The 67,803-nt window shown below is 45.6% G+C and overlaps 7 protein-coding genes across 7 annotated transcripts in view; 5 read left to right on the forward strand and 2 right to left on the reverse strand.

Annotated features, from left to right (window-relative positions):
* Positions 1-2,730, forward strand: part of LOC100830326 (probable protein phosphatase 2C 26) — a 4,786-nt gene extending 2,056 nt beyond the window's left edge. Inside the window, exons 2-4 of the mRNA XM_003570084.4 lie at positions 177-290; positions 516-780; positions 1,919-2,730. Of these exons, the coding sequence (XP_003570132.1) occupies positions 177-290; positions 516-780; positions 1,919-2,043 (504 nt within the window). The 3' untranslated portion in view covers positions 2,044-2,730. The remainder of the gene's footprint in view (positions 1-176; positions 291-515; positions 781-1,918) is intronic.
* A 4,788-nt stretch (positions 2,731-7,518) lies between these two features.
* LOC100830630 (E3 ubiquitin-protein ligase PUB23) lies at positions 7,519-9,155 on the forward strand. Its single transcript, XM_003570085.4, has one exon. The coding sequence runs from the start codon at positions 7,664-7,666 to the stop codon at positions 9,005-9,007; it is 1,344 nt and encodes a 447-aa protein (XP_003570133.4). The 5' UTR covers positions 7,519-7,663; the 3' UTR covers positions 9,008-9,155.
* A 767-nt stretch (positions 9,156-9,922) lies between these two features.
* On the forward strand, positions 9,923-17,123 carry LOC100831247 (AP-2 complex subunit mu). Its single transcript, XM_003570087.3, has 13 exons — positions 9,923-10,243; positions 12,028-12,205; positions 13,571-13,661; positions 13,766-13,860; positions 13,968-14,057; positions 14,351-14,399; positions 14,506-14,644; positions 14,897-15,013; positions 15,111-15,201; positions 15,281-15,423; positions 15,690-15,804; positions 16,569-16,613; positions 16,690-17,123. Exons 1-13 carry the CDS (start codon positions 10,161-10,163, stop codon positions 16,768-16,770), a joined length of 1,317 nt encoding a protein of 438 aa, XP_003570135.1. The 5' UTR covers positions 9,923-10,160; the 3' UTR covers positions 16,771-17,123.
* Positions 17,124-17,592: 469 nt separating this feature from the next.
* On the forward strand, positions 17,593-24,842 carry LOC100831737 (acetylornithine deacetylase). The gene is made up of 10 exons (XM_003570089.4): positions 17,593-18,075; positions 22,200-22,453; positions 22,558-22,666; positions 23,039-23,177; positions 23,282-23,339; positions 23,685-23,702; positions 23,814-23,939; positions 24,025-24,181; positions 24,264-24,297; positions 24,513-24,842. The coding sequence occupies exons 1-10, from the start codon at positions 17,746-17,748 to the stop codon at positions 24,620-24,622; spliced, it is 1,335 nt and encodes a 444-aa protein (XP_003570137.1). The 5' UTR covers positions 17,593-17,745; the 3' UTR covers positions 24,623-24,842.
* A 12,622-nt stretch (positions 24,843-37,464) lies between these two features.
* Positions 37,465-40,872, forward strand: LOC100831652 (transcription factor bHLH96). Its single transcript, XM_003572791.4, has 3 exons — positions 37,465-38,313; positions 38,772-39,323; positions 40,434-40,872. Exons 1-3 carry the CDS (start codon positions 37,912-37,914, stop codon positions 40,551-40,553), a joined length of 1,074 nt encoding a protein of 357 aa, XP_003572839.3. The 5' UTR covers positions 37,465-37,911; the 3' UTR covers positions 40,554-40,872.
* Positions 40,873-43,484: 2,612 nt separating this feature from the next.
* On the reverse strand, positions 43,485-45,911 carry LOC100832041 (E3 ubiquitin-protein ligase Os04g0590900). Its single transcript, XM_003570090.4, has one exon. It carries the CDS (start codon positions 45,059-45,061, stop codon positions 43,913-43,915), a length of 1,149 nt encoding a protein of 382 aa, XP_003570138.1. The 5' UTR covers positions 45,062-45,911; the 3' UTR covers positions 43,485-43,912.
* Positions 45,912-57,576: 11,665 nt separating this feature from the next.
* On the reverse strand, positions 57,577-59,309 carry LOC100832335. Its single transcript, XM_003570091.4, has 4 exons — positions 59,062-59,309; positions 58,737-58,943; positions 58,411-58,626; positions 57,577-58,287 (listed from the first exon to the last, which is right to left on the reverse strand). Exons 1-4 carry the CDS (start codon positions 59,110-59,112, stop codon positions 58,009-58,011), a joined length of 753 nt encoding a protein of 250 aa, XP_003570139.1. The 5' UTR covers positions 59,113-59,309; the 3' UTR covers positions 57,577-58,008.
* Between the last annotated feature and the right edge of the window lie 8,494 nt (positions 59,310-67,803).

Consider the following 67,803-nt stretch of genomic DNA (forward strand, 5'->3'; position numbering starts at 1 on the left):
GCCATATCTTCAATTAGTCGCCATCTCTCATTTGTTTCATCATTTTTGCTGTTCGATTTCATTACTTATCTGCTGCCTAAATTTGTCACGTGAACGCTGTTGCCCAGTGTTTGAGAAATTTTTAGCCCGCATACTATTCATGGCTATGAATTAATATTCTTTTTTTTTATTCGCAGGAAGTGCAGAGGATCAAACGTGAACATCCAGATGACGATCATTGTATTGTAAATGACAGAGTTAAGGGTCGTTTAAAAGTTACTCGGGCATTTGGTGCTGGCTATCTCAAACAGGTAATTGAGATGCTCCATGGCTGGTTTTAACTATGATATTTAACCTGATAGCTGTTTGTTTTTGCGGGTTAAGTTACTTCAGAGTGTGTATGCTTTTTTTTGCCAATAGTTAGTTCTTCTAATTTTGAAATTATAATAGAAATTACTTTCAGAAGTTCCAGTTGGTCTAATATTAATTGAAAAACTAGATAAATCTTACCCAGAATTTTGTGCATGTCTGTACAGGCAAAGTTGAATAATGGATTGCTAGAGATGTTCCGCAATGAGTACATAGGTGATGCACCATATATATCATGCATACCTTCTCTTTGCCATCACAAGCTCACGGCAAGGGACCAGTTTTTGGTTCTTTCTTCTGATGGCTTATATCAGTACCTGAGTAACGAAGAGGTAGTTCTGCATGTTGAGAATTTCATGGAGAGATTTCCAGAAGGTGATCCTGCGCAGAGTTTAATTGAGGAGCTTCTTTCACGTGCAGCAAAGAAAGCTGGTAAGATTTGGCTGTGATGCCTGTTCCTTATACCATGCCTTTTCTTATTTCACTTCTTGATTGGTTTGCGAGTGACCATTTCTAGTTGTAATCAGCATTGTGCCTATACAGAAATGACGTCATCTTATGTTCTTCACATGTTCCTCTCCAATGGTAGTATTTTTTTGAGGATAAATTCCGCTTTCCATTTTCATTACGAAAACAGAACCTTAGGACCAACCTCTCCAATGTTACTATCCTAGGGTGCACACTAATAAGATGAGTAGAGTTCCATATTGATTTCCCCCCGACAGGTTATTTAATACGGAATTGCATACTCCCTCCATCCCATTTTAGAATTTACTTGTCGTTTTAGGTTTAGTAAGTTTTCCTGATTTAAATGTCGTATTAGCGTGCAACCATCTCATTGACTGAAAAAACTCCTTGGGTTTCACGGAAACCACTAAGGCTACCATAGTTTACTCCTTCCATTAATTCCTTTCCCTCCCATTAGTAACCGGCTTCGCATGGGCGCAGCTTTTGCATGCTACATGCCGTGCTAATTGCGCGCACGGGGATAGGCGCCCCAAATTCATCTACAGCACACGCTCAACCAAGGCAGTAATGGCATGCATGCAGTGAGTTACTCCTAGCGTTTTTAGCATTGCTGTCGATTTTTCAAATCGGCTTACATTTCAGCATTGAAAGAGATCCTTGGTATTTGTGTTTGAGCTAAAACAACAAGTAAAATGGGATGGAGGGAGTACTTTAAAGTTGTACTCCCTCGGATCCTAAATTGTTGTTGAAATATTACATGTATCTAGACGTTTTTTAAGAATAGATACATCCATATTTGGGCAAATTTGAGTCACGAATTTAGGATCAGAGGGAGTAGGTAGCAGTCAAAATTCTTTGTGTCAAAGTTCCCAGCTAGACTAACCAACTTTACATTTTTTGTGTGAGGGACATCAGATCATTTGAGTATTTTCTCAACCATATATTTCACAAACAGTCATTAACATTCTGTTCACACCATGTGTTGATGCATCTAGTCATACATTGGAGCTGTTTTGAGTTGTCTTAAATATCTGTTCACCTGTTCTCCCTGCCTTGCATTCATAGGCGGTATTGAGATATTAACTGAAACTTTGGCTTCCAGGTATGGACTTCCATGAGCTATTAGATATACCTCAAGGGGATCGGAGAAAATACCATGATGATGTCACTGTCATGGTAGTTTCTCTAGAAGGGAGAATCTGGAAATCATCTGGAACTTATGTGTGATGTTCAGCGGAAACAATGTCAGCATCGATGTTTTTGCTGTGACCTCCTCGGCTGGTCAGCACCTCTGAGCAATTGCATACGTGCTCATCAAGAGAAACATCCGCACTTCACAGCATGGCAGACAAATGGTTTGCTCCATAAATTCTCAAAGCTGTATTTTCCAATCAGAGACCATCACTGGTCCCAGATCTCAGCTTCAGCGCAAAATGCAGCCCATCAATGTGCCAATGAGTCAACTCTGAGCAGCAGACTAATATGCAGAGAAATGACAGAAAAACGAGAGGAATCCCTCGGCAAAGCGGAGTTGAAATTCGCTTTGTCCCGCCAGCGTTAATTGGTCAAGTACTGACCTGTGACAATTTTACCCACCTAGCTGTGCTGTTGTACAAGATTTCCTTCTTTCATCCTTGAGGAAGAAAGATGACCTTTGTGGGCATGCAATTTTTCCCGTACATGTAGGAGATAGCCCGTACTATGCTGGAATTGTTGGTCAAAAGAAAATGATCATTCGCCCCTCATTTTGTGCCTTATTTTGTCTTCTACGAAGCTATGATAGTTCTGTAAAAGGTCCATTTGACTCCACCTTTTCCTCTCCAGACACTTCTCCTCTCGACTTCATTTCTCTTTCCTTCTCTGTAACTGTACTTGGTGACCCATTGACAATAAAAAAACATATTTAAAATATCAGCCTTCTTTCTTTTCAATCATTCTGGTCTCCCACGCTCCAGGAACTGCTCCCTCCGTCTCAAGTGTCTCAAATTTGTCAAATATGGATATATAGTCTTAAGTGTCTCAAATTTGTCAAATATGGATATATTTATATCTAAAATGCGTCTAGATACATGTCATATTTCGACACTTAATATGGGACAGAGAGAGTACGCCACAAGAGATGTTTGTACATAAACTTGGTTAGACTGGAACATTTACATTTAAGAACAGAGATAGTAACAGTTTATCGGGAAAAAAAACCAACAACATTGTTGCCTTTGTGGGTCCATGAGAAGATCTAGTTGCAAATGCTACACATTTGTTGATTTGACGAATGATATTGCAATGTCGACCAACGCCTTTCTGTCACTAGAGCTAAACAAAAACCGAAGCTAAAATTTCAGAGTAAAACCCTGGACCACGATCTCTGGACTCCAACCAGCAAAGTCCATCCGTCCGATCTGAACTGGACAGTTGGAATCGAGATGTACTTTTTTCGGAAATGATAATCTGGCGTAACTTGTTTGTACTTTAGATTTTTAGAATCGTACACAAGGCGACCAACGCCTTTCTGTCGCCGGTTGGAAGGGGAAACTGCTTTCCATTGGGGGCCGCACTATCCTCGTCCGCGCTGCTCTCCGGGCTATGCCCTCTTATGCCATGGGCGCCATTCTTCTCCCGGCCAGGACCATCCAGCCTATCGACAAGCACTGCCGTGCCTTCTTTTGGACGGGCAAAGAACGCGCCAACGGGGGAAACTGTAAGGTAGCTTGGGATGAGGTTTGTGCCCCGATCGAAAAAGGGGGGCTTGGTTTCCGGTGTCTTCGCACTCACAACTGCTGTCTTCTTATGAAACACCTTATTAGGGTTCACTCCCCGGGTTCCGCTCCTTGGGAAATGAGCTTCGCTGCCTCCTATGGATGGTCGCAACTTCGGGATCTTGGGGACGTTTGTACTCTCGACTCTCCGGTCTGGAAGGATATATCCAGTGGCTTCGATCTCCTTCGGTCCATCTCCAAGGTCACAGTTGGTAATGGTCGGTCCACCTCTTTTTGGCACGACCTTTGGATCGGTGACATTCCCCTGGCCTCCCGTTTCCCCGCCCTCTTCTCCCATTCCTTGCGACCTAACATATCGGTCTCCTCCGCTCTCTCTTCTTTGGCTGGCCTTTCCACTTTCAGGCCGCGTTTGTCAAATATGGCGCTCTCTGAACTCGGCGATTTGCAAATTTTGGTGTCTACCGTTGTCTTGAATCTGCAGATTAACGATGCTCGAGTGGGGAGGCTGGACGGCAAGACGATTTCCACTAGTTCGGCATACACTGCAGTCTTCGCCAATCGTGCTGATGACAGGGTGGCTCCGGCCATCTGGAAAAATTTCGCCACCAACAAATGTCGGATCTTCCTTTGGCTTGCAAACAAAGACCGACTCTACTCCAATGACAGGCAATTCAGGCATGGGATCGCGGCCTCGGCGAAATGCCCCTTCTGCGATTTGGATGAAACGATCTCTCATTTGCTGCTGCATTGTGATTCCATCAAGCCAATTTGGGACGCCCTTCAATCCTTGCATCCTGATGTCGGATCTTGCTTCCACGTTCGAGACCTGCTGGTGCATCGAGCCAACGACAAAGTCAGCGCCACTGTTCTCCTTTCGGTGCTTTAGAACATCTGGAAAAGAAGAAATGCGCTTGTGTTCAACAATCTCCTCGAAGAGCCGCACATTGTAATTCAACGATGCTCCGACAACATCCGGCTTTGGACCCTACGTTGTAATTCACCATCCTCTAAATCCACTCTTACCAATTGGTGCATCATGTTGTCGCATCTAGCCTCTCACTTGTAACTCTGTAACTCTAACCCTCCTCGCGCACTCCCCTCCACCCCCTGTATATTCTTCTTGTAAAGCTCGTTTTTGTTTCGGTTAATAAAGTTGTGCAGGCTGGCCTAGGCCCGCCGCAGTTCGGGTGAAAAAAAAAGAGAATAGTACAGTACTGGTACAAATTATTTCTTGTGGGCTCCTCCTTCGTTCCTTCGAAATGCTCATTGTTTGAGTAAATTCCATCTTTTACCCCCAAGTTCAATTCTTTTTACAGCTTTTACCCCATTTAGCTTGGAATTCCATTTTTTAACCCCATTTAAGCAAAGTTGTTCCACAAATTACCCCATTTAAGATTTTTCAATTTCCCTAAATCCCTTGCGTTCTAATAGCTTGGCCCGCCTCATATCAAGAAACCGTCCATGTCACTGTCTTCATCTTCATCCAGTGCCATGAAGAAGTACTGGTCGTCGACCATGTCGTTATATTCATTCGGCTCCATCAACTACTGGTCGATCATGCCCTGATAGTCATCACATCGGCCATCAACTGATCATGCTTCCTGTTGTAAACGGCTGCAGGTGTGGGTGCAAGTCACCGTCTTGACCCGGCGTGACCAACAGTTGCGAGATCAGGTTGGGAGCGCCATCCACCGTGATGAAACGGCTACGACACCATGAAGTCCATGTAGTCATCTTCTTCTCGGTAGGGCAACGACTCCGGCAGGACAAATTGATTCCAGAAATCAACATCAGAGGCCGATGGCAGCCCGATGATGCTTTCGTCTTTTCTTCTCTCAACCAAAGAGGTGCCTCCTGCTCCGGCATGTCCATTTCCATCCCAAGATCAAGGATCCATCTGATATGATCTGCCTGTGCGCTGCTCTTCTTGCCTTTCTTTTTTTATCTTGCCTAATTAAGTTGCTTGGATGTGTTTGATTGACTGAGATCGATCGACGACCACAATAGATAAGGGCGTGTACAATGGGGTGACGGCAGCTTTCTCTTAACGGTGCCACATAGGATAAAATCTGACGTAGGAGAGAGAGAAACGAAGAAAAGGCACACGCCTTCTCTTAATTAAGAGATTGTCTCTTCACAAGAATGATAAGGTAAAAATAAGGCAATTTTCTCATTGTACTAGATTTCACCTTTTCTTAGCATTTATTTAGTTAATTTTATTCATCTAAGCATTAATTTTAAGATATAACATTAAGAGATAACCCATTGTACAACATGTTTTGTTATTTTTTCTAAATGACGTGAAACACCTAAGATAAGACAGTCTTATCAACCATTGTACATGTCCTAAATAGGCGGATCGATTGGGGAGAACTCAGCCAAGCTATCAAAACGCAGGGGATTTAGGGAGGATCTTAAATGGGGTAATTTGTGGAACAACTTTTTTTTTAATGGGGTAAAAACTGTAAAAAAAACGAAACTTGAGGGTAAAAATGGAATTTTCTCTCATTGTTTCGTACCTTTTGGAAGGAAAAGTTCTGTTTTTTCCATAGGAGTATATGACATTGCATGTTTGCATCCGCTTGCTTCTTTTTTCTATTTCCGCGTTCTTGAAATCTAGGGATGGATCAAAGAGGACCAAGAGCAATTTTACCAGAAGTGGATTCCATGCAAACATTGTAACGGGGGCATCCCGAGATGGGCAAATCAAATCTTTGAGATACGCTTGCCTATGATTGGATGACCATGTAAAATGAAGTTCATATAACGAATCACTCATGCGACTTCTGCGATCTCATAACAGATTAGTCCTATATACTCATAGTTATCAGACGAGTATTATAATGCCATGCCGTCGGTGCTAATTCCCTTGATGCATCTTTTATGTGGGTTAGTCAACGGTTTGAGATGATTCCCTTCCGGGTGATCATGAGCTGCATTTTGATACTTGATTGTAGTACTTGCAAAAAGAAAAGAAGAATGGAAATTCTTGACCAGTCAAAATTATCGACCCTGAAAGCTTCTGCTATATTGTGATGTGTGTCGAAGTTGTAGGTCTGAAAATGTTAGTCTGAGAATGTGAGATGATAGGCCACTCCGTTTGAAATGCGAGGAATTTTCTAAATTCCACGCGAATTGGATTGTTTGTTGCAAAGAAAAATATCGTGCCAATCTGCTTTGAGATACCTGAAGCTGAGAAATGTTTTCCAATTAAGGCCATGTTTGAAGTAGGTGCGACTTTTATGGACGAACCGATATTTAGTTCCCCGTTCCAAAAAAGTTCTATCGAAATGTTGCTATGCCTGTAATGCACATTACGTGAACGTTAACTTTTCTTGTCTCGCTACTTTGCTAAGCACAACACAGTTACACTGCCTAGAAACCGATCCAATACCTGCGAAGAAGTGGCCATGTTTCGCAAATAGAGAGTGCTGAGAACCAGATGGGCATCACGTGAACTCTGGGGAGACCAGCATCGTTTGATATTGAACCAGATGGGCATCACTTGCGAACAGAAAAGAAAATACATAGGTTGCGTTGTAAGGTTTTTGGCCCAGTTTTTCTTATAATCGGTCAACCTCTGTATTTTCTGTTCTGTTTCACCGTAAATGCCGTTCTCTGTTTTGAATGGAATGCATGTATGGCTCTTAATTACTTGAGTGAAGACCACTCTTACTCGAAAAGGAATACAGTACTTCTTAACGTGGTTAAAACTTTCGGCGTTTGACCTTTAGAATAAGTGGTGCCATCCCATATCCCACTTGTTTACACTCTGAGAATCCTATAGCGTGTCTCACATTTGGAACAGGAAACAGGCCGCGAAGCATCGTCGTGCCGAGCACTCAACCGCCGGCAGCTAAAACCAGTGTAAACTCGCCAGAAAATACAAAATGAAATCAAGGTTTAAAATCCAATAAAATACTTAATTATGTTCAGTTCAGATCAGTATGTATGAATCTGTCTTAAAGCTTCCTCACCACCAGTTGCCAGCATCTCTTACAATTATATCCCCTTTGACTATTGACTTGCAGCTAGCCCTGTGTATATAAGCGTCGTCGCGTCATAGACTTTGATTGGCCGGCCAATACTACTACTCGGTGTAAGTAGTGCGCACAACGGCATCGCGATCTATGGAAATGGAAATGGAGGAGCCGCCCCAGCTGTTCCTGTGCCCCATCTCCATGCAGCTCATGGAGGACCCCGTGACGGTGTCCACCGGCGTGACCTACGACCGCCGCAGCATCGAGCAGTGGCTCTTCGCCTACGGCCGCACCACCTGCCCGGCCACGATGCAGCCCCTCGCCAACCTCGATCTCACGCCCAACCACACCCTCACGCGCGTCATTTCCTCCTGGCTCCGCCGCTCCCCGTCTTCATCATCTTCCATGTCGCCGTCCACGTCGTCCTTGTCCAGCCCGGCCCACGGGACGCCGAACGAAGACGAGACGCCGCTGTCGAGGATGCTGGAGGAGGAGCGGATGCGGTCGGCGGTGGGCGAGCTCGAGGAGACGCCGTTCAAGGTGACCGCGCTGAGGGGCATGGCGAGACGCGTGTCCGGGGACGCGGCCATGCAGCGCGTCTTCGTGGCGTCCGGCGGCGTCCAGGCCGTCGGCCGCGTCATGTCCCAGGCGCTGGCGGAGAGCGGGAGCGGGGGCGACTTCTCCGCGTTCGCCGCGTGCGAGGAGGCCGCCGCGGTGCTCGCCGCGTTGCTCCCGCTACTCTCCGAGTCCGACGACGACGCCGAGCCGTTGGCGCTCCTCCTGCAGGCGCCCGAGTGCATGAGGCCCGTCATGGCGCTGCTCCAGCGCGGCGGCGCCGAGGCCAGGCTGCACGCCATGGACATCCTCACCAAGATCTCCAGCAATGCCGTTGACTGGACCGCCGGCATCGACGTGGACGACGTGCTCAAGCCGCTGCTGGAGCTGGTCTCGGACGAGGTCTCCGCGCGCCTCAGCTCGCGCGCGCTCGACGTGCTCCTGTGCGTCGTGAGCCGCTCCTCCTCCGCAACGAGCGCCATCGCGCGCGCCAAGGCCGTGGATGTCGGCGCGGTGCACGTCCTCGTGGAGCTCCTCGTCGTGGACGATCACCACCGCCACGTGGCCGAGCGGATCCTGCTGCTGCTGAAGCGCCTGTGCAAGTGCCCCGGGGGCCGGCTGGCCTTCGCGGAGCACGGCCTGGCGGTGGCCGCCGTGGCGAGGACCATGCTGCGGGTGTCGGACCTGGCCACGCGGCTCGCCGTCAAGGTGCTGTGGCTCGTGTCCGTGGCGGCACCGCCGTCCCCGGCGCCGGAGAAGGTGCTCGAGGACATGGTGCTCACGGGGGCCGTGGGGAAGCTGCTGGGCCTGCTGCACGTCGAGAGCGCGCCCTCGACCAAGCAGAAGACGGTGAGGATGGTGAGGATCCACGGGGTGTTCTGGAGGCAGTACCCCTGCTTCCCGACCGACCTCAGGGATTACTTGCGGTTACTCGATTGATTCGTTCGCTGGCTGTTGCTTCATTTATCCGAGCAATTAGTCCACGGGAAAGGGGATAAAAACCGTGAATTTGTTACTGCTGGAAAGTTTTGGAGATGTATTGTGATTATAATTAATGTAAAGAAATATAAATGGAACATATACTTTACTCCGCACATGAAAAAACACGTCATTGCTTCTTGGGCTCAAGTGGGTTGGCCATGTTGGTGCTGACTGGTGGGCCCCACCCGTCAGAAACGTAGTTAACTGGCCTAATAGCCCATTAGGACTTATCTGCAACGGATTAAACCAATAGGTTGTGAAAAGTGCAAAAAATCCGTTCAGATGGTGTTTTGTGCAAAAGTGTTCCTAATATGTGGTGTTTTGTGCAATTTTCTCTGGGAATATGGGGTAGATGAACAAAAATGGCATATGGATGGTACGAGAAAAAAAAGAATCATCTATAATCCGTTGTTCACTCAACAAAAGACGGCAAATGAAGTCAATAAAGATGCAATGCAACTGCCAACATTGAATGACAAAGATCCAAGATCATGCCCTCTTAATTCATTAATAATAAAAGAAATAGTGCTATGATAAATAATTATGGGACTGGAACACGTTATAAATCAACATTGCACTGTTACGAAACACTCGCAAGCACTTAACTGTTATGACCTTAACTAGTTTAGCTTACCACATTGCCGGGTGATACCTATAATGATCAAGATTTTAAGCCTATAGTATTACTATTAAATACCTAAACGGGTACTCCTAAATTTATTTCACGGCAGAGGGAGTATAAAAAACTTCTAAATTAAGCAAACGTGTTTGAATCCCTGCGCCAAACTTCCATTGATTCGTCAAAAGAGGACGCAACAGTGCAACACGAAGTCACCAAGCAATATACCCAAATCCCCAAATCCGGAGAGGTCCATTCTGGAAAAAACACAAAAAAGCTCCTGGACGCTGGACGGGGAAGACGACTTGGTGCTCGTGCTGCCCCGAGATCTAACCAAAACCCGCGTCCCATATCCATCCCGCCCTCACCGTCCGGCGATCCCCCAAGCATACTAGATCATCCGCTCCGACTGGTAGCTGAGGGCGCACGGTGGAAGGGCTCGCCAGTTAAGGGTGCCAAGCGCTCGGGCAGCGAGCGGGCGGCGAGGAGACGATGCCGGTGGCTGCGTCGGCTATCTATTTCCTCAATCTTCGCGGGGACGTCCTCATCAACCGCCTCTACCGCGACGATGTCGGGTGCGTGGTGCCGTCCACCCTCCCCCCCCCTCCCCTCCCACCTCCCCTCTCCTTTGCCTGGTTTCGGAGCGGTAGATCTGAGGCCCTGGGGCAAATTCCGGTTATAGGCTGTAGTTATGTAGATCGCGAGAAGGTTGGCCGTTAGCTTGTGAATTTCGATTGCTTTCTGGAGAGACAATTGAAATTCTGTGCGGATGAGTTCAGTTAGCAGACAGTCTTCGGCGATTGGCATCTTATGTGCTGAAATTTGGCCCTCGCCGTTGCGGCGTTCCAAAGTGATTTGAATTTGGAATGTGTGTTCCATTCTGTACCTCGCGATTGTGGCACCGAAATGATTTCCATCATCGAGCATATATATTAGTCATTGGGAGGACATTTTGTTTGATTTCACCTGTAATGGTTGAAATGAGGCTCTGCTCTAGCTATTGATTATGAAGAGCGAATGTTATACTATTATTTATTGTCTCGTATCAAATAATTCATCTTAATGGTTTGTGCCAAATCAACAGATGAAAGGGTCTAAAATTGTGACGGGCCGCTGCCACCAATTGAGATCTTTATAGGAGTGAAGATAACACCAATAACAAGAGAATGCCCACTACCCTTTTTCATTTCGAACTCTCAGTCGTTGTGAATTAGGCACTTTAGACAAGCATATTGCTTCATAGTTCATTTGATCTCCATTGTGTTTTGATAGTAGCCACTAGCCACATACTAAATTCACTCTAAAATTTACTTGTGCAGCATCCACGTTCAGCCAGGTCACTTTTGAAATAGTAGCCACCAGGTTGAACATAAGTATAAATATTGACCCTCCGGTCATATATTGCCAAGTGGCCACTAGTTTCCACCGGAAAGTAATTTGGCAACTAGTTTCTACTACACGCCATATTTTCTCTCCTCATTTCCCCCTTTTCTGAGTTTTCAGAAACTGGCTTTTCGAGATAGGGTGGAAGTTATTGAACTGCTATTAATATGTCATGAAAATACCACCTTTTTTATGACCATATCGTAATGGTACCGTGAGAAACTATGAATAGTCTGAGTATTTTATTTGTACATGCATGACGACAGTAGAAACAACGTCAACGCCATTCAATAAACCTACATCAAAGCATTGTAATCCTGTATGGAGTATGGACCAGGCCCTGTTTGGACAGCTAGGTCTACACTAGTTAAATTTGAGCAAGTAATAGACATCATTTTATCAAGGACGATAAAAATTGTCCTGTGAACTACTAGTCAACTACACCCTCTGCTGATTAATGTAAGGCACATAGTTTTTCAGGTTTAGACAAAATGTAGAGCATGGATGTAAAATTAATGATGTTTATTCCACCACGTCCCTATTATTTTCTCTCCCTCGTGCATTTATTCATTATCACTTACACAACTATCTCATTTTTTCAATGCAATAGCAAGAGTGAACTAGTGTTATTTCCTGACTGAACTTTTGTCAATTATCGCATCATTCTTTGTGCAAAATCAAAATATGGCTCCATTGATAAATGCAAGGAGTTCTCTGTGTCAATAAATGCAATTATTTGATACTCCCTCCGATCCTAAATTCTTGTCTCAAGTTTGCCCAAATATGGATGTATCTATTCTTAAAAAGCATCTAGATACATGTAATATTTCGACAACAATTTAGGATCGGAGGGAGTATTCAATAAGAAACACCCCTTGTATATTTATCTCGCTTCTCTCACTCTAACTCCCTTGCTTTTGCTTACGTGCGTACATTTAATGACTAAACCCTATCGTCTCCATGTTTGGTCATGCAGTGGAAATATGGTTGATGCATTCAGGATGCACATTATGCAAACAAAAGAACTTGGTACATGTCCTGTTCGGCAAATAGGAGGCTGTTCCTTTCTTTACATGAGGATCAGTAATGTTTATATTGTGATCGTGGTTAGCAGCAATGCTAATGTCTCTTGTGCATTCAAGTTCGTTGTGGAGGTATGCAGTTTCTGTTGTGCTATGAGCATTTTTGGAGTAAATTTATGTAGCCCACACAGAAACATTTTGATCGTGATGAATATAATATAAAGCTGAGCAACTCAACTAAAATTTTCCCCATTAGAATTGGTTGTTAATGATGTTGTATTATAATCTGGTGAGAGCAAAATAATAGTTAACCAGATGATTTTCTGAAGCTACCTGTTTAATTATTGTCTGTTAAATTGCTAGATAATATACCATCATATGATGTAATGATGGTATCTGATGGTTACCATTGTTTGCCAACTAGAACTTTCTATTGCTAAAGGTTAACCGATGATGATAAATCAGGAACTGCAAACTCCAATGGGTACAATCAGGCGGTGTTAGGTGGTACTGAAAACTAAGTTTTTGAATGTAGATGGCGTGATGGCCTATGTTCCTTACCGCTGGAAATAGTTTCATAGGACTAAACATAGTTATCAAGGTTGCACATTGGCGTTGCCATGTCGTCCTGTCTGCTGAAGACAGATGCTTGGAGTTTTCCCCCAGACTTTTGGAGCTTGGCGAGCCTTAGCTTGTCATATCTGAAGCCTGAGGCTGTAAAGGATTTTGGTGGTGACGGCCACCGCCGCTGCCCTCCCTAGGCCAGTACTGCTTCTGCTGCCCCTCTCTGACTGAGTTCCACCACCTCTGTCGCCTCTCTCTAGGTAATTTTTGTCTCTGATGCCCCTCTCTGGCTGACTTACATCACCACCGTTGCCTCTCTCCAGCCTTGGCAAGGTCAGCCATCACAGTTACAGGAGCTGGATGCACAAGGTGAACTGTCAGGAGAGGATGGAGTGGCAGCAGGGGAGGTGTTGGAGGTGCAAGGAGATGAGGAGATGATAGAGCAACATAAAAGGTTATGGAGGCGCAGGCAAGATAGGCAAGGCGAAGTGGGGGTGGCGGATTTGGTAGCCTGGTAGAGATTAGGGCATGGAGAAGGAAGTACATAGTTTAAATGGCCTGCGTAGGAGAACATATCTCTTCTATTTTCTTTGGCACATGTATTTTAGCTTTTAAGCTCTAATTTGGCTAATATGAGTCACCATCTAATTGCCATGACATGCCATCCTAGCGCCCCTGGGTCGCTTTGACTCGCCGCAGCGCCTGAATAATAGCACCTTATATGCATTGGAAAAACTTGTTTGGAAGAGGGGGATTGGGGTGGGAATTAGTTTAAATTTTACTTCAGGGCAAGATTATTCAGATGAAATTTCAGTTCGTAATAATGTAACGATCCTACTGAAATGTTCACATCAGCCTCTAGAATTTCTTTTGGAAAAAATGATATTTCCTATATCATTTGCTGTTATTTCTGCTGAAGTTTAAAATTAACAGGCAGTCGCTCTCTTCAAGTCCTACTTTGGCGGAACTTTTGATGAAGATGCTATCAGGAACAACTTTGTTTTAATTTATGAACTTCTTGATGGTAAGGGCAAATCTTGTTCTTGGGCTTTGCTTGCTGATTCTGTTTCCACTGGTTCATGGATATTTCTTTTTACTTGAACTACTGTATTGCTGCTAACTGTGCAGAGATTATGGACTTCGGTTATCCTCAGAATCTCTCACCTGAAATTTTAAAGTTATATATAACTCAAGAAGGAGTTCGTTCGCCATTTTCCTCCAAGGTCAGAAGAATATGAATTTAAAATTAGCTGTATTGGGAAAACAATTGTGTATTGTTTGTTTTCTAAGAAAACATCTGAATCATATTTCCTTCCCTCTGTACTGATAGCCTTCGGATAAGCCTGTCCCAAATGCTACTCTACAAGTCACTGGTGCTGTCGGTTGGCGAAGAGAGGGTCTTGTGTACAAGAAGAATGAGGTACGTGATGAAATATTTAGGGAAGCTTCAGCTGTATTTTGGGGAAAAATCAGGCAACTAGCATTAGTGGTCCTAGACTAGAAGAGAATGGGGTGCTAGCAATACCATCATCCTGCATATATATTTTAAAATGCATCTCAGTTCTCATACATATTGTACATGTACTAATTTTCCTCTTAATGGCACATACCTTCCGGTGTTTTGTTTTCTATGTTACCATTAATGCCATTCCATTCTTTACTTTCGTTGAGTACATGAAATAACAATGATAGATTATTCTTCTCTCCTGTTAGGTTTTCCTGGACATTGTTGAGAGTGTAAACCTTCTTATGTCTTCTAAAGGTATTCCATGTACCAATCAAATTTTAGTTATATTTCTGAGGTTTCCAGGTTCTTTCCTGTTGAACTATTTGATGTCCATTGTGTATATCATTATACATTTCTGCAGGGAATGTCCTACGATGTGATGTGACAGGAAAGATTCTTATGAAGTGCTTCCTTTCTGGAATGCCTGATCTAAAGTTGGGATTAAATGACAAGATTGGACTTGAAAAAGAAGCCCAACTGAAGTCCAGGCCTGCAAAGAGGTATCGCTTCCTTGATTATGAAGTACTCCCTCCGATCCATAAAAAGTGTCGCCCACTTGGTACAAAAATTGTACTAACTTAGTACAAAATGGGCGACACTTTTTTATGGATCGGAGGGAGTACATAAAGAGAAATTGTGCTCATTTAAATTGATTGTTTCGTGAATTTATACTGTTTACTGGCTTCAGAACCATTTTTGTTTTTTTACTTTTGATAACTAAACCTGATTGGTTGTGTTCTCTCCCTCTACAGTGGGAAGACCATAGAACTTGATGATGTCACATTCCACCAGTGTGTCAACCTAACAAGATTTAACTCAGAAAAGACGGTCAGCTTTGTGCCACCAGATGGTGAATTTGAATTGATGAAGTAACCTTTAGAACCCATTTATGCTTGTAATTTTATTTTATTTTTGTGAATCACATTTTCATTCTTTGTTGGATTTAACGAACATGCTTTGTCTTAGGTATCGAATCACGGAGGGCGTAAATCTTCCCTTCCGGGTTCTGCCCACAATTAAGGAATTGGGCCGAACACGGATGGAGATTAATGTGAAAGTAAGTGAGCATATCTAAATGTATGAGGCCATAAAGTCATAATCATGATTCCTGACATGATAAACCTTTCTTTACGCAGGTTAAGAGTGTCTTTGGTGCTAAGATGTTTGCACTTGGTGTTGTCGTCAAAGTCCCAGTACCAAAGCAAACAGCAAAGACGAGTTTCCAAACAACATCTGGCAAAGCCAAATATAATGCTTCAATTGATTCCCTGGTGTGGAAGTAAGTGCAACCACCTTTGTCTGACATCTGCATTCATTATATACCAAAAACGACGCATGAGTCCTCTAACATCTGCATTCTTTTAATGGGTTTGGTACTATGAATTTGTCCGGTATCTATCTAATTTTGACCTGCTTAGATATTTGTACTGCTGAATTATTGCTTGTTTTTGTATTTATTATGAGTTCCTACTCTTCACGAGCTACCCTTTTACCATTATTGCACATTGACCAACATGAATTGATAACGCACATTTCAAACCATAGGATCAGGAAATTCCCTGGACAGACCGAGGCAACAATGAGTGCCGAAGTTGAGCTGATCTCTACAATGGGGGAAAAGAAGTTAGCGAACAGGCCACCAATTCAGATGGAATTCCAGGTTACATTTACATCCTGAAGAGTCCTATTGTCTCTTTAGCAATACAATATATTGGCTATGAGCTTTCTTCTACTACAGTTTATTTATCTGCTCTATGTACTCCCTCCGTCCAGAAATAAGTGACTCGGATTTGTCAAGATTTGTATGTATCTAGACTCATTTTAGTGTGTAGATACATGCGAATCTAGACAAATCCGAGTCACTTATTTTCGGACGAGGTATAACTGAAAAAGATAATGTTGGCAAATAACTCTAGTATTTCATTTTGTATGATCAAAACAGTAGCATACGCAAGATAATCGATACTTGCATACTCCCTCCATTCCGTAATATAACACACATTTTTTCTCAAAAAATCCAATTTGTGGTAGTGTGTTTTCTTTTCTTAGTTGCTAACAACCCATGTTTGCATCTAATCACGAGCATGCATGTCTCCTTGACTCCCACGAAATTAAGGCACGCCTGCAGAGTACTACTCACCTGTCCTGTCCCTCCTCTCCCTTGAGTCTGCTTCTTCTTGTCTCACTCTCCTGCTCACAAATAATATCCAGCGTGTCTTTGCAGCTGCCCTCCTTGGTCTTAGCAACAAAAATAGCGCATACTATACTAATTTGTTTTCCTTGGGATTTGTTTATTCGTGGAGCCTCAAGTGTTGTTATGAAAAATGATCTGCTGATGCATCATTATGCTGATATAGTGTCATATGTAGTTTCTCTATTCCTATGCTCTATCCTTTATAACCATCTGATGTCTCTTTCCTGTAGGTCCCGATGTTCACAGCTTCCGGTTTACGTGTTCGCTTCCTTAAGGTATATACAACAAACCCTGATTAAACTTCAAATCATATCGGATATGCAAATTTCATCTCTTGATGCATTTTTCCAGGTGTGGGAAAAAAGTGGTTACAACACCGTTGAGTGGGTTCGCTACATCACAAGGGCTGGATCATACGAGATAAGGTGTTAGTGACCAGCAAAATGGTATGGGCCATGGGCTCCTTTGAACAGTTCTTTCAAGGATTCGTGGAGATCTTTTTGTACGGCGTCATGCATGATCAAAAAGCGCGTACATATCTGTCAGCAGAAGGTTATTCTGAAATAAACAAAAAAATCTGTCAGCAGAAGGCATATCAGAGCAGAAAAAATTCCTATGTTCCTTGTTTTCATTTTGACATGGGATCTGTACTTCCCCGCTTGTCCTTTTTGTGTGGTAGGGCAAATTTTATTGTATATCTGGCTGTAGTGTTCGTTCTTGTCGACCAATATACCAATTATGAGTTTGTGCTGCTCTTTTCTTAAATGGATGTATGGAACCATGAATTGGCTTGCAAAAACGGCGTACAAATATATGCGGAGAACGCTGTAGGCTGGTTGATGTGAGGTAGCTACACCGTTCGCTCGTCGATGAATTGCGTGTGAATGCTGATTAGTATAAGGCTATAGATTATCGATCCCGTGGTTGGAAACTGGAGACAGTAGAACAGATGGTCTTGAACAAATCAATTGTGTAGAGTACAAACCAGCTTGTGAATCGATTTCCAAACAAAAGGCTGGGGTTTCGATCTCATGTGGAGTTCTTCTGAGTCCCCATTCAGATGACACGCCAAACGGCGTCGCTCGGCCGTGGAACACCAGGCCATCTCTGCTCCGGAATATTTTATTTCTTTTAAAATGCATAAAAAAATTCTTTTTACTAAAACATGCTCCTTTGTTTCAAACACCTGCTCCGTGTTAGATTTCGTAGGAAACCATAAAATTTTGGAGCAGTTTCCTTTGTCTCAAACACCTCTTAGTTTTCGGATGAAATCAATTCTTCAAAATTTCTTTACCATAGGATCTACCAAGAGTTGCCAAACCCGAAAGAACTTCCAACTCGACTAGACTCCTGTCACTGTTGACCAACTCCGCTGCCGCCGCCGTCGCCGTACAAGGACGCTCTCAGATGGCATCTCCGGCGCTCAAGGACGCCGTCGGCGTCCTGGACCGCGACCCCTTCGTCGCCCTTCTCGCCAAGCTCATCGGCGAGACCCAGCGCCTGCAGAACGACCCGCCGGCTCTCGTCCCGCAGGAGGACCTCGTGGCGCAGCACGTGCTCGACGCGCTCCGCCCGGTGTCTACGGACACCGGCGGCGGCCCGCTCATCGTGCGGAAGGTGAGCTACACCGAGGGCCGGAGCAACGTAATCGTCGAGTACCCCGGCACCGTCCCCGGCCGCGTCGTCTCCTTCGTCGGCATGCACATGGACGTCGTCCCGGCCAACCCTAACGAATGGGTGAGTTCCTAGCAGATATTTTTTCTGTGTGCGAAAACTGATTTTCAGGAAATTACGGTTCCTGGGCAAAGTAGTTTGAGATTTGCTCGATTTGGGGGTGATCTTTCCAGAAAATTGGCGGTTATCTTTAATCATTACTCACTCCGTTCCATAATTCTTGTCCAAATATTACATGTATCCAGACACTTTAGGAATAGATACATCCAATTTTGGACAAATTTGAGACAAGAATTATGGAACGGAGGGAGTAGATTATTATGATTTATGGTTGTCCAAATTGAATGCTTCCCTGGTTTGATAGTGGTGTGCTCTACCGTGGAAAAGATGCAACATGTTTGGGTGATCGGATGGTTTCTCCATTTGTAGTGGTAATGTTGAATTTTTCTAGAGAAAACAGTCCGATGACCCTGCTTATACCGAAAGCTAAACTACTAGCTTCTCTATAACTATTATGGGTGTAAGGAATCAATGGCAAATTGGCAATGTTAGCGTTGCTCAAATCTGTGAGAGGTATCATTGGATATGTAGCAGTAGCACAAACAGATATTGTTATCGTACTTTAGTGCTGTATCTACTGTGAAAGCTTCACCTCTCCTCAGTTATTTTTTCCTACCTGTGCCCCGCACAATTGCATGGGAAATATCTTTAGTCATCTTTAAAAATGCCAAATCATCATTCAGACAAATAGTTTTAATGGATTTTAGGTAATATGTGGAATTGTACAAAATTATATTGATGTAGACAATGGTTTATAATTATATGTGAGGCGATAGGTTCTTCGGGTTTTAGATCGGTACACTAAATTACAGCACAGACCGTGAGCCAACTGATTGGGTGTTCATACATTAAGTTAGCAGTTTGGTTCTAGATGATGTTCTATTAAGATATGGAATTACAGTACGGGTTGTGACTCTGTAAATCGTTTATATGTGATATCAGACCAATATACGCATTTTAAGTATAGATTAATGAGCCAACCATTGGTTTGTATGTGAGATAACATGACATAATTTTTGTGGAAAATTCTAGTGTATCTCTTTTTGTTGGTTAATCTGTCATGTATTTCATATCCTGTTGATAATAAAGATCTCAGAGATAAGTCCGCGTTACCCCCCCCCCCCCCACCTAAACTTGTATCAAAGTTTATAGTTTATATTACAACCCTCAACTCCATTTTGGTTTAAAATACGCCCCCTATACTGTGAAAAGAGGTTAGGATTGACATGGTTATACCCTACCGGGTCCTCGCCTTTGGCGTACCTGCTACGGCCCAACTGGAGGCCCACTTGATGATGACCCACTACGGTCCATGAAGCCCAAGTACCTTGGAGGCCCACTTGATCGCGTGGTCGTGGGTTCGATTCCCACAGACGGGCCAATTGTCGAGGTTGGTTCTCAGCAATGCCCATTGTTATGGACTTTGTATTTGGGAGAGCGGCGTGTGTGTGTTCGTGATTCCGTCGGCTAACAAGGACGCAGGGGCACACTTTACCTAGGTTCGGGGCCCTCGTCGAGGTAATACCCCTACTCCTGCTTCTCTGAGCTGGTATTGATGGAGGATTACAAGATCGCCGTGAAGGCTATGGAGCGCAAATTGGGTCTGGCGTGAGGTGTATGCGTGAATAGGGTGTCCTCCCCGGCTCCCCCTCCTAGTCCTTTATATAGGAGGCTAGGTATCGGGTCAGAGTCCAGGTTGGTTACAATTAGAGATAAACCCTAAGTCGGTTTCCTTGTTTTGAGCCGCAAGCCATGGTACTTGGGCTTCACGGATTGTAGTGGGTCATCAAGTGGGCCTCCAGTTGGGCCGTAGCAGGTACGCCAAAGGTGAGGACCCGGTAGGGTATAACCATGTCAACGATCCCCCCTCCCCTTCCCAGCCGGTTTTGACTCTATCAACATTTTTCAATTACAATTTTGAATAGATATAGGGTCCGAAAAATTGCTAAGAAACATAATTTTGCCATTTTTAATGTTTGGGCCCACATGAGTATGTATTATTATGCTATTTGCAAGAGCATCAGATTGTGATTGAAGGTGTGACTTGATGTGTATTAGATCAGTTCAGAGAATTTATTTTCAAATGGTGAGCTATTCCATCCGGTTTACATGTTCAGTTGGCAAGTTGTCTGTACGTGGTATAAGTACGAAGATAAAGTTCAGGCCGCTAGCTGATCAGTCTGTTTATATGTGATATTTGATTGATACACGTACTTAATCGAGCACATTATATCTAGAAGTACAGAAGTATATCGAGTAGTCCGCTCGGTTGTTGCATGAGGCAATAGTTTGGTCGTGTATGATATCACACAAAACTAATTTTCAGATTGGACAAGGGCAGATCGTCTATACATTTTATTGGTTTACTGTAGAGCTGCATGCACCAAACCAGTTCACCCAAAAGCTGATATGTAAAGGAGGGCAATTCACTTATACTTCGACACTCACCCTCATGTGTAGCTCCCTCAGGCATAAACGTGGACCGATAGTGGGTTGTGATCTAAATTGCGACCTCTTGGCTATGATACCATGTAGAGTTGTAGGCACCTAACTAGTTCACCCAAAAGCTCAAACTGATAGGGAAGGGGGGCAATTCACTTATACTTCAACATTCACGCACATTAAATTTTGGACCGCCGAGCCAGTCATTGATTTGTACACTACACAGTTATTTATTTATATGATATTTTAGATCAGTGAACAGAGTTAAAGAGTTCAGATTTAAATATATATATTGGATAGTTCTGTATAAGGTGTAAAGTTACTAATATATACTCTCTCTGGCCTTGTAAAAGTTTTTTTTCAATTGGCTCAAATAGTACATCTACAGTATTATATATGTGGATTCTTTAAGTATACTATAATAGATTAATAGTGAAAATTGTATTTTGAGAATGTGTTTATGTCCAGAGCTTTTAGCTAGAGGGCCGAAGGGAGTATCTATTATGGCCATCACCACAGAGACGTCCAAAAAATTAATACTCCCTCCGATCTATTACTTGTCGAAATATTACATGTACCTAGACGCTTTTTAAATATAGATACATCCATATTTGGGCAAATTTGAGACAAGTAATATGGGTCGGAGGGAGTATATGTTTTGCGAGAGGACCAAACAGTTAGTTACAACAATAACTAATAAGGATTCACGGGATGAACATCTGAATGATCAAAATTTTGATGCAACTATGAAAATTGTTGGTTGTGATCTATTTGAGTATAATTATGAAGATCTGTTGATTGTCTTATACTTGCCCTGTTTTTGTTTATTCATAAAATTGGTCATTTTGCACATTGGCGATGTCCCTGAAACACATTTCGACCAGTAATTTCAATTTGAGTATGTTTGCAAGAGGGCCGTTTATTTGTCAAAAACATAGTTGTAGTTTTGACTGTCCTTCGTCCTTCTCTGATCTACTCTATATTGATGCGGTGAGGCCTTAAAAGTAGTTGGCGTGTAAATGAAAAATTCTTTGCTTGTCTCGTGACAGACATCCTAACAAGTAACAACACATCCAGTAATTTCTACAGTACTCTAATCCGTTACCTGATGCAATTCACCAATCATGGGATGGCAAGTATTAGAATCAATCCGACTGGGGAGATCATAGTGGAGAAACGATATGATGTAGATAATCTGACGCTTCCTCGGAAAAAGTAAAAGACTGATCCTATACATGTAAGGACCCGGAAGGGATCCGGGAGGGGAGCGAGCTATGATCCCGTGGCCATAACAATCACGCGCTGTAGCCAGGTGGGATTGGGGAAGGAGGCAAGAACATATCGCCCTGCCGGTCCACAATAAATTGAAGGTCTTGTAGAGGACAGCGGGAGAAAATTCCGGGTAGAATGATCTAATACGTCGTATGTCACTTATTATGTAAGGGCCACAGTAAATTATGTTGGCCGGATGTTTTGTTTCTTGTGTGTAATTTTCTATCATATACCTATCTTTCTTCTGGCTAACCCGCCATGATATTTTAGTTATAATAGATACACATTTCTTGAAATGGGTGGTGTTTGTTTTCCTTCATCTTCTCTCTGCTTCATGAAGTAGTTGATTCATTCCAATTGTACCTCAAACTTTTACTAGTTATGATCAATGAACTGGGCTTCTGCTTCTGCAGGACTTCGATCCCTTCTCACTAACCTTTGATAGTGATGACAAGGAAAAGCTTAGGGGCCGTGGGACGACTGACTGTCTTGGTCATGTGGCCCTGGTGACTCAGCTCATGTGGAAGCTTGGTGAGATGAAACCGGCATTGAAGCATTCTGTCATTGCAGTGTTCATTGCCAACGAGGAGAACTCATCAGTCACTGGCATTGGTGTTGATGGCCTCGTCAAGGATGGATTGCTGGATAAGCTCAAGACTGGACCCTTGTGAGTATTGAACTATCTGATGCCTTGATGGAATGGCCGACTAATGTATCGTTCATGGGGAATATGTGCTGATTTGCTTGCTTTTATTGTGTGGCACTGTGAAGGTTTTGGATAGATACAGCTGATAAGCAGCCATGCATAGGCACCGGTGGGATGATCCCGTGGCATCTAAAGGCAACAGGGAAGTTGTTCCACAGTGGCCTTGCTCATAAGGTACTCGATTCAAACTCATCAAAACAGTGTTTAGTTAATAGTCTTTCTTTTTCATAACGCACGTGAAATGAAAGAAAGATTTGATGATTTGACTATACATATCCTTATTAAATGACATCACACAACTACATAACTTCTTTCAACGCATTAAAGTAGGGGTATAAGGTGGAAACATTTCATTACTTGCACTCTTTGATTACACGACTGTTCTCCGTAGATGCTTATTTGTATGTGTGCAAAGGAATGCCTTCTTACAAAGAAAATGAGTCCAAATATAAGATATGGACTTTTTTGCTGTTCAGAAAGACCAAAGTACAAAAACGGTATTTGAAGACCCATATTTTATTTTATTTTATTTTATTTTTGTTGAAGGCCATAAACTCCATGGAGTTAAATATGGATGCACTTAAGGAAATCCAAACGCGGTTTTACAAGGACTTCCCTCCACACGAGAAAGAGAAGCTCTATAAGTTTGCCACTCCTTCTACCATGAAGCCAACAAAGTGGAGCTGTAAGTCCACTTATACATGTATTTGTAATATTTCTAGAGATAGTGTATTTATAATATGTAGAAGAAAAATCATTGTGCGTCTCCTAACAAATGGTGCTTTGCAGATCCTGGTGGGGGTCTGAATCAAATTCCAGGGGAATGTACAATTTCAGGGGATATAAGGTTCAACTCTTACTCTGGGGTTCAATTAAATTTTTGTTTGATATGTACTTTGTACAGTATTAGAGGTACTGGGAAATGTGTGCCAAGGTCCTACTGAAATTTAGTGCGGAATCCTTTAGTCCATGGAGTGTTTTAATAGTAGTAAAGAAGAAAATTTATCGCGATGGACTGGCACTGCTCACACATTTCTGTGTTTACAAGACTCCAATAGAAAAATAAAATCTCGGTTCATCATTTTTTTGCTAGTGTAGATCCGCTGTCTTTCTTTTACGTTATTGAAATATACAGAGTATATCAGACCATTTAGAGTCATTCCTGACCATATTTTTCTTTTCTATTTTACAGATTGACTCCTTTCTATAGGTAAGTCCATCTCGTACACATAAAAATATGTAGAGTATTATTCTTTTTCCTGCATCTGCTTCTATGGTCACCAAATTTAAATTGATAGTTGACATCGCCATTATCATACAGCACAACTCTTGTAGTTGAAAAATTACAAGAGTATGTAGATGATTTAAATGGTGGACTTGAAACAAAGCTTCCTACTCGTGGTCCGGTGTCCAAATATGTTCTTCCTGATGAAAATCTGCGAGGAAGGTGAATTACTTTGACTTTGTTGAGTTCTACCAATAACCATCATGATGGAGGTTATAGTTCCATTATTTATTGCTGTCTGTATTAGGCTTGACATCAGTTTTGATGGAGATGTGATGAATGGTGTGGCCTGTAATCTCGAGTCTCGAGGCTTTCAAGCGTTATGCAAAGCAACTGAGGAAATAGTTGGATATGTAGAGCCATATTCCATCACTGGGAGTTTGCCTCTGATTCGGGAATTGCAGGTTTGAGAGAAATCTAATGCACACACTTGGTTTATATCAATGTCTGTGTACTAAAAATAAACTAATGGTGGCACTTTTACAGGATGAAGGATTTGATGTCCAAACTGCTGGATATGGTAAGCACTTCAGCCAGAAAGCTAGGCTGTTGGTCATGTTATAATGTTATTAGTTGAACACTGTTATATTCGCATCTTCACAGTAGACTAATCGCTTTTACTGTTCAAGATCCTAGTTTTCCATTGGGCACCCTGTTTTATTGCTCCGGTTTATGAGGGACAGCTGAACTCTTTAGTGTAAGTGCTCATATAATGCTGCACTGGTTCACTTGCAGGTTTACTGAAGACATACCATGCAAAGAACGAGTACTGTCTGTTTTCAGATATGGCCCAAGGCTTTCAAGTGTTCGTGAGCATCATTTCACAGTTGGAAGCAGATGTCTAAGGGAGAAAATAGTACTACATCCTTTGACATTTATAGTCCTGTAAGGTACCTTTGCTCGTGGACACTTTTATCTCTTGCACCGAGTGATGAACCTCAATTTACTGCATAGAATTAGCTTTTATGCCGACCAAGATACATAGAACATATCCGGTATTCCTTGTGTTCCCATGCCCAAAAAATCCATCGTGAAAGTCAAGAAAAAGTTGAACATAATTCACCACATAGACCTACTTTTTGACCAAATTTCTGATCCATAGTAGTACGACGAGAGACAAACTAAGTTGAAACAAAGAGTCAAATTCGGCTGTGAATAGCACACTATCCGTATTAACCCCTGCTGGGTTCGGCCCAGCACATGTCCGTACTGAATTATTTATCTTCTCTGTTTCTACGCGTGGATCAAATTTGATTTGAAGTTTTGTGGTATAAAACGACACTCGTGATAGGATTGGCTGCATGCCTTGGCCCTTGGATATCGGTTGACATCGGTCCGGTCCATTATGCCTTGTCTGCGGATGCAAGCGAACAACCCCGCAGAACTCATTTGTAAAATCATAAAATTAACCTAGCATAGCATAAGCTCAAAGAAAAACCTAGCGTAGCATAGTTAGTGCCAAATTAACCTAATGGCAGTATCTTACTTTGGTCCTAGTCGGCCTTTGATACCTTTGTTTGTGCTGGTTTCGTCGGCGGCTCGTTTGCATCGTTTATCTCGATCATGCTCGGCGGGCGGCTCCTGCTGGCAAAGCTCTGCGGGCCAGCCGGCTCAGCACACACGTACGTGCATCCTCTGCAGTGCCTTTCAAATTTCCCTTCTTTTTATGCACGATGGAACCAGCATATCAAGCGAAAGTGACACCCATACAGACGCGCCGCAGCTTTTGTACTACCAAATCATGCACTGTGCCCAGCGCTCTTGCATGCGGTAGCCACACACAGAAGAAGGCGGAATGGACCGGCTAGCCTCCTCCTCCTGGTGCCTAGCCAGAGCCAGCCCCGGCCGGCCGCCATCAGCGTGCAATACGTACATTTACGGAATCGGGGTACACACCGGTCGGGCCGGCTGGTGATCGGGGTATGGATGCGTGAGCTGGGTCGGTTGGTTCTGTTGGCGGTGAACTGTCACGCTTTGTTGTTTTGCTTGGACAGACTCGTCGATCGACGACCCACAGTCCCACAGTGGACTCCCCCACCACGTACGCATCATGCATGCATGGCAAGCTCACCTCAGTCGGTCTCACGTTCACGCGGCACTGATCAGCTCTAGTGTTCTTACAGTTCCGGACAACAAAAATTGAAATTTGATTTGACGAGAAACAGTTAGTCGGGGTAAACAGATAAAATGTGATTTCCAAACAAGATCCGGTCTTGATCGATGTGCCTGCACTCAGCATATCACAGCACAGAACTGTAACCACGTACCTGCGCGCGAATGCTATCCTTATTGTACAACCAACATGTTACTGTACATACGAATACACATATATGTAATAAGTGAAAAAGGGAGGGAAATGCCAATATACCATGCCAAACAGTAGTAGCTGACTGGTCTCCCAAACAAGAGCTAGCCTTGCTTCGATCTGTGTCGTGACCACAGCAGCTTTAATTTGCTGACTACATCATCCACAGCCATGCCCGCATGACTCGCTCACGGAAGCTCATGGACCTGTCAGTAGTCCATGGATCGATCTGCTTATGAGGTATGCATGCACGCGCGTCCCCGCAGCTACGCTAGCTGGAGTGATGATCGCCTTCGAGCCGAGGGCAGCGTACAGCCGTTGCGTGCGCCCCTCCCCAGCAAATAATGAAGCAATGCATCATTGCACATATCCACATATGTATCTAGTTCTATTCCAGCGATCCTGACAGTTTCCAGGCAGCGGTGATTCTGATTACAAGCAGCTAGAGCTAGTGCCTCCTTTAATTCCTTGGGTAATTGCCGGCTGAAATGCAATATGGTGCATTGCATGGAAGCGTGATTCCAGTCCATGATGCATGTCCAATCTGATCGATCGTCTTCGAGTTTTGGCCTGTATCGAATTACGCAGCTGGTGCATTGCATGCATCCCAAGATCAATGATCAATTTTCACTGTGTCCCGGAATAGAGGCTGTACTACTGCTTGGACCGTGTGTGGTACCTATATACATAATCGATGGAGAGCATGCATCTGACCTCTGCAGGTGATTAAGCTATAGTATTTGCCTGGGTGGCTAGAGACCCCGCCTTTCTGTTCGGTCGTATGACTCGCACTAGCTCCTGGTACAACTTAGCAGCCAGTACACTCACACGTCATATAGAGCCGGAGTAACTTGCGTGATTTCCTACTAATTAATGCATCATCGGTTTGAGAAAGGACTTGTGTAGTTAACAGTAGACTTGTAATTTTAAAAGGAATTACTCCGTACATGACTCCTGATTTGAGCGAGCTGGATCTTTTCCTTGAGTACCACTCTACTCGATCAGTATTACTCCGTAGATGACAACTATCGGTCATGTAAAACAATTTGTACTTTCAAAAAAAAAATCTTGTCTTTTTATATGCAATATTTCGGCCGCCTCGCTAGTATACAGGTCCATGCCTCTCCAAAATAATTATTATACAGGACCACCACGTGCTCGAAACTACCTAGGTAGCTAGCTCCGTTTCTGTGTTTGGACATTAATAATCTAACGATATAGCACGTACTCCTCCGTTTCTCAAAGGTTGGCGTAATTTGATTCGTTAAGACAATGCTTTGACTAATGAAAACTCTATTGATATGTGTTTTTTCATACATGAAATTTATATCAATGAATTCGTTTTTAAAAGTTCTTACTAATGATTATGATTTCATATCATATAACTTACATATTAATAGGCTAAATTTTGATCGAAGGCTTGTCTTAACGAAACAAAATACGCCAACCTTTATCAAACGGAGAAAGTATATGCTAACCGGGCAGGCTTCCTCGGAGCATCACCTTTTCTTTTTTTTTGAGGGATCCTCGGAGCATCACCTAAATGGCTACTACGGCACGTGTAGCGAGAGCTAGCGTGGAGATGAAAGGCAGCTGAGAATTGTAACAGACGAGCGAAAGAAGGAACGGGCTCATGCATGCATGCAGTGCTCTTGCGTGGCACCCAGAAAACGGCATCAATACCGCGGCACCACTGATCGATTTGATCGGACTCGGCTCGAGATCGGTGTCCTCTCAACGCCCAACGTGCCCAACCTGGCCGGTGACTGTTGGAATTTTGGGTCAGGCACACTATCCAGTACGAAATTAATTTCTGGAAAATTTCAAAAGATCGTTCATGGAGTGAGATGAGGAAGTGGGAATAGTGTCACCTTGCTAGTTTAGGGGGAGTTGGACCAATATATAGTATGTTGGTTCTCATCTCTTGAACAAGCGAGCAAAGGAAATTCCCACGCGCGCTCCTCCTCCGCTCGTCACGACGCGTGTGCCGGGTCGGGGCGGGGTCGTGCTTATATTTTTGGCAGTCGGAATCCGTTGCGGACGCGTAACAAATCCTGATAATTGCGGAGTCGGTTTTGGTTTCCTAAACCGAACAGAAGTCCGCCTGCGTGCCTATATAATAAGACGACTGCGGCCTCCGGACGTACCACGCCACAACCCTATCCGTCACGCCCACGATCCTGTTCGCCGCCAACAGCTACTCCATCCCGTCGACTACGTGCACAGATCGCCGGGAGAGCAGGCCTCCGGAACCCCGGCCTTCGAGATCCTGCCCGGGAGATGGTCGATAAGATTTTTGGGGAGCGTTCTCACGCGACTGCTCGCTTCTTCACATCCCTGTTTCGTCGGCATCTTCATCACTAATGGCCGACGACCTCGGAGATCACGCGGCTCAGGCTACCGCTCAAGCTCAGCAGCAACAGGCTGCCCAACTCCAAACACAACAGCAGGCTGTCCAACTCCAAGCCCAGGCAACTGCTGCTGCACAGGCGCTGGCCGCTGCCTAGGAGGTAGTCAAGGCTATTGCTGCTGCTGCCGGTGTGAACATCGACACCGCCGGACTCGTCACCGACCTCAACAAACAAACTCAAGAAAAGAGTACATCACCGTACGTAATCTTCTCTTTCTTGTTGATTTTGATTAGTAGTTCTATTATTCATGCCGTGAAATTAGATGAGTTTTATTGCTGCGCGTTGCTATTTGATTGTCTAGTTTGCATGATATAATATGCTACTTGTTTTACACATTGTTTTTCTAGATTAAATATTCATCAAAATTACCTAATTATTCAACAATCCAAAAATCTTATTCGTATAGGCAATTTTCGATGTCTCAATTTGCTGTCACATTGAAACCACCTGTGTTTACTGGACTGCACTTTAAGAGGTGGCAGTATAAATGTCATATGTGCCTCGTGGCTATGGGCGCATGGTGGGCGGTACAACACGAGAAGACTCAAATAATTGCTCCTCAGCAGTTGTATGTTGAGGCTTGTGTTGTAGTCGTCGGTGTGATCTATAGTGTGCTGGGAGATAAGCTCGTTGATGCTTATCTGCACTATCAGGATGCCAAAGAGTTGTGGGATGCGCTCGATGCTAAGTTTGGCGCATCTGACGCTGGCAGTGAGCTGTACGTCATGGAGCAGTTTTTTAACTATAAGATGGTTGCAAACCGATCTGTACTAAAACAAGCTCATGAGTTACTAACTATGACTAAGGAACTTGAGCAATTCAAGTGTCCACTACCCGACAAGTTTGTTGCCGGGGGCATCATCGCCAAGTTTCCTCTCTCGTGGAGGAACTTTGCTACTTCACTAAAACACAAGAGATAAGAAATCTCTATGGAGAACCTGATTGAGACTCTTGATGTTGAGGAGAAGGCGAGAGCAAAAGATGTTGGTCCAAAGGGAACACACAAGAGGGTACGTCCACTACCAACATGGTTTAGAGGAACAACCACAACAACAGTAACAACAAGGGAAAGGGAAAGGCATTCAACAATGCTGGTCCAAAGAACACTACACTTTCAAGAAGAAGAAGAAAGGAGGCAACAAGAACAAGGATCCTTGCTTTGTGTGCGGAGGACTCGACCACTGGGCGAGTAACTACAAGGAGCGCAAAGGAGGACAGATTCGGCAAAAGTTTGCTAATTTGACCATTGGCAACAATGAAGAATCAGGCAGGTATGGTAATTTATTTACTGTATTTTCTGTATGTCAGTCCACCGATTGGTGGGTCGATACAGGTGCAACTATTCATGTGTGTGCTGATATTTTCTTGTTTTCTTCATATCAGGTCATTAGCTCCTCAGTGACGATGGGGAACGGCGCCCATGCTTCTGTTCATGGTGTTGGCACGGTGGATCTGAAGTTTACTTCGGGAAAGATCGTGCAGCTGGGAAAAGTGCAGCATGTGCCCTCCATTCAGAAGAATCTTGTTAGTGGATCCCTCATTTGCAAGGACGGATTTAAGTTAGTGTTTGAGTCCAATAAAGTTATTGTGTCTAAGTATGAACAATTTATTGGTAAAAGTTATGAGTGCGGAGCCTTGTTTTGCTTATCCCTTTCAGATTTTTGTAATAAGGTCATGAACAACGTCAATTCTATTAATAATGAGTCTAATGTTTGGCATTCACGACTTTGTCACATTAATTTTGGTTGCATGACGCGATTAGCAAATCTGAGTTTAATCCCTAAAATCAGTGTGGCTAAAGGCTCGAAGTGCTAAGCTTGTGTGCAAGCGAAGCAGCCTCGCAAGCCTCACAAGGCTGCTGAGGAGAGGAACCTAGCACCGTTAGAGCTCATACATTCTAATCTCTATGAGATGAACGGAGTATTAACCAAATGTGGAAAACGTTACTTTATGATTTTCATTGATGATGCGACTAGATTCTGTTATGAGTATTTATTAAAATCAAAGGATGAAGCATTGCATTATTTTAAGATTTATAAAGCTGAAGTCGAGAATCAATTTGAGAAGAAAATTAAACGTTTGTGGTCTGACGGCGGTGGAGAATATTTCTCCAGTGAGTTTAATTCATTTTGTGAGGAACATGGCATAGTCCATGAGAGGACGCCTCCCTATTCGCCCCAGTCAAACGGGATTGCTAAGAGAAAAGATCGCACGCTGACTGACTTGGTCAACGCCATGTTAGACACTACTGGTTTATCCAAGGCATGATGGGGGGAGGCGCTATTGACTTCGTGTCATGTCCTAAATCGTGTTCCCACAAAAGATAAAGAAGTCACCCCATACGAGTTATGGGAAAAGAAGAGACTCACACTTTCTTACTTACGAACTTGGGTTGTTTGGCGAAATTCAATGTGCCAATTACCAAGAAACGTAAGCTTGGACCAAAAATCGTTGATTGTGTCTTTCTTGGCTACGCACTTCAGAGTTTTGGCTATAGATTCTTGGTTGTAAATTCTGGAGTACCTGACATGAGCGTCGGTACAATTATGGAGTCCAGGGATGCTAAATTTTTTGAGGACATATTTCCCATGAGAGATATGCATAGCACATGTAGAGAGAATCATGATGTACCTGCTGAACCCGTCAGTTCAGAGGAACATCAGGATCATGGTGTAGCTCCTGAACCCGCCATCCCAATGGAAAATCTTGAACAAACACTTGATGAGATTCCTGAGGAGTGTGACAATGAAGCCCCTATTAGGGGTAAGCGACAAAGGATTGCTAAATCATTTGGTGATAATTTCATTATGTACCTTGTGGATGACACCCCTAAAACCATTAATGAGGCATTTGCATCTCCGGATGCAGACTATTGGAAGGAAGCCATTCGTAGTGAGATGGATTCTATCATGGCTAATGGTACTTGGGAGGTCGTTGACCGTCCGTACGGGTGCAAACCTGTAGGATGCAAGTGGATATTCAAGAAAAAGCTTAGGCCTGATGGTACTATTGAGAAGTATAAGACACGGCTTGTGGCCAAGGATTTTACCAAGAAAGAAGGTGAAGACTTCTTTGATACTTACTCACCTGTAGCTCGATTGACCACAATCAGAGTATTACTATCACTGGCTGCCTCATATGGTCTGATCGTCCATCAAATGGACGTTAAGACATCTTTCCTTAACGGAGAGTTGGATGAGGAAATTTACGTGAAATAGCCAGATGAATTTGTAATAAAAGGTCATGAAGACAAAGTCTGTAAGTTATTAAAGTCTCTATATGGCCTGAAACAAGCTCCTAAGCAATGGCATGAGAAGTTTGACAAAACTTTAACATCTGCCGGCTTTGTTGTAAACGAAGCTGACAAATGTGTATACTACCGCCATGGTGGGGGTGAGGGAGTTATACTTTGTTTGTATGTCGATGACATACTAATATTTGGGACTAACCTCAAAGTGATTGAAAAGGTTAAGACTTTTTTGTCGAAGTGCTTTGACATGAAAGACCTTGGTGTAGCTGATGTTATTCTGAACATCAAGCTCGTGAGAGGCGACAATGGTGAGATCACTTTGTTGCAATCTCACTATGTGGAAAAGATCTTGAGTCGTTTCGGCTATGCTAATTGTAAACCTTCTCCAACTCCTTATGATCCAAGCTTTCTACTCGAAAGAATCACAGAATTGGAAGAGACCAACTGAGATATTCTCAGATTATTGGTTCGCTCATGTATTTGGCTAGCGCAACTACACCTGACATCTCTTTTGCTGTGAGCAAACTGAGTCGGTTCAATAAGAATCCTGGAGATGATCATTGGAGTGCACTCGAGAGGGTCATGCGCTATCTAAAGGACACAATGAGCTATGGTATACACTATACTGGGTACCCCAAGGTACTTGAGGGTTATAGTGATTCAAACTGGATATCTGATGTTGATGAGATAAAGGCCACGAGTGGATATGTGTTCACACTCGGAGGGGGCGCTATTTCATGGAAGTCTTGCAAGCAAACGATCTTAACCAAACCAACAATGGAAGCAGAACTTTCAGTATTAGATACATCCACGGTTGAAGACGACTGGCTTCGTGAGCTCTTGATGGACTTGCCGATTGTTAAAAAACCAATACCGGCAATTCTTATGAACTGTGACAATCAAACTGTGATAGTCAAAGTGAACAGTTCTAAAGATAACATGAAGTCATCAAGACACGTCAGGAGACGTCTGAAATCTGTCAGAGCAATGAGAAATTCCGGAATAATAGCATTGGGATATATCCCAATGGCTAAAAATCTGGCAGATCCCTTTATAAAGGGTCTACCAAGGAATGTGATAGAATCTGCATCAAGGGAGATGGGGTTGCGACCCACGTGAGTTACCATGACGGTAAACCAACCTATGTGATCGGAGATCCCGTGAATTAGGACCTGAGAAACAAGTCATTGGATAACTGAGGAGAGTGTACATTATTTATCCCACTCCGTTGACGATGCATTACTCTCGTGTACTGTATGGTAAGTTATTTAACTTAATGTGTTCAAACGCGTTGCATTAATTTGCGGGGTCGTGCTTATCTTTTTTGCAGTCGGAATCCGTTGCGGATGCGTAACAAATCCCGATAATTGCGGAGTTGGTTTTGGTTTCCTAAACCGAACCGAAGTCCGCCTGCGTGCCTATATAATAAGACGACCGCGGCCTCCGGATGTAGCACGCCACAACCCTAGCCGTCACGCCCACGATCCAATCTCGCTGTTCGCCGCCAACGGCTACTCCATCCCGTCGACTATGTGCACAGATTGCTGGGAGAGCAGGCCTCCGGAACCCCGACCTTCGAAATATTGCCCGGGAGACGGTCGATAAGGTTTTTGGGAAGCGTTCTCACACGACTGCTCGCTTCTTCACATTCCTGTTTCGTCGGCATCTTCATCACCAATGGCCGACGACCTCGGAAATCACACGGCTCAGGCTGCCACTCTAGCTCAGCAGCAGCAGGCTGCCCAACTCCAAGCCCAAGCAACTGCTGCTGCACAGGCGCTGCCCGCTGCCCAGGAGGTAGTCAAGGCTGCTGCTGCTGCCGGCGTGAACATCGACGTCGCCGGACTCGTCACCGACCTCAACAAACAAACACAAAAAAATAGTACATCACCGTACGTAACCTGTTCTTTCTTGTTGATTTTGATTAGTAGTTCTATTATCATGCCGTAAAATTAGATGAGTTTTATTGATGTACGTTACTATTTTTTCTAATTTGCATGATATAATATGCTCCTTGTTTTACATTGTTTTTCTGATTAAATTAAATGTTCTAATTATTCGACACTGACCCCCGGGGGACGACGTACGCTAGACCTCGCCACGCGCAGATGCGGCCACCCGCGTGGCACCAAAACGCATTGATTTCCCGGCTTTGTCGCGCACCGGCCGTCCCGGGACGCATGGGCCGCCGCTGCGCGTCATCAGCCTCCAAAAACGGCCGGCACGGCGCACATGCATGCATGCCGCTGTGCCTGTGCCTGTGCCTGGCCCTGCGCGCGCGCGCTCGATCATCGGTCTCTCATGCCCGGCCATGAACTCGATCGCAGAGGGCGACAGTGGGGGTATGTACGTACGTGTGGCCTCTCACAGTCGCGCTGATGTGAGCATGCATGGTGAGAAACCGATTAGCTGGCCAGCTAGCCCGTGACTCCGTCGATCCATGAAGGCCGTTCTGCCGCGCGCGGCATGTCGGCCGGAGGATCGATCGTGACCCTGTGCACGCTGCACGCCACCTTCTGGAGGAATTGAGGATGCGTATGACTATGAGAGTAGTATGTTGCAGTCTTCGTACGGACGCAGCATGGGATCGGCGGCGACCTCGGCTGGCGATGTCGCCAATGTATATAGGACGTACGAGGCAGCAGGTGCATTCCGCATTCGACTTCGAGCTAGCGCGCGCGCTTGGGTTTAGACATTGCCTTTGGTGTGGGCTTTGGCCTTGGATGCCGGCATGCGGGCAAGTCCTTCTAGCCGCCGTTGCCGGCCGGAAGCGAAGGGGAGCTAGCAATGCGTTGTCGTCGAGAGTCACTCACACCGGCGACCGTTATTCTCGTGTGGATCCGCACGTACACTTGGACTTCTTAAGTACGTATTCATGTCCAACGATCGATTTTGAAACAAGAATATGGAGTATTATTGTAACTATGTCTACATGAAAGGACTGATCTCATTCTCACGGTTGTATCGATCGTAATCGTATCCGGCCTGTTCTTCGGCAGTCCCCAGTGTCTGTGTAGCACGTCGGCCTCGAAATGGGCGCGTCTGTCTCTTCTCTTCTTTTAGTTCTATATATACTACACTACTACTCTATGTTGGACCACGTGGTCCAGTTTGTCGGGGGAATCCATGTGAGGGTGAGCAACGAACGATCTCCTCGAAAACTACGCCACAGTCAGCGCTCAGTGATGGGTACAAATCTCTCGCAGCACAGACAAGAACAAACTTGCGAGTGTAGTGTCTAGGTGTGCCATACAGGCAGCCGTCGCCTTTTCGGACAGGCCAGTCTCACCAAACTTCCTCGGTTCCTTTTCGTATATTGCGCGTAAGGTTGTACCACTTGGAGGTAATACGACGTCCCCTTTTCTCCTCCGTGGATTTTCGATGCTTGAAATGACATGCTCCGAAATATGAATGTATCCAGACGTTTTTTAAATATTTTTCATTCATATCGAGGCAAATTTGAGAGAATTAATATGTGTTATTGTTCTCGACAATAATTAGACAAGGGGTGCCAAACCTCGGTGGCACAAGTACGAGTATAAAAGTAGGACGTGTACCCTGACCTTATAGCGAATGTCGCCGTACACTTGGACAAGTTGACACGTCGATATTTTTTGAATAGGTTCGGTCGACTCTGCGGGTGCGACTTAGTCCTATGTTAGGAGAGGCTTCAAGAAGGTCGTTAGCCAAAGCGTTCGGGTCGATCAAGGCTCCCCGAATCACTTAGCGAGAGGTCGAAAGGGGCCGCCTCGTACTTGGGCCGAACGAGGCTTCCCAAGTAGCGAGGTCAAGATACCCTTAAGATTCTAACCCGATTTCCTCTCCTTCGGGCTCAGGCCGAACAAGACTTTCCGAGATTCCGAAACTAGAGCTCTTCTCAAAGAGGCTCTCTAGCCCTCTCTCGTTGAGTTTATAGCCCGAAAACATGTACCATATGTAACGATAACAGGAAACCGAAAAAAACTTGGGCTATATAGCCCACATGGATAGCCAAAATGTGATGTTTTCTGACCGTCTAAAAACAGACCTAAAACATGTACCGGGGGTCACAACATCAGAAAATTAGACGAAAATCCAAAAAAAATGTCGGTTATACAGCCCACGAAATGTGCCAAAATGTTTATTTTTCCCGACCTGCAAAATAATGGGTCGAAATCGTGTATGGGGAGTCACGTTAACGGAAAATCGATCAGAAAACTCACGAAAACGACGAGGACCGTGATTTTTGCCCATCAGCCAAAAACGTTCTATAAACTTGTACCAAGGGTCATGAACTCATGATATCGAAAACCCAAATGTGGGTATAGCTCATGAAAACGGTCAGAATAGTGATCTTTCCTAACTTGCCAAAAATATGGCCCAATATCATTCATCGGGAATGGCTACATCAGAAAATCAGCCAAAAACCCAAAAGATGTGGTTATAGCACACAAAACCGGTCAAAATGGATGATATTTTCTAATTGTGTATCGGGATTATAACGAAAAATCGGCCAAACACCAAAAAAATGTGGGATTCAATCCACGAAAACAAACGGAACAGTTATTTTGAACGACTGGTCAAAAACGTCTAAATCATGTAAAAAATACAGTATAAGAATATCATAGATGGAAAGATAGGCATCAAACGAGATAATGAGCTGAAGTTGCAAAACTTTAGATTAATACGAAAACCTGTGGTTATGTATGATGGACCGCACACCTTAAGCTCATCGATCAGTTCTCACTTGCATAACATATATACTTCGTACAACACCTAATACAAATACAAAAGGATTCTATATGGTTCGATTGTGTATCCTTGTAGTATATTTTGGCCACAGTATTTGCATTATCCTGCTAACGTTACAACAATAACTGCAGCGGCGAACCAAGTCAAAAATCAATTATCTAGCAGGGAAAATAATCGACCAAATATTCACACCTACCCATAATAAGTGTATTTGATTTAACGATACTCCTTTCGTTCTTAAATACTTGTCGTTGCACTAAAACCACGACAAGTATTTAGAAACGGAGGGAGTACAATAATGATAAGTTAGATGTAATGAACCAGGTGGCACGGATTCTTCCTGCGAGGGTTGCAAATATTCAGACCAGGCATCAGCTGGTTTAATCTAATGTCAATTATCTGTGTCCAGTTAGGTTCCTGCAATTTCATCAGCGTGTCTCCAGCGCCTGGACAAGCAAGGACAACCATCGACACTGTGGTATAAAAGCAGCCCCTCCACCTATGAATTTAGTAGACAAACAAGGTGTTAGGGCAGAGTTCAATTAAGCCCTGAATTTCGGGTGAGGGGTTGGATTGATTGCTCTAGGGCTTATGGTCATTAATCGCGACGCAGAAGTACGGAGCACCCAGTTCTCACGTTGTTCATTTGTCGCCTTGTCATTCCCTTCACTGTTAATCCGTGTGCGCCTGGTATCCGTGTCGTGTACCCTCGCGTTGTTCCACAGTTCTCACTCGTACCGTGACAGCTTAGGGCCGCTGCAGAATCACTATCCACCTCGTGATGGTACGTAGGAGTATTTGCTTTGTGTGACATTAGCTCAGGCATGCGGTCAATTATTCGTCTCTCTCTCTATATCGGATTCTCCTCGCTCTCTCAGAGCTCTGATGAGCCTGACTACTCTCGCCCAGGCAGCATAGGCCAGTATCACGCGCACACACACACATAGCGCGACGCACTGCACAAGAAACACAGTGCACGCATATTACAAAAGAGCTCAGCCTTTTGATCATTTGATGCCTACTCTACTGGGGGCAAGCCGAGGATAGGGAGAGTTCTGCCCACTGCCCAAGCACTCCTGCGTCGTCCTTCCACTGTTCCTGACTCCAGAGCGGCACGCGTTATCTCTTTTTTTCCCCATATACCCCAGAGATCGAGCCCAGCAGCCAGTGTAGCCCACCACACCGGAGAGAAAGAAACATACGCATGCCACCAACGCGAGGACCTCAGAATCAGAATCGCGGGCAGTACGTATGGTACTACAGCTAAGTCAGCCGCAGCAGCAGCTGCAAAGGAGAGCATGGATAAGTTAAGTAGCTAGAGGAGGAGGAGTGGTGGTGGTGGTGCTGTGGCTCGCGAGAGAGACTAAGTTCGCTTCGTTGCCAAAAGCATCGCGACACCAAGAAGCGGCCATCGATCCATCCGTCTTAGCTTCGACCATGGCACTAGTGGACGCGCTGTGCGCTGCCTCCAGCGTCGACGCCGCGCTCGTCTACGACACCTTCAACGCCTCCTCTTCCTCGGCCGCGGCCGCGGGCTTCCTCCTCTTCGACAATGCGGCGGCCGCGGCAGCGGCTGCTTTCTCCGACGCCGGCATTGTCAATGCCAATGCCGGCCCGTTCGCCGCGGGCGAGGATGTGGAGGCGCCGGCGCCCGAGGAGAAACAGGCGCCGGCGCCGGCGAGGAGGAAGCGGCGGCGGCGGGCGAGGAGCTGCAAGTCGAGGGAGGAGAGCGAGTGCCAGCGGATGACGCACATCGCCGTGGAGCGCAACCGCCGGCGCCAGATGAACGAGTACCTCGTCGTGCTCCGCTCGCTCATGCCGGACTCCTACGTCCAGAGGGTACGCGCACCACACGTCTCTCTCCTTCCCATCTCATCCCTTTCCGTTCCAGCAAGACGACGCCATTTCGAGTCAAGTGTTTCTTGTTTTCTATCCGGCCGTATTGTGATCTCCCTCGTTCGTCAAAGAGCAAGAAAGGGATGCCGGAGCAACTGGTGATAATGATGGACTCTATGATGGAAGAATGTTTTCTTGCGCCGAAAGAGACCCACCATCTCACTATTGATATCTTTAACCGAAGGCAGAAGCATCCATTCCTGGCCGGACGCCGGAGCAGGCGCCGCATTAATGTGTCTCCGGAACCATTAAATAGATCTCCTCCTCTCGTTCTAGCAGCTAGAGAAGTTATTGATCGTTCGACGAGTCCCAAAAATCCACCCATCCCATGTAGTACTCGTACTCCCTGACATAACTAATTCGTGTTCCTGTCTTGACAACAAACCGTTTGTAATCTGCAGGGTGACCAGGCGTCGATCGTCGGAGGAGCGATAGACTTCGTGAAGGAGCTGGAGCAGCAGCTGCAGTCCCTGGAAGCGCAGAAACGCACGCTGCTGGTCCACCAACAACACAAGGCCGCGAGACACGACGCGATGCCGATGCCGATGCGCACCGACGGCAACGGGTGCGCCGTGGAGTCGTCGTCCACGAGCAACTGCAGCAGCAGCGTCACCACCGAGGAGCACCACGCCTCGTCCGAGCCGCCGTTCGCGGGGTTCTTCACGTACCCGCAGTACGTGTGGTGCCACGCTTCGCAGCAGCAGGCGGCGGGCGACTCCTCCAGCGGGACGATGATGCTCTCGGCGGCGGAGGATCAGGGCGGCCGCGCCGGGGTGGCCGACGTCGAGGTGAGCCTGGTGGAGACGCACGCCAGCGTCCGGGTCATGGCGCCGCGCCGGCCCGGGCAGCTGCTCAGGATGGTCGCCGCGCTGCAGGCGCTCCGGCTCGCCGTGCTCCACCTCAACGTCGTCTCCGCGCTCGACTCGCTCGTCCTCTACTCCCTCAGCGTCAAGGTACGCCTTCAGTGCCGATGATTTCATCAGTTTGTTAGTATTAAAATGAGTCTCCCGTCTAATAAAGACTTAGCGCGGCGACATTTCTTGCGTCCCAATGCCACGGCTCGCACTCGCACGCACGTTGGGGCTCTCGGATCGAGTGACGCCAATCGGGAGGTTTGCGTGCGTCTCTACCCATGATTTGGGAATCATGAGGTCACTCAGTGCACTGCAAAGAAGCAGAGCTCTGATTACTTAATTCAAACTTACAGTAACGAAGCCCAGCTAGTATCTCCAAAGGAAAACGTGTCAGATATTCCCCTGCCGGCCCTTGAGCGCCCATGGATGGCATGGATGGATAGACCAGACATCCATGGGTGATCACATCAGCGCAGGCGATCGAGCTCGATCGTGCATGATTGATCGAGACGCATCAAGATTTTTCAAGAATAGCTTTAGCGAGCGAGAATCCGATGAACTTGACTACACCTGGACACCTGTGTCTTTTCTTGCCCCCCCTCGATTCGGTTTACAGACGAGTGCTTCGTGTTCGCTTTACTTTTGACCCGATTTCCTCATCCTCAGTTATCAAAAAGCCTTGTGCCCTTCTGGCCTACACTCTGGGTCTGGGGCCTCCTCTGCTGCGGCCAGGGACTCGGCATTGCCGTTGCCGTCGTGTCTCCTAGGAGCGTGCCGTGCAGTACTATTACTACTCCTACTCCAGTACAGTACTGTAATAAGCACTGTTCCAGGTAGTGTGACACTTCATGAAAAGAGTCATGAAAAAAGTATTGCTCCTAGATTTGTCAGCCTAACACTGGCAGGGAGAATCTGTTTTCCTCGGCTGATATTGGGATTGGCATCGATAAATGAGCCGAAAAAGGCTCTCCAACTAGTGTAGCTAGACATTTTGCTGTGCTTGCAGCTCCCTTCCTTCGTGCTATCCTAGCCACGGCAGTGTGCCACTGTTCACCGACGGAATCTATCTACGGTGCGTAGTTTATGCGCAGCACAGTAGCTGCAGGTCCCCTGATAAACCGGCCACTGCACATGTGTTTGCCTTTTTCAGTTTTGACTAGCAAATTAACATCTGCGAGTGTATGTAATTATGTGTGCTGATGGTCGCAGGTGGAGGAGGGGTGTGGCCTGACGACGGCGGACGACATTGCAGCGGCGGTGCATCATGTGCTCTGCTTCATCCACGCCGAGGCGGCGGCGTCGCAAGAGCTGCTGGTGGCCTCGCAGTAACAGGCCATGGTGATCAACGCCGACACGCCGGCCGGGCACAGGAACGAGCTACGTATAAGGACTGAGCTAGCTAGTGTATGCCATGCCATAATTATAAGGATTTAAGGGTGATGATGGGTGTAGTCCGTGGGATGAATCTCGACTGATTCTAGATGTTGCTGTAGTGGTGGTGGTACCTCTATGTTTACCCAGCCGGGTTTTTTCTTCTTCTTCCTCTCGTGCAATCCAGTGAGATGTGCCGGTGTAATGCAACTGTGGAACCGTGGATTTAACTGCGACTCTGCAATGTTAATATGTCATGGCCGTGTTATGCCTTCGATTTTGCGATGTCATGGGCGCGTTGCTTCGTTACGGACGGCGGTGGCGTTCTACGACCTAGCCATACCCTGCAGGTCGGGCCAGGCTCCAAAACACCCGGCAACGAACACCAAAACTCTAGCCTGGCCTAGCATATTTATTAGACCTCGTGGAGAAAAAACCCCGCGATTTTCAGTTTTGAACAGGCCTCCACGAGCTGAACCGTTGGATGATCAGGAAAAGATATGCAGTTTTTTTTACGCCCACAGGCTTAGTTGGAATGCCGGAGGGGTTTTTTTTTTTTGAGCGCAGGAATGCCGGGGGTTTACTACTAGCCTAAGGAGAAAATCCCCGCGATTTTTGAACAGGCCTATACAAGCTGCCGGCAAATAACACTTACTGGGCTGAAACAGCAGTATTGGGCTTCAATTTGTCAAACATAGGCCCTCACTACATGGATCAGCTTGTTTCCCCTCTAAAAAAAAACTAAAATATGGATCAGCTTGGCGTAAAGCAGGGACTCTTCCCTAGAAATGTTGCAACACCAGCACGTCATTGGACTCGAGCTAGACCATGCAGATTTGGGCCTGGACACGCTTTGCTCATGTCGACGTTGACCCATGGTAAACTGCTCCGTTCCATAATTTTTGTCGAAATATTACATGTATCTAGATACTTTTTAGAAATAGATACATCTATTTTTGGACAAATTTGAGACATGAATTATGAAACTGAGGGAGTACATGATACCCCTTAAAAAAACGGGCCGACAGGAGCGCAACGATCGCCCCCCTCGCCAACTGTTCATCAAGCCGCATCCTAAATCATGTCATCCTTTTACCGCTCCTTCTTCCCACTTACTCCAGGATTATTTCGTCTTTCCGGTGGAGAAGTTGTGTACTCTTCTTGTGCATGATTAAAAACCCGGAGTCTTCTCTTGCCTTTTTGTACCTTCCTCACTTTCCTCAGGATTCTATCGTCCTTTCGGTGGCGATTATTCAGGGGGCATGAGATTGATGATGGTGCAACTCTTAGTTTGGTGATAGCATGAGGTTTTTTTTGGTTAGCAGTCTGATGTCTGCAATTGGATCCCATTGCAGGATCTTTTGGAGTATATTTGTGGTTCAGATTGAAATGCAATGAGTAAAATACACCACTAGTCCATGAACTCGGCCGAAATGAACACTTTAGTTCACAAACTGGAAAAACGCACATGTAAATCCCTAAATTGGGATTACTGTAACACTTTAGTCCAAAAACGGAGATTTTGCCACCGGCCATGTCAACGGAGAGCCAGGATGATTGCTATAGGGGACACGGGCACAAGAGCGACGCGTGAGGGAGAGAGAGGGCACGGGCGCCGCAACAAAGAGAGCAAACTAGGGTTAGGGATTGCTCCGATTTGGGGAACTCGGGATGGATTTTAACTAGCGTAGTCATTTTGCAAGAATCAATCAGCAATCTGCGGTCCTGGCCGAAGCCGACGTGGCGTGTTTTAGCCCTGTCGAACCATTTTTGGACTAAAGTGTTACAGTAATCCTAGTTTAGGGTTTATGTGTGCGTTTTCCTAGTTCGTGAACTAAAGTGTTCATTTCTGCCGAGTTCATGAACTAGTGGTGTATTGTACTCAAATGCAATCATAAAAAAATAGCAGACAGTCTGTGACGCGGCTGTTCCTCGTCTTGTTTGTAACTCTATCTTTTGAAGTAACATATTCAGTTGGAAAGTCTTTTCCCTCCTGTGATTGCTTAAAAATAATTACTCTAGAAAGAAGGAAGACGATGTTTTCGACGTCCGGCTGATCGTGTTTTCACTTCGAAGCTACTCAACGATAGGTTCATTGTTAAGTAGTGCAGTGCATCCTCGAATATTAAATCACTTGACTTGCCTGTATGTAAAATTCAGTGTTCATCTAAAATACTTAAACATAAGGTTCCACAGACGAACTTGCCAGACGGGACAGGTCAAATACAGCAGAAGTCGCACTAATTAAGAAGCTTATGATTAGTTAGAAGAACTTGCCCCCACCAGCCCCCTTTCAATAACAAGGAGTCCACTGGCTTTCTAGAAAGTAGAGGCCCAACCATTGCGTGAGTTCCACATAATTGCACTTTAAACAATTGAAAAATGGTGCCCATAAGTACGTAAGTAAGAATACACTAGTACCGAGTCCTAACCAGCCCGAGCTACCGAAGAAAACAGAATGGTATTCTGCTTCAAACAACATCTCGTGAACAGAAAAATATTCAGATGTTTTTGACCCGTGTGGAGTTTCTTTCTGAAGTTCCACAGACAAAGAGTTGCTGATCCATTAGCTACTGCGTCAACCAAACCCCTAACTGCAAATTGACATATGAAACGCACATGTTATTCGGAGGCCGACACCAAACCACAGGATGCCTAGCTGCCAACCCACATTGTTGTACGCAACGATCAAGGGGATGCGTGCGCCATTGGCCACTCGTCAGGCATTATTAGCAGGAAGGCCCTGGCCACCTAACAAAACCAAACATCTGCGCTCCAGAGCCAAATCAGGTTCGGGTTTCGCTTGAGTTGGGAGGCCATATCCAAAATGATTGTTCATGTGTTCAGTGTCCACAACTAGCAATGTAACGGTAGAAGGACAGAACAATGTTGAGGGGGGGAGGCTGGAAAGGCCACGATTTTTTTCATTAGGAGAATTAGAAATCCTTTGACTAATAACTAAACTCACTGATCCAGAGAGAATGCTCTGAAGCAAAATCCAATCGTGTGGAGAGAAAAGGAAAAAAGAAACCAAGTCCTATACAGTTTATCTAGTAGAAACAGCAAAGCAGTTAAGCAGCCAAGCAGGTTACAGGAGATCTCTCACCAGTCACCAGGCATTTGCAGAGGGAGGATTTCTGCAGCTTGTTGGTGGTGAGTGATTGATTCACAAGAAGAGATCATCACAACGGTGAGATCTCCAGACTTTGATACGCCTGGCAACTTGATCTCCGCTCGGGAAGTATCATCATCCAATCCACGGTCATGTGTTCCAGTTAAAAGAAGCAGAAGAGTTATCTGAAAACAAAATCACTGCTTCACATTGGAGGAACGGAATCCTTTCCTCTGCCGCTCTTGCTGCTGAAGCAGGACCTCCCAACCGGCGGCAATCTCTTCGTCGGCGCAGGAGGGTTCGCTGCTGCATCCGCCGGCAGCTTGCTGTGCTCCCCGTGACACCTTCTCGAGGACCCCGCCAGGAGGCCGCCTTCCCTGGCCACCGTCAGCTCGTCTTCCAGGTTGGCCTGCAGCACGTCGGCGATGGACATGCGGGCTTCCCGCTGCGTCTCTGGCACTTGCACCGACACTGGCGAATTCGCCCTGGCGCCGTCTTCTCTGATCTCAACGATGCCATTGGCCTCCCCGGACCTCCCTGGACGCTCATCCTTCGTCGACCCCTGATCATTGCTGCTCGCCACGGGCTGTGCAGCAGGCTCTTCGCGCGTTTGCCTCGGGGAAGCCGGGGAGTAATCGCCTATCGTCAGGACGAACTCGTGGTCTCTCCGGTCCTCACGTGGCTGCCGTGGCGAAGCGGCCGCACGGCCCTCCAGCTCGCCGACGGCGATGTTGCAGCGGCAGAGCGGGCAGCTGGAGTGCGACTTGAGCCACGGGTCGATGCAGGGCAGGTGGAAGGCGTGGCTGCACTTGGGGAGCAAGCGGAGGCTCTCGCCGTCCCGGAACTCGCCGAGGCACACGGAGCAGTCCGTGCCGTCCACCACGAACCCGTCGCCGCGCTTGTACTTGCACACGGTGATCTTGTTGATCAGCGTCTCGTCCATCCCGTCAGACGGCGACAAGTTCCACGGATCCTGCTGGCCAGCGGAGGAATCGGCGCCGTGGCCGCCGCCCGCGCCGGAGCCGGAGCCGGGGCCGAAGAGCCTGGTCCAGAGGGAGCTGAAGGTGCCGCAGTACTTGGAGATGATGGTGTAGTAGCTGACGAGGAGGAAGGCGCTGGCGAGCACCCCGATGATGGCGATGACGAGGGGCGAGAAGGCGGGGCCGGAGGAGTCGTCGTCGCCGCTGGGCCCGGCGATGTCGAAGGCCGGCGGCGGGGGCGGGAAGATGAAGTAGCACCACTGCGGGCAGTACATGCTGCACAGGCCCTGCGAGCAATCCCTCGTTGGCTCGTAGGGCACCCACGTTGGCTGCGGCACCAGAGCTGCTGGAGGAGGGTTGACCATTGCCGCCATGGAAGATACTAGAAGCGCAGGAGAGGAGCAATCACAAGAAACAGAGATGCTTTTAAATCTCTGTACTTCGTCACACCATCCCCCGAGATCTAGCACCAGCGGAGCAGAGGATCGGTATGAATTTCTGGCCCAGCTAATTGTGGCGAGAGAGAAGCAAGAGATGTGATTGTCTCTGCTTACTTCGGGGAATGTGAAAGGGGGAGAAGGAGAATGAGATGCTTCCACCTGCTGCTGCTGCTGAGAGGGGGTATTCTGCTGCAGGCTGCTGCCAGTGAGAGTCTGGAAGAAACGAGAGGCGAAACCAGTGGCAGTGCGTGCTTGTTTGGAAAGCAAAGAATTTCTGGGAGTGCGAGAGAGAGCCTGAGATCGATGGAGGTGGTGGTGGTGGTTGGGACTGGGACTGGGGCCTCGTTCTGTGCCGTCCTACAGGTGGTTCTCATTTCGTTTTCTTTCCCTTTCCTCTCCATCTGCTGCTGCTCATGTCTTCTGCTTTGCGTTGTTTGTCTTCTTCGGAATTAATACAAGGTAAAGGAGGTGTTTGGATGATCTCTAAGATGATAGAGGTGAATCAGGTGATCCCGTCTGTGAGTGACTAGCTAGGAATAAAAACTTGGCTATAATGAAGTAATGAGCTGATGAAGGGAGTAAGTGGTGCACATGCGGAGCAATGCAATGTGCCATTTTTGGATTGACTGGGAGTGTGTGCATGCAGCTCGTCCATTTCCAAACCGTACCTACTAAGTTTATTTATCGTGAACAGATGAACCCTTGCCTTGGAGTTGGCCGCTAGCCAAAATGTATAATTTATTAGCTAACTAGTTTGGTCATCGAAGACTATTCAGTTTACTATACCCCGTCAAAAACAAAGTTTGCTTTCGTTCCCGTTAATGCGCTCGTACGTTTTGTCACTTTGTCAGTCAAGTTAGTAGGGAAAAAGATACCCCGTAAGAGATTTAACAGTAGCATATGACTCCGCCATCACAAAGTGCAGTAGAAGAACTGAATGACTGACGATTCACATTGAGAAAGATTACTGACGGTCACAGAAGTCACTCTCATGTACTCTGGCTGCTTTCTTCAGGCTTAATTCTCCTTGAAAAACTTGCTCCTCCTTCTGTCAACGCGAGTCACTAATCACTTTGCGTTGGTACACCCAAATCTCTTAAATACCAAAACAAAATAAACACTAGTATGAGAAGTGTTTTAATTTGGCAAAAAAAATGAGTGTTTTGTGGAAAAAAATTAGGAATAATCCCTCCAATTACTTCCTACCAAACAAGCATTTGGGGTTTCTAGTGCTTTTTAATTTGGAGTGGATAATACCCTAGAAAACCCCAAAAAAGCACTAGTCAAACAAGGCCTTACTTCTTCTTAGGAGTCAGGACCATACAAAACCAGTAATCCCTTGCCTAATCCAGAGAATGACCTGGAGACTGCAGTCGTTTCGTTTCAGGAACAATTTAACGGTACGTTCCATTCCATTACTGAAAGGCTGGTCTAAATGGTTCCACAATAAAGAAGAAGAAGAAGTAACAGTTAGCAGGATTTTACACAGGAAGTCAGGACAAAGATTGATGAGTGTATCAGACTGGCAGGCGACGAAAAGATCATTTGATCTGATGGACCAGATAGTGAAGGCCGATCTGATTCAATCAATGGGTACATACGTTCCTAATAATTTTTGGGCCTCAAAACGTCGTTTTCAGTCGACATTTGGGACGTCAATGTGTGACAGCAACAGGATACGTACGAAGTTGGGCGGTTCCGTTCATTTGAAAGATGAAGACCACCTAACCGAGTCTTAGTTGGTAAACAACAGAAGACTACGCGAAGCAGCGCTGTAGGTTTTCATATACTGAATAACTTCTGCAACGCAGCAAAGTATCAACATGAAGTAATCTTTCCTTTTTCTTTCTGAAACAAGAGGATCATTTTATTTTATTTTGCGGGGAAGGATATTTTGTTCTCTATGAACACAAGGGCTGGGGCACTGTCTCATGGTTTTCATCAAAACACATCAGATAAGGTGGGTAAAGGGGGGAAGACTTCAGAATAGTAGAAAAATGAAATGAACACTGCTGATAAACTGACAGAAAGCAATCATATGTGCAAAAAGCGTAGACTTGGAATTAATAATAGGTGAGTTTTCTTTATAGTACAGATATGATATATACGGAGGGAGTATCAAAGGATATAGTAATGAGGAATCAACGCGTCGACATCTTATGCATTTAAAGCTAAAATCTACTTTGTGGAGGATGGTCGACATCTTACGAATTAATAATAGGTGTTTTAGTGAAAGTTTGTAAAAAAACGGCGACAAGTATTTAGAAATGAAGGAAGTACTTCTTTGTGGATTTTTTTCATGTCTTTTTATGTGGGTACGTGGAAAAAAATGAGTTAATGGAAGATTGTTGGAGAAGAAAGGTATCGAATAGATTTCTTTTCTCCCTAAAGCTTTAGTCACACTAACATGGAGTACTTTACCATTTTGATGTTAACATATGGTTAAATGCAGTTACACAAGAAAAAACAGCAATAAAGTAAAGTGACCTCATGGATTTTATCTTGGCAACACAGAATGCTGATGTGCAACAGCCTCGTCCACTCAAGCTCGTTATAGCCTGACGGAGCCTTTACACTTTGTACGAAGTTGCAAATGGTCCTATTTTGCTCATGACCTCAGCACCACAGGACAACATTATGGCTACAGTGAACACATACACCCATGCCACAAATCATTCTATTTATGGATAAGGATGCTATGCGTACAGTGTTCTCTTCTTACCTATACTTTCTGAAAGACGATTACCCAGCACTGCCGTATTATCTCCGGATAAGAATATGTCGTACCATTCACAAGAAGTTAAAACTGGAGCATGCATAGCGATTTACGTGATACAAACTTCAGAACACAATACAAACAAGTGAAAGAACCGAAGAATTGTGTCAGGAACTTATTAGAAAGTACTTCATTTGTTTTCTAAGTGGAGATTTCGTTGGTTTATGAAGGATAAATAGATAACATCGTGGTGCCATAAGAACCACATTAATAGCACTGCTGGCTGTACTACTCTTGTCATGTTATCTAAAGTAATCTTACAGGCTGCTCCAGTATAATAGGTCGGTTATTAGGCTGGCTGTACCGACTATTTAAATATTTAGTGATTGCATATAAAAAAGTTAACGTGACACACGGGAACGCAACCGCCTGCTTTTCGGTCCCCGTGCTGTAGCCAGGCGACTCTGGTGTCGCCCGTTCCATCCATTCTCTCCTCGTTTCTCGTTCTTCCGTTGAAATTTTGATGACGTGGTATCCTTGAAGCCGGCTGACTGGGCTTATTATTCCTGCTCTAAGGATGAAAATAGTGATCGGACCCATGATGATGAGTGGCACAATGAAACCATAGCTTTTCTGGAAAAGCGTGGACAAGCAAGGGCAACTGAGTTCGAACTTTCCTTATCTTTGATGAGGTGTAAAGGGGCGGATCCACTTGCTGGACCTAGCTTTACACAATGAAAATAAAGATGGGCACAACAGAAAAGAGAAAATGTGGAGCTATATGGCACTGGCACATGCTACATCGATTCAATAACTACTGGACTCTTCCAAGTCCTAACTGTATCAACTTTCAAAGCAAAATGGGATGGACACTGCAAACAGAGGGTGTAATAGCAACTGGAAACAAAGTGGTACAGATGGTCTCTCAGAAGAGCATGCACCAGAAACCAGAAAGCAAAGTGGCAGTATACTGGAAGCAAAGGCACAATAATTACACAGTTAGTCGGTGCCTTGGTGGTAAGGTGATTAGTGCAGAATAGGCACAGGTATTGGGTTGTGGATTCCATCTGTTGGTAAAGCTGCACAAACACACACACTTTCATGAACTGGCCTTCCCTAAACATGACGCGAGTTTGCAGCCTTTCTTGGGCTTACCAGTGAAGCTATCAACTTCTGAATTAATGTCATGCTGGCAGCATCATTTGCCAGCAACACTATTCCTAGTTGAGAATTAACATGGCATCGGTAATTGCCACGAGTATTACTGATTAAGTAAGGAGATGAGTTGCCATTCCGACAACCGCAAGCATAAAAGTGCTATCTAGCATTATCGAACCACGTCAACAATACGCTTCGAGCAAAGCTGGGCAATTGTTGTCACCACGGCTACCATAAGCTCAAAGTTGCTGGGAAGAAAAGCTAAAAATCAGTCTAACTATCGAGCATGATCAGGCCACATGAAAGTTTTGCTTCCGAAAAAGCTGGGCATATTCTGCTCCAGCTGCTATCATCTTTTTAGTTTTCGGGTTCATGTTTGCTAGTAATAAATGATAAGGTCCCTTTTCCAAAAAATAATAATTCCGATAGTAGTATCCAACTTCATCTCTGCAAGCAGTACTGAACAATGAGGCTAACTCTCCCCTGAATTGCAGTTCCAGGACAACACTGCACTTGCATAATGCACCGAATAATAACACCTTTTGTTTTAGTTATCGCGGCACTGTAAGGTGGTGAAAATTTTTAGGGTGGGTAATCATGTGCGACCTCCTATGTCTTAACCTGAACCGCATATCTGCACAAATCATGCAAAGCAAAAAACTCTGAATCGAGATAGGGTTTGGTAGCCGCTCACTTTCGGCGACGGTCGGCGCTTGACGGCATCCTCGATCTCGACGGGCCAAGCGTCAGCAGCACTGGGGATGCGCCGAAAAAGGACCGCCGCGTGCCGTAACGTCACGGCGGCACCGCCACCTGCCGTCTCCCTCGTCAGCCATGGCCGAACCTTCGCATGCTTACGGCAGTCGCCCAGGCGTCCTCCTCCACTCGGGATATTGTTGGATTGGGCCAGAGAAGCAACACCAAACAAGCCCGCCGATTTTTTTGAGAAAAACAAGCCCAAGGATCTGTGCGTACGTACACAAAAGATTGGGCCACAGAGGGATCCGACACTGCTTTGGCGGCCCGTGAGTTGTGCATCTGTAGGCCGGATTGTCCACGTACGACGAAGGCAACACACTGGGCTCCAAATTCCCTTGCGACACGATCTGCTTAGCTATCCCTCCCTCGTGTTCTAAAAAAAAAAAGCTATCCCTCCCTCGTTATTTAGGACAGTAAAACTGAAACCTCTTCCGGCCCTCTCACGCTATCAGCATCTGCAACCGTCGGATCGTACACTCGGACGAAATCTAGCCGTCTGATCGTCTCCTTCGTCCTAAGGGGAAGCTGCTCCCGAAGAAAAATCGCAAACATCTGGTTAACTGGGCCGAGTGGGCCTCCTCTTTTCGGCCCTCGTCCCCCATCCCCTCACCTTCCGACGGAAAGAGGAGGCTTCCGTCATCTATCTCTCTCCCTCGCCCTAGCGCACCTCGAGGAACCCAGCCGTGCGGCGGTGTACAAGAGGCGAGAGCGAAAAGGGCATCCACTACTCATGGAGCGACGACGTCTCTTGCGTCATGCGGCATATTGTAGCAGATGCCGATTCAGTGCCACCGGCAAAGCAACGGGGAGGGGCTCTGCATCGTTGCTGCAAGAGGTTCCAGCCTCAGGTCCGGCGGCAGCGACCCTGCCACAAAACCCTAAGGTCTGCTACACAAGCCCAGCCCGATGGAGCGGCCGGTCTTAACCACACCACTCTTGGCGTCCTCTTCTTCTCCCTCACTGGCTTCCTCCTGTACCGCGCTCTTCTCAGTGAAATCCCAAGTCTGCATCCTCCGCCTCCCCAATCTACACCAACCTGTGGCAGCAAGGTGAGGTCCCAGTCTGTGCGGTTTTTGTCTTCAGCTCTTGCTGTCGATGGATAGCACGTTGTGTTTATGGTGCATGTATATGCACATATAAGGATGGATATGAATATTTATGGAAAAAACTCCTAATTTGATTTGTGTTGGAAATTGATTGCAGCAACTTGTCAAGTACTCCCTCCGTCCCATATTAAGTGACTCAAATTTACCCAAATATTAATGTATCTATACCTACAAAACGTCTAAATACATGTAATAGAAAGTCACTTAATATGGGACGGAGAGAGTAATAGTCTAGGCCAAGAGGAAATCTAATCTTGCACATTGGTTGTTAGATTCCAACTTGTCTCGCTTTCGTATATGTTCCAAAAGATGTATGTATAGTCCGAACAGGACAAGCACGCATACAGTTCAAAATGATACTCTCCAAGGACAGCTAATATAGGCACTGAAGGATGGACAAACAGGTTGCTCTATTATCATGTACCCATTCAACTAATCTAATTATACATATGGCTACATTATTTTATGAGCAATGGTTTCAAAGTAAAATTTCGCTTGACTGCTAGGTCACGTTGTTGTGTATTAGATACATTAAGAGTGAATCTCCTTAACACTAACGGTCGGATATTTAAGGTAAAATTTCCATATTTCAGTTTTATTAAAATATCCATAAATAATGCCCAAACAAATCATGTGTTTGTGTCCGTTAAGATAGAGAACGGTCACAACTACTATTTTCGTAAGCGTTGATAGTTGTATGACAAAAACATGCATGGGAAAAATTCTGCTTTTCTATTGAATAAGATACCAATTTTGTAGGTCTAGGTATCTTCCACTCTTTAGCTACCATTCCATATGTATTGACCGAAGTTGATACGATCTGTTTGCTTATCTTGCTTGCTTAATTTTGCTTTATACTTTCATCAAGAATTTCACTTAATATAGTTTCCAAGGATGATATGCTGTTCACTCATTTTTCTACTCCCTCCGATCCATAAAAAGTGTCTTCCAGTTAGTACTAACTTACTTAAAATGGGCGATACTTTTTATGGGTCGGAGGGAGTAATATATATTCAGCTTGTACCTTCTTGTTTATTGCTTGATTCATTGCATACTGCTCAATGTAGATGACACCGCAGAGCCATACCATCTCCTTCTGACCCCCACACTCTCTAGGCGACTGAATTAACGCTCGTCCAGGATCATGGTTGATTATCGAGTAGTTTTTTTGAGCTACAAATGTCTCTGTTGCTTCAACGGTGTTCGGTCTCCTCATCTTTGGTACGTAATGAACAACAAATTATTCATTAGCTGGTCATTCTGTTGTAGAAATCGTATGCAATGTCGTGTATAAACCAGGGTACTTTTCTTGAGCTCCCAGCTCCTTCACCTCAGTGCAGATCATGTTCTTCTTGAATACCTAGCACAGTGCATTTGTCCTGATTTATCACGATTCATTAATATTCAGTTTTCATGACTCTGCTCAAAGTCGTATTGAAAGTTTATTCATATACCAATGCATGATGTATGATATGTTCAGAGTATATCTTCATACAGGCGGCGACAACATATTAAGTGTCAAAAACAACTCTATTGTTCTCCCTGCTGCATTGAACTATTGGAAGTTACCCCATTTCGTGGCCCTCGTGTACCTATGCCGCAATGATTACCATTTTGGAGGGTAATTCACTTATCTCTGTATTTACTGCATTTGATTTAGGATAGGCTTGTTTGTTATCTCAAGTCTATCAAAGTTCAAAATGGGCCAAGACGTCATCACATTATCATTAACTCTTACTGATCTTTGTTGAAATAGGTGATTTTTGAGCATCTGGTTCCATCTTCGTTTAGAAACTTTTGAATTGATCATGCAGTTTCAGAAGTGGAGATTAATTGACCATGTCTGACATATGTGGAGATTTAAGCCAAGAGGCATGGGGTCATCACCTACAAGAGTGATTTGCATAGCTGCTCGAAGGCGAATTATTCCAACTATTTTCTATTACTTCTGGATTTGAGCTTTATAGTCGTGTTTCAAGTGTCAGGAAGGTAAAATACATATCCTAATTGTGTATAGATTTATAATTCGTATTACTAGGCTTTGAACCAAAAACTGAAAGTTCCTGGCAAAATTTATTTACAATAAATACGTCAACACCTAAGTGTGTCATCTTTTAGTTATATATATATATTCCTAACTCACGAGGTGTCTCGACTGTTATTAACTTATTATATGCAGGGTGATTAGTCAAGAAAGCAAAATTTGCCCATTGGTGAGTCCCCTTTTTATGGTTTGAGCAGAAAGGAATCACTGGAAGCTCATCAGCAAGAGCAAAATCTGGCCTATCAGGTATGACATCTGGACTAAGGTGTCAATCTGAGAATGTTTTCCCAACCTTTTCCCAACCTAAGATTTTTGTTATTTGGTAAGAAAGTTCTAGCTCTGAGAGAAGCCAGAGCTTTGCTAATGACTCAGAAAGGGAAGAAATCTCTAAATACTTGTACTAAAATCATGACAAGTATTTAGGAACGGAGGGAGTACAGATTATTTTGCACTAAAACCATGACAAGTATTTAGGAACGGAGGGAGTAATACACAAGAATGGCTATATGAAGGTCATGATGAGAGTGAGACTAAATAGTTTAGAGTGGTAAACATGAAGAGCTCAGAAAGGTAAAAGTTCACTTTTTGTTGGTTGTTCTCTCTGCATGCATGGCTCCTTATAAATCTTTCCTGGTATAGGTTTGTAAGATGTACAATTTCTTATTCATGCTACTACAGTTCAATTTTCACATTTGCGAGAGCGCCAGCCAAATGAGCCACCTCTTGAGTGGCCAAAGAGAACCCGGATTGCACTGGGATCTGCCAGAGGACTCTCCTACTTGCACGACCATTGTGATCCCAAGATCATTCATCGTGATGTCAAAGCGGCAATTTTCATTGTTTTCTCTCCTCATTTTTGGGCTTGATTTAATTTCCAGTTGTATATCTGTTTTAGTCTGTTCTTTTTTTATTTTATCAATTGTATCGTGTGGTCTGTCATTAATATTCCATCCTAATGCACATTGTCTTGAATATGTTTCCATCCAGTGTACTCTCATGTAAGAACAAGATGAGTGTTCTACGTATTCTAATATTTATCAAGAAGACTTGCTTTACATGTTAGTGATACATTTTCCTTCTATTAGTAAATTACGACATTTTCATCAATACATTTCAGGTGATCGCCCATCAATGTTTAATGAAATCAGGTGTTACCTTGTGATTTCTGGTAGACCACGCAGATGCATCTTATTGCCTGTGATTAAAAGCTTGAAACTTTGAACAAATAGTGTCTCAACTGCATTGACGCGCTGTAATTCGACACGTGTGCATTCATTTTCATGTTCTTAGACAAGCAATTCATTGAGGAAGCAATTTTGTGTCTTCCTAATGAAGGGGAGGATACAAATAGAAAAGTCTTATAGGAACCTAAATGGCACTGAGATGTACCCCTTCAATGCACCTTCTCTAGCAAATGGAGTAGTTGGCGGTCTGCATCAGCACTGCCTTATAAGGCGCTTTCAACAGACTATGATGTCCCATGTTTGATACAATGTCAGTAGATTAGACAAATCTGTAGTCACTTCACTTAGTATTTGTACCAGTTTATTTAGAAACCTATGAGAGTATATTACTTACCTTGTGAGGAAATCCGAAGTTAAATGTAATGTCAATATATATGGATCATGTTATGCAATAATGCCAATTCAACAAGTAATCAATTACAATCTTTAACTTGCATGTTTGATGCCTCCATATATTTACCTTCCAATCAGTTTATGTGATTCAAAAGGTGCTTGAAATCTTTTCCTCTATTCGTCTAAAAGGATATATACCATGTACGGAGTATGATTTGGAGTTGCAGAAATCCAAAGAAGGCCCTGTAATTCAAATTATTCACACCTTCATAGAGATTTGCATCAGCTAAGGTTACCTCAAATATTTGTACTATTCTTTCGGTGGTTACCACATGTTCACCTATTCAGATTTATTGTTGAAATTGACGGGCGCAACAACGCGCGCCATCATGATCTAGTGCTGAAAAAAAAACTATCACTCTCTCGTATGCTTGCGCCCCCTTTCTCTAAAGAAAAGAAAAACTATCCCTCTCTCGAAGCCTTTTCTCTAAAAAATTCTGGATTGAACAAGATGCATTAGTGATTTACTCTCTCCATTTCAAAACACAACTCATATAGATTTGTGCATTTGGACCAAGGCAGCTCTCGTTCTAGTGCCTGACCACTCATATTGGATTAATAGTAAATGAATGTGAGTAGTTATTGGCCGGATGCGGGTACTAAGAGAAAAATGAGGTGTGTTGTGGAACAAATGAGAAAAATCTATATGAGTTGTGTTTTGGAACGGAGAGAGTATTTATTTAGTCTGAGATAAATTTTCTAGGCCTGAGGACCATCTCCGCCGGTGCCGATGGCACTCAAGCAGTGCGGCCATACTGTACATATGTTGATTTTTCCGTACTTGGCTACTTGCAAATACTTTAAGTGCTCTCTTAACATTGTGGTGGCAAACTCGTTTACTAACTCGACCTTGTGAATTATGACATTCCATTTGTTTTAACATTTTTCATCATTTAATACTCGCTCTTTTTCATAAAATTTGGCATATTTTGGTTTCGTTAAAACAAGAGTTTGACTAAGAATTACTAGATTGACATGTGTGTTTTTTAGATCAACAGGAGGCCGTAAGAACTCCCGGCCCCTTATATTAAGAAACTAGGGCTCGGTTCATACATGAGAAAAACTGAAAGCAAAAACATGGTCTGTAGTTTAGACAGCCACCCAACATATATGTTTTTCATACATGAAATTTATATACTCTCTCCGTCCAACAAAAGATGTTTAAACTTTGACTAAATTTAAATGTATCTATACACTAAGTCATGTCTAGATACATCTAAATTTTGACAAACTTGAAACATTCTTTGTTGGACGGAGGAAGTATGTAGATTCGGTTTCAAAAGTTCTTTTCTAATGATTATGGGGTCGTATCATAAAAATATATATTAATCGAGTTATCATTAGTCAAAACTTTATCTTAATGAAATCAAATGTGCCAATCTTTATAAAAATGAGGAAGTACTCCCTCCGTTTCATATTAAGTGACTCAAAATTTGCTCAAATATGTATGTACTTATATCCAAAATACGCCTAAATACATGTAATATTTCGTCACTTGATACGAAACGGACGGAGTATTATATCAGAGACTTGTCATGGCTGCACATGAGAGGTTTTGTGGTTTGCTAATTCATTGCCGACCTAAGCTAAAAAAACAAACAAAAATGTTCATTTGCCGACTTCCGTTGATTTTGGATGTGTGGCAACAAGACAACGATAAGACACGGATGCTTAGAATCTATCGCGTTGTCTGTAACTGTACCCTCGCACACTGCAACCAGGGTCTCAACTCCACTAGCACTAGCAACCAGTGTCGCCACGGCGCCACCTTGCCATGGAATCTGCAGGTACAATGGATCTCTACGTGCGTCGCTTTCATCATCCACGGAACGAGCAAACCAGATTCAGCATGGGCCGTCGCCGCGCCGTGGCGGAAATGCAATGCACAGTCACGCTCTCACGGCTCGGTGGCGACCCGTCGATCGACAAAGTTACCGGAGCGAATGACAGACACATCACCGCGCGTTCAGGAAAGACGCGTCATCTGTATGGTCAGTTGTGGGTGGGTGGCAACGTCAGTCCGTCATGGCAATTGGCAAATGGATGTGGGAAGCGTTTTCCAGTCCTGCCTCTATCTGATAGACATGGCACGAGTGTGCGCACGAAATGTTGTCGAGGCAATGTTCTCTAGGAATAAACGGAAACAATATATGGTGCCACCCAAGACGAAAGACGCAGACTCGACTTGGTGTAAAGTGCAGGGAACTGTAGCTCTAGATGCACGCACGAGCATGGCACGGTCCAAACACAGCGCTGTCGAAGGAGCTGCAAGCCACGTAAACGTGTACACCCACACCCATTCTTGGAGGCAGGCAAGCAATCCGCTACCCATGTCCGGTGTCCCACTTGCCAGGCGTCGCTGGAGCTGCACGTCCATCTCGCAGGGAGAAAAAAGCCGTAGCAATTGGTTGAGAGATTGGCTGGGGGGGGTGGGGGGGGGGGGAGCCGTGACAACTCGGTCCGCTGCGCCCGATAAATGCTCGACGTTGATCGGTGGCCGATGGCAGGCAGGCATCGACGTCAAGGGCGGCCGCTTTCCGGGACAAATGGCGGGTCTTTCAAGTTAGGCGGCGTCGCACGGCACGGCATTGGCACGGCTCGGCTGGGCTATCCTGCACGCCGGGTGGACGAAACCAAGTCGTCCATGCGTCCCATGACTCATCATCCCCTCTAGAAGATGCCTTACCGGGCCTCGATCCAGCACGGCCCGTATCACGCGCGTGAAACGGTCCAAGTCCAAGCACGTGCCGGCCTCCACCCGGATCTGCTACATGCACACAGGTAGGCTCACTCGAGCAGCCGGAGTTTCTTCCGACGGCGGCGGTAATTTCGCCGAGTTACCGTATCAGTTGTAGCCATGTCGCCCCCAGCATCTCCTTGGCGGCGATCGACCGCATTAATGGGGGTTCTCTGTTGAACGTCAGAGGGCTGACAACTGCTGCGAGTGATGAATGAATGAACGAACGAACGACGAGCTACTCAACCATACCAGATCAATCCCGTCCTGCGTAGCTAGCTCTGCAGCATCGGAACACCAAAAACATGATTGCATAATTAGCTACGAGCAGCAATCTTATTTGTATTATTACATGGCTCGTGCACACCATATGAACACCCCAGCACTACCTCCTGCAGGTCCTTACTTGCTCCACATTTCTGAGACATCTACCATATGGGGGGTATAAATACAAGGTTGCAAAGCAGCTAGTACTAGTGAAGTACGATTTGACGGAGTACTACTAACTAACTGAACTGTAACTAAAACTTGAAACTGAAAGTAACACGGTATGGTATAATGTGCTTACAGCTCATGCCGCACTCCGGCATTACTCCGGCCGGCCGACCTCCGCGCTTGGAAGCACAGGGCTTGTTCTGGGCGGCGCAGTTATTTCCCTCTTGTCTATGTCATGTAGTACCACTACTATACAGTATGCTACAGAGCTGACCTTTTCTAGCTGAAGCTAGAACTCGACGATGAGGCTGCCGAACGGCGACCGGTGCGGGATGCCCTTGCGGCGCTTATTGCCGGCGCGGTAGCTGCTGCTGGTGGTGGGCGGCGGGGTCGACGGCGTGAAGCTCTGCACCACGCTGCTCCTGTCGCTGCTGCTGCTGCTGCTCGAGCCGTCCGAGTAAGACCGCGCGTCCTTGAGCGCCGCCGCTCTTTTCTTCTTCTTCTTCTTACTCTCAACGCCGCCGCCGTGCTTCTTCCTCGGCCGGTAGCCGCCGGACGTGCCTGCAATCTGCGGAGCAGAAAACGCCGCGCTGGTTTACAAACTTGCAATGCACGAGACTGAGGACTGAGGAGAGCTTGATGGATTGGTGAATGGTGATGTGGGAACTAGTTCCAGGTGTACAGTACATACTTTGCATCCGAGGGAGCAGAAGCGGAAGGAGTCTAGGAGGCTGCGGTCGCAGACCTCGCAGGTGTTGGTGACCCCCTTGCCGGGCCTCGGCTGCGGCCGCTCGTTGAGGAACACCACGCGCGCGCTGTTGATGATGTACGTCTGCACGCCGGCGATGTCCAGCACCTTCTGAATCTCCGACACCCGGATCACGTCGTGGTACGACGACCTCCGTATCTGCCCCAAGCGCACACGCATCATCAGGAACCGATTGGACAGGAAATTCAGGAAGATTACATGGAACTTTCCCTTCCCGGCATTGGGGAACGCAGAGGTACGGCACTGACCTGGATGGCGTGGTGGTCGCGGTGGTGGGCGAGGCAGAGGGAGCAGAGCGCGCCGTTGATGCAGTCGAGGCAGTACATGTTGCACTCGCTCTTGTGGGCTTCGGCGTGGACCCTGCATTGCACGAAGAAGCTTGTCGCCAGCAGCGGCTTCAGCCACGGCGGCCACCGCTGGTTGTCCTCCGCCTCGTCCTCGCACTCTGCTCCTCCCTGCACGCGAACCATACCACACACACCCAGCATTCAATCCGGCTGCTACCATTCGAACTACCAATCGAGAAACAAAGCACAGCAGCAGACATTAAAAATAATGAATCAGCTAGATTACCATGGCGCCTCTGCACCTGAAGGCGAGAGGGGATGCGTGGTCTATTGCCATCCCTGGCCGGGGAAACGAGAACAATGTGGATGCGAGAGAGAGGAGGGAAAGGAGAAGGCTTTGGAAGAAAGCAGTTTCGCCCGGGGGGGAGGAGAGTGAGGTCTTTGTAGACCGGGGAAAAGTACTGCGTGCGACGCTGGTGGTAAAGGAAAACAAATGGGGGGGAGGAAGACTCGGCGAGCATTTTGATAGGGAGCTCTCGCGGGCGGTCTCGCTCGTTCTTATCGACTCGTCGTGGATCCGGGCAGTCAGTCACGCGACCCGGCAAACATACGTATGACCGGCCGAACTGCAAATGCTATGCAACTCTGAAATCCTCGCGCGGAGTTGCTCTTTCTGAACCCATCGTTCTCATGGCACAGGTGCGGGCTGCAACTTGCGGTCCGGCGCGATCAATCCTCTCTAAACACGGCGCACTACGACTTTGCAAAGCCGTTGAAGGACCCACGCCTTGAGTGCAAGCATGCAGTACAATATTTTTCGCTTTGGAATTACTAGCACTTGCGGCATCGATGCATATCTTAAAATAATATAATCCATTGCATTTTAGCCTCAGACATCCCAGCTCCCAGGCATATAGAAGGCGGAGCACAATCAGCTAGCAAGCGCGCACGTTTTCTCCTCCAAAGTGCACAAAGGGGACAAAAGTTACCACTAACGACGCCATTGCCTCACCTAATGTGTCACCCATTGGCCAGTCCCGCACCATTCTTCTCCCAGGCAAGTGGATCGAGAAGGATCGGATGCATGCTTACCGGTGCCTATAGGACCTCCTGCCATATATACAACCATATCTTTTGGGGTTGGGGAGATGCTCCGCGTTCTGGAAGCAGGAGTCTTGAGTTGAGCCTTTTCCCCAGTGCCCGAAACTTGTTTTTCTGGCCTCGACGCGTGGTCTCGACCGGCGGTGGAGCAACCCATCCCCCGGATTCTCAGCGGTCCGTTTCGCTTGCCGTTTTGTACCTAACCGCGTTGTGTTCTGCCATCACTGAATTCGGCAGGTGATGATACTCCTGCGTATGGTGGTTTGGTCACCCACTCCTGTAACGTCCCAACTTGTATCTTGCTATCGCCTATTCCCAGCTCCTGATTGGTGGTTTGGTGTTCGTGTGGACATTGATCTGTGCCAATGAGGGCAATGGTTCCCGGGCACACGCTCCATGCACTGTGTCTGTGTGTGCTGTCCGTTTTCTTCCTCCCAAGTTTTAAACGTGTCAGTTCCATTGTTGTGATATAATCGGTACGTAAGATATTGCGACTGATCACTGTCAGGTCACACCAAAAAATAAAAGTGCTAATACACCACATAATAAAGTCAATCTCGCAGCGGTTATACGTAGCATCATCTCCTTGTAGCCGGTCGTAATCCCTTCGTCGATAGTGACGAACAATTAAGATTTTACAGACCAAATAATAAGCCGATCATCCAACGTCATACTCCTACTCCGCATATAAAAAGTAGGTCCCTGGGTCGCTCAAACGAACAAGCCAGCGTTGACAACTTGACATTTTGTTGGAATCATGCTCACCGAGCTTTCCTTTCGAGTACACTCCATTCTCCTGATTTATTGGAGAGATGGAACAGATTGGCGTTGCCGGAAGCATCACGGCGCTGAATTTCTGATGATTTTCTGTACCCTGTCGTCCCCTGGTTTACGGATTCGACCTATTTGTAGCACCAAGAATTAAATCGCGTGTAATCTGGCCCCGATGTGCCAATAATTTGGCTCCATTTTTCCGACCTAACGATAGGCTTCGCCGTTAAATCTAGCTAAGGTGGTTGAATGAATTACTGAATATAGTCCCGTGTTTTCCCTGAACCATTTGGCGTTTGTGTTACAGTTCATCTCCAACCTCCACCAAGTCTGCAACTCTGCATGTTCAGATCATCCACTGCTATCTGGTTTAAGACTTTAAGAGGGATAGCATATTGGCACCGGCAGTTCGGCAGGCACCTCAAAAGCGGGCTCTGGCATAAAGGCTGAAGATTTAAAGCGGTGCGTGCATCGCATTTGCTCACCATACACTTCGACCGGGTTCGTGTTTCTGATTCCTCCGGCGCTAAGTCATTCCGCAGTCATGTAGAAAAGGAAACCGTATTCTCTCAGTGGCGTACTCTTCTTTGCATCCTACCCGAAAGATCCTTCCAGAAAGATACGCTTTTCCGGGCTCTTCTGAATACTGACAGGACAGACTCATGGGGTATCAGAAGCTTTATCATGAACTCCAGGTGCGCATTGCCAGCCAACTTCACCAGAGTTTTATTCTGACTGCAAGTTCGCTCGAAACGCTGCCCTTGCCAGGCTTCCGGTTCATGATTTCATTTTATATTAGATCAATGGGATTCTATTCTGTTTCCTGCCAGTTCTGTATAACACAAGCGTGTGCAGTGCAATCACGTATAATTAAGCAAGGTCCATAGAACTCTTCCTTCTCCAAACTTAAACTAAACAATCAAGGATTTGGTAGCCATTGCGTGCTGCTATGCATTCCGTGGCGGCGGCCAAGCAAGGCGGGAACGGTCGCTGCGGACGACAAAATCGCCGTATTGTTTAAGCGGCTGAATTCTGTGTGTTTCTGCAGACTGATTAGTACAGTACAGTATTTTTAGTGCTAAGTCGTCATCCCAGTGTCGCCCGTCGCAATGCGCCTTCAGCCAGGAGGAAAGAACCTGAAGTTGGTGTACTACGTTTTTTTATACCTCCCCCGGCGGCTGCTGTAGATCGCCGAGACTGACGCATGGATAGATAAACGAACCGGAACAAGGCGACGGCATGACTGATTGCTACAGAAATATCTATTCTAACATGGGCTCTTTGCCGGCTTGACACGTAGGTGTTGGGTTTGGCCCTCGTCCTGGGAATGTCTCGTGTTCTTTCCCAATTCTTTCGTTTTCCTCTGGAAAAGGTATACAGGGCGTGGCGTGGATCGTGCGTGGCGGATTTTAGCAGAGCTGACACGGCGGCGCACACACAAGGCACGAGCTGTAGCCATGATTCATGCACTCGCAGCCTGAAATAATGCCGAGGGCGACGAAAATGGAGACGAGCAGCACGCGTCCTTCAGCACCACTTTAACAGTATTCACTTTTGATCGTTGGGGGCTAAGAAAACGTCTTCAGCAGGATTTTTATTGGACGTCATCGCTTCGCCGTCTCCATGCCGTCACTCCACGCCCCTCCGGCCGTACCGGCACCCCCGCTTCTCTGCCTCGCGCTCATAGGGTACGTTTGGTTTACAGCCAAAGCGAACCTTACCAAATAATTGGCGTGCCCATGCCATTCGGCGGTCGTTTGCTTGGGGACCGATAATTTGGCTCGCCCACGTCCGCCCTGCTTCCCCTGTGTTATTCTCGCCAACTCCTGGGCGAGCTAAGGGCGCGTGAATGCTTCGCCAAAAACTTGGCACGATCGTTTCCTCGATGGGCCCTACTCGCTGGTGTAAAGAAGGCCCATTAATCATCTAGACAAACGTTGACGAGAGCCACATGCGACCAGACTGGATGCATAAATGGGCATTAGAATCAATTAAGTGTCAATCTAGGTGTAAACGTGCGCACGGCTAAAAAGAGGGACGTGTAATAATCATGTTTACTCCACTAAAAAATACTAATGATCCTATTTAGCACATCCAGTAGAAGCGCGACTAACTTAAAAGAAAACCAAACACACACGGGACCGTTTTGCCAAAAATTTGGCAACTGCAATGGTCATGATCCAAACAACTGCAGCGCACCAATATTTTGGTCGTGCCCTGATATTAGTCGTGCCAAATATTTGGCCGGGCAGGTTGGGGCGTAAAGCAAACGGACCCATAGTCTCGGACGCATCCGCATCCGTCCCTCCCTATCGCCACCCTTGGCCGCCCCGCCCCCCGGCGTCAGCCGACCACCTCGAGGAGGAAAAAAAATTGACTCGCTTACATATTGGCCTCATAACTCGGTTTAAAAGAAATAATAAAAATGGCTTGTTGAATAGGGGGCTTCCGAACCTACTTATATTTTTTGGAACCCTAAAAATTGAGCGCAACCCATTTATGTCTTTTAGTAGGGTTTTTTTAGGGGCCATTGTTGCAGATGCTCTTACGGTTCATTCTATGTAAAAGGATGCAAAACAACTATTTACCCTTTATGTAACTTGTTGGAGTCGGCTCATTTAATTCGAAGTTTTTTAGTCGACTCTACATATTTGTTAATATTTAATTTGGAGGGTTTGACTTTCTATGTCTCTCTTATTCGTATCACAAATTTTCAAATAAGGATCTGCCAAGGGCTTCATTGGATCACATTAATCTGAAACACAATAATCTAAAAAAATCTAGGATTGAAATACCATGGATATGATACTACATGAATAAAAAAGTTTGAAATAAGTGCTTGGATGCTACATAGGAAAAACACATGAAATTTGAGATTAGATGATGATTAATTGGAGTAAAAGAGGAGAGATATGGGGAGAACATGCATTCAAATCTCAAAGGGAAATCTCCATGAGGTCAGACCTCATGATGAAAAAGGATTACTTATAGTAGTTGCTAAAGGTTCAATTCGTCTGGTACAGTCTTTGTATATATAGTTATATACGAGAATCAATATGACCTGCTAGAGTCCGCTAACGATTACTGATCAAGAAAGTGTTTTCGGACATGGCCACATATATTTCAACCTGTAGGGTCACGCACTTAACTGAAGAAAGAAGAGTGAAGGTGAGAAGAGGAAAAAGACTGGACGTGAGAGGGAAAATTGTGTTGTAAGGAGTTTGGGAGGCCCCTCAGCTAATTGGGTGAAAGGTCCATTAGTGGGAGGGGCGCCCGCGTCCCCTAACCTCCTTTCCCTCAAACCGCTGCTCCCTTAGGGTGCCCCTCTCCGTAGATTGGATCCGCAAGGTGATTTTCTTCCACAACAGTTATTATTCGGAGGTGCTTGCATCACTCTGATCTGTAAGTTCTCGATCTTGTATGTGGATATCTCAGAGACGCGACATACCGTTGTTGTGCGAGGACGATCTGCCAAAGGAGGCAGGTTGATGGGTAGGACTATGCTTGGAGATGGTATATAACGACTCTTGTTCCACTACCGTCAATGTTTAATTGGTATAATTTCATAATCCATGACCTACATGTTGCTATTTTTTTTGAGTTTGCACGTATCAAAAATAAAACCGATTTGCAATATCGTAGCTACCACGTTACCTTACGATTGCAACCCACGCTCTGTGCCAATAACAATTCACCATATAGAGCTGATGCTTCGGCGGAAATGACACGAGACACTCTACGCAAAAAAAAAGGAAGAAGAGGAAATGACACGAGACACTAGATCAGAAATGATGCCATAAAAAATTGGCTTTTGCCCGCTTGCATACAAAAAACATTTTTTTTTCTTTTTTTTTTGACGAAAAAGCACAGCGTGCTCTTTATGTATCAAAGGAGGAAGACCGAGGTCGACCACGGAAGAAAAATACAGAGTTCACAAAAGAAACTGAAGCAAAAGAAAGGAGAAACAGAAAAACATAGAAAGCAAACTCAAAACTCAAGGGAGGTCATCGGGTCCAGAAAGAAAGCAAACTCAAAACTCAAAAACATAGAAAACATTCTTTCTTTTTGTTATAGGAAGCAGGCATATTGGTGAGAAGCACAAAAGGGCCTGATATAAATCACGCAGGGTCGAGCTTCAGTGGGCTGCTGGGCTTAGAAATATCGCCACATTCTGGTATTATTGCGATAGAGCTACAGTATTAGCCTATCCACGTTACACAACAAAGCTGGTAGGGCTGAGAGACCTCTAGGCCTTATCACTGAGATACCTCTGGGCCTTATCACTGGAATTGAAATTTTCAGTGTGGGTTGCCGCTATGTGCATTGTTCCAACTCTCGGCCTTGTCGCTGGAATTGACATGCTCAGCGTGCGCTGTACAGAAATTAACTTTTTGTCGGTCCCGTTTGGATCGACCATGGATGAACCAAACGCATCGATCCCCTCAGTCCACGAAATTTACAGGAAGGAAATGAAGGTCGAATTCGTGAATGTTCTCCACGGAATTGCATGGGGCAAATTCTGAGTTTAGTTTTTAAGACAACCCAAAAGTTTACATCTCGCATTGACGCATTGTACCTATTCGCTCCTTTCTCCAGTTCGGTTCGTGGTTTTCAAAATGAAAATTATTGAAATCAAAGTGCTTCTGAACGGGATGTAAAATAAAGTGCTTCTGAACGGTATAGCACTCCAGTTGTTTATCTCGAGTCCCTTTTAGTAGCACTCCCTATCTTTAAAACAACACCTGTTCCTGCTCTCCAAAAGGAAGTGTCATTTAACACAATAAGTCAATACTCATAAAATTCTGCCATCACGCTGCAGATGATGATCTTCGTCGGTGCCATTATACTGCTTTGCCAATCTAGGACAAGGTTCTCCTTCTCCAATCTCCTTCGCTAAATAGCATACACCCACACCTCATCAATTTTGAGCAGTTGCATTGAACCCGTGCAGAGAGCACGGTGTCACTGTGACGCTTCCCATGATTCAAGCTGCTTTTGAATCCTGGATACTGCATGGGCTAGCTTCCGTTTATTCATGGGATCCACCGCTAAAACTAGCGTGCTTTTCAGTTATTCATTCTTTACCATTGGTAATTGGGACGTTTTGAGTCGGTGATCCTCTAATTCTTGTAGAGTATAACCATCCGAACTGTGAACTCTGGAGTCAATGTATGTCTGTTTAAAGTCGAAAGAGAAGTCGATTTACGCGATGAGCACCGTTTTGGACAGGCAGCTTCAGGTACGTGGAGTATTGTTCTACACTACGTTCAGAACCAGCAACCATTAAATGCTCGTCGACGTCAGGAGCCTCGGGCGACGGCAGAAACAACAAACCAAGTTTCTCTTTCAGATTTCCCGTGACACGATGCTTTCTGCCGTCCGATCGTGTCGGGCTCTCCGGATAACATGATCTAAAGCTTACCTTTACGAACGCTGACAGGTGTTGTCCAATCGGCACCTACTCGAGCAGTGCATGCAGGACACCCGGCGGACGGTTTGTTAACCGGCTAAATTTAACCTAGCAAACCTGCTCCATCCGAGCTACCAGCAGTAGCATTAGCTTTTTACGCGGGCGCAGGAACGTGACAGGGAGATCACGACATCCATCGCTCGAGCAGCAACTGCAGCAGCCGCAGGCACCAAGGGAACCGGGAATTGGACGAGCCGCGATCCCCCGTCGCCGTCCCGGGGATATTTGACGCCGACCGCGCGCTTGGAGTTGGACGTTACGCCGTCTCGCCAACTGGATATATATATAGCAGGGGCCGCCTGCCATGTGCCGTGCGGTGCAGGCGCGCGCGCGCGCACGTATACCTACCGATGGGGCGGGGGGGACGGGGGCCGTGCTCGTGCCGCTGCTGCCGCGGCGCGCCAGCTCGGGCAAAGGGGCCGGGGTTTTGCTACTGCTACGTGCTGGCACTTCCTGCCACATCTGTTGGTTCGTGGCCAGGATTTCTCTAGGAAGAAGGAAATCGACAGGCACACCACTATTTCTACCAATTTTATTTAAGCGGAACTTACTGCTCCCTCCGTCGCATATCAATTGACTTTCTGTTACATGTATCTTCTAAACGCTTTTTAGGTATAAATACATTCATATTTGGATAAATTTGGGTCACTTGCTTAGTATGTGACCAAGGGAGCAGACGAGTAGTATTGTAGGGCTAAATATTTCAAGTTCATTGTGTCTTTTCCTTTTTTCTTACGAAAGTTCGTAATGTCATCCCCGCAAATGCTGTGTTAGTATAGCTGTATAGGGGACAGGATAGTAGGACTGGACCGGGTCGAGATGTTTATACAAACCTCTTTCGAGACAGATGCACAGGGAATCTCGGAAGTCTAGGAAATTGTGTGATCTCCTTCTTGCCGACACGTTTGGTGACTGTAGACGCGGATCTGGAATATGATTGAGATTGACATTGGTCGGTCTCTTTCAACGCAATTCGATCGGATGGGCGGGGGCAAAGATCCAATAACGAAGAACGCGGTTGGAGGTGATATGAGAACTAAGAAGGTTCTGCACGTATCATTTCAATGAGCGGAGAACTGTATACTGTAACTGATTAACGAACGCATGGCCTTCGTTTACGAATCGCCTCAAATCTGCAGTAGCCTGAGCCTGTACGGCGCAACTGCCCCCCGTCAAATCGCAATTTGGACTACTCCCTTGGCAACAAAATGGCCGCCGGCCTAATATTTTGACCTACCGGGCGCCCAAAGCCCCAACTTAAGAGACAGCGCGACTGCTGTGTGCCCCGGAGACACATGCGACACAATTTGTCAACCACACGTGCAAACACAAACCCTGGACTATACGGCGCACGTACCAGGAGGAGCAAATACTCTGAAGCGTGCGTCTGAAATAGACACGGATACCTACGATTTCGACGACTACGAGCCAGATCTGCGAGGATGGATCACTCGTCCATCTGCGGTCCACGCGGGCAGCATAATTAAACGGAAAGAAAAGAACAGCCGTCTCGGTCACATCGTCAGAAACAGACATGTGGGTCCCAGGAAAGTGACCCAGGCACGGCTCATTCCCGGCCCGCACGTGCGGGGGCAGCCTTATCTTTCGAGCCCAAACGGGATCTTCTGCAACCCGTAAAAATAGTTGCTCCGAACTGTGTCTTGCCGTTGCGTACTGGACAGATAT

The sequence above is a fragment of the Brachypodium distachyon genome, chromosome 3 (assembly GCF_000005505.3).
Source record: "Brachypodium distachyon strain Bd21 chromosome 3, Brachypodium_distachyon_v3.0, whole genome shotgun sequence".
In the NCBI taxonomy this organism is placed as follows: Eukaryota; Viridiplantae; Streptophyta; class Magnoliopsida; order Poales; family Poaceae; genus Brachypodium; species Brachypodium distachyon.

Bases quoted from the DNA above. Each gene is read 5' to 3' on its own strand.
- LOC100832041 (XM_003570090.4), bottom strand. From the start codon at position 45,061: ATGGCGGCAATGGTCAACCCTCCTCCAGCAGCTCTGGTGCCGCAGCCA.
- LOC100831247 (XM_003570087.3), top strand. From the start codon at position 10,161: ATGCCGGTGGCTGCGTCGGCTATCTATTTCCTCAATCTTCGCGGGGAC. The intron at 13,662-13,765 runs GTAAGGGCAAAT...CTAACTGTGCAG, and splicing joins AATTTATGAACTTCTTGATG to AGATTATGGACTTCGGTTAT. The intron at 15,805-16,568 runs GTTACATTTACA...TCTTTCCTGTAG, and splicing joins CAATTCAGATGGAATTCCAG to GTCCCGATGTTCACAGCTTC.
- LOC100831737 (XM_003570089.4), top strand. From the start codon at position 17,746: ATGGCATCTCCGGCGCTCAAGGACGCCGTCGGCGTCCTGGACCGCGAC. The intron at 23,178-23,281 runs GTAAGTCCACTT...GGTGCTTTGCAG, and splicing joins GAAGCCAACAAAGTGGAGCT to ATCCTGGTGGGGGTCTGAAT. The intron at 23,940-24,024 runs GTGAATTACTTT...TGTCTGTATTAG, and splicing joins GATGAAAATCTGCGAGGAAG to GCTTGACATCAGTTTTGATG.
- LOC100832335 (XM_003570091.4), bottom strand. From the start codon at position 59,112: ATGGCAATAGACCACGCATCCCCTCTCGCCTTCAGGTGCAGAGGCGCC. The intron at 58,627-58,736 runs GTCAGTGCCGTA...CGCTTGGGGCAG, and splicing joins GCGACCACCACGCCATCCAG to ATACGGAGGTCGTCGTACCA. The intron at 58,288-58,410 runs GTATGTACTGTA...TCTGCTCCGCAG, and splicing joins TCTGCTCCCTCGGATGCAAA to ATTGCAGGCACGTCCGGCGG.
- LOC100830630 (XM_003570085.4), top strand. From the start codon at position 7,664: ATGGAAATGGAAATGGAGGAGCCGCCCCAGCTGTTCCTGTGCCCCATC.
- LOC100831652 (XM_003572791.4), top strand. From the start codon at position 37,912: ATGGCACTAGTGGACGCGCTGTGCGCTGCCTCCAGCGTCGACGCCGCG. The intron at 38,314-38,771 runs GTACGCGCACCA...TGTAATCTGCAG, and splicing joins CGGACTCCTACGTCCAGAGG to GGTGACCAGGCGTCGATCGT. The intron at 39,324-40,433 runs GTACGCCTTCAG...TGATGGTCGCAG, and splicing joins TCTACTCCCTCAGCGTCAAG to GTGGAGGAGGGGTGTGGCCT.